The 70,679-nt window shown below is 29.9% G+C and overlaps 11 protein-coding genes and 1 long non-coding RNA gene across 12 annotated transcripts; 9 read left to right on the plus strand and 3 right to left on the minus strand.

Moving 5' to 3' along the window:
* Nucleotides 1–1,713: 1,713 nt before the first annotated feature.
* On the plus strand, nucleotides 1,714–4,724 carry LOC101217132 (G-type lectin S-receptor-like serine/threonine-protein kinase At2g19130). Its single transcript, XM_004144432.3, has one exon. It carries the CDS (start codon nucleotides 1,973–1,975, stop codon nucleotides 4,451–4,453), a length of 2,481 nt encoding a protein of 826 aa, XP_004144480.1. The 5' UTR covers nucleotides 1,714–1,972; the 3' UTR covers nucleotides 4,454–4,724.
* Nucleotides 4,725–11,338: 6,614 nt separating this feature from the next.
* On the plus strand, nucleotides 11,339–12,822 carry LOC101219416 (transcription factor MYB13). The gene is made up of 3 exons (XM_004144522.3): nucleotides 11,339–11,515; nucleotides 11,633–11,762; nucleotides 12,078–12,822. Exons 1-3 carry the CDS (start codon nucleotides 11,380–11,382, stop codon nucleotides 12,574–12,576), a joined length of 765 nt encoding a protein of 254 aa, XP_004144570.1. The 5' UTR covers nucleotides 11,339–11,379; the 3' UTR covers nucleotides 12,577–12,822.
* Nucleotides 12,823–24,196: 11,374 nt separating this feature from the next.
* Nucleotides 24,197–26,749, plus strand: LOC101212775 (transcription factor MYB10-like). Its single transcript, XM_004136962.3, has 3 exons — nucleotides 24,197–24,466; nucleotides 25,364–25,493; nucleotides 25,947–26,749. Exons 1-3 carry the CDS (start codon nucleotides 24,334–24,336, stop codon nucleotides 26,497–26,499), a joined length of 816 nt encoding a protein of 271 aa, XP_004137010.1. The 5' UTR covers nucleotides 24,197–24,333; the 3' UTR covers nucleotides 26,500–26,749.
* Nucleotides 26,750–30,282: 3,533 nt separating this feature from the next.
* LOC101221828 (cytochrome b6-f complex iron-sulfur subunit, chloroplastic-like) lies at nucleotides 30,283–32,769 on the plus strand. The gene is made up of 5 exons (NM_001280775.1): nucleotides 30,283–30,321; nucleotides 30,403–30,644; nucleotides 31,901–32,018; nucleotides 32,368–32,550; nucleotides 32,668–32,769. The coding sequence occupies exons 1-5, from the start codon at nucleotides 30,283–30,285 to the stop codon at nucleotides 32,767–32,769; spliced, it is 684 nt and encodes a 227-aa protein (NP_001267704.1).
* A 1,397-nt stretch (nucleotides 32,770–34,166) lies between these two features.
* Nucleotides 34,167–36,757, minus strand: LOC101222064 (uncharacterized GPI-anchored protein At4g28100). Its single transcript, XM_004136756.3, has 2 exons — nucleotides 35,667–36,757; nucleotides 34,167–34,851 (listed from the first exon to the last, which is right to left on the minus strand). The coding sequence occupies exons 1-2, from the start codon at nucleotides 36,315–36,317 to the stop codon at nucleotides 34,534–34,536; spliced, it is 969 nt and encodes a 322-aa protein (XP_004136804.1). The 5' UTR covers nucleotides 36,318–36,757; the 3' UTR covers nucleotides 34,167–34,533.
* Nucleotides 36,758–43,400: 6,643 nt separating this feature from the next.
* On the minus strand, nucleotides 43,401–45,173 carry LOC101213017 (transcription factor MYB41). The gene is made up of 3 exons (XM_004136963.3): nucleotides 44,905–45,173; nucleotides 44,683–44,812; nucleotides 43,401–44,286 (listed from the first exon to the last, which is right to left on the minus strand). The coding sequence occupies exons 1-3, from the start codon at nucleotides 45,035–45,037 to the stop codon at nucleotides 43,536–43,538; spliced, it is 1,014 nt and encodes a 337-aa protein (XP_004137011.1). The 5' UTR covers nucleotides 45,038–45,173; the 3' UTR covers nucleotides 43,401–43,535.
* Nucleotides 45,174–52,840: 7,667 nt separating this feature from the next.
* On the minus strand, nucleotides 52,841–55,632 carry LOC101222302 (protein THYLAKOID FORMATION1, chloroplastic). The gene is made up of 5 exons (XM_004136757.3): nucleotides 55,227–55,632; nucleotides 54,689–54,956; nucleotides 54,180–54,396; nucleotides 53,500–53,615; nucleotides 52,841–53,219 (listed from the first exon to the last, which is right to left on the minus strand). Exons 1-5 carry the CDS (start codon nucleotides 55,423–55,425, stop codon nucleotides 53,123–53,125), a joined length of 897 nt encoding a protein of 298 aa, XP_004136805.1. The 5' UTR covers nucleotides 55,426–55,632; the 3' UTR covers nucleotides 52,841–53,122.
* A 2,912-nt stretch (nucleotides 55,633–58,544) lies between these two features.
* On the plus strand, nucleotides 58,545–60,197 carry LOC116405223. Its single transcript, XR_004218385.1, has 2 exons — nucleotides 58,545–58,626; nucleotides 58,776–60,197. It is a non-coding gene; the product is annotated as an uncharacterized LOC116405223 (long non-coding RNA).
* Nucleotides 60,198–62,389: 2,192 nt separating this feature from the next.
* On the plus strand, nucleotides 62,390–62,951 carry LOC101223015. Its single transcript, XM_004136760.3, has one exon. It carries the CDS (start codon nucleotides 62,503–62,505, stop codon nucleotides 62,749–62,751), a length of 249 nt encoding a protein of 82 aa, XP_004136808.1. The 5' UTR covers nucleotides 62,390–62,502; the 3' UTR covers nucleotides 62,752–62,951.
* A 783-nt stretch (nucleotides 62,952–63,734) lies between these two features.
* Nucleotides 63,735–64,344, plus strand: LOC101222779. The gene has a single exon (XM_004136759.3). It carries the CDS (start codon nucleotides 63,857–63,859, stop codon nucleotides 64,103–64,105), a length of 249 nt encoding a protein of 82 aa, XP_004136807.1. The 5' UTR covers nucleotides 63,735–63,856; the 3' UTR covers nucleotides 64,106–64,344.
* Nucleotides 64,345–66,100: 1,756 nt separating this feature from the next.
* On the plus strand, nucleotides 66,101–66,660 carry LOC101213259. The gene has a single exon (XM_011660430.2). The coding sequence runs from the start codon at nucleotides 66,200–66,202 to the stop codon at nucleotides 66,455–66,457; it is 258 nt and encodes an 85-aa protein (XP_011658732.1). The 5' UTR covers nucleotides 66,101–66,199; the 3' UTR covers nucleotides 66,458–66,660.
* Nucleotides 66,661–68,088: 1,428 nt separating this feature from the next.
* On the plus strand, nucleotides 68,089–68,737 carry LOC101202743. The gene has a single exon (XM_004136761.3). It carries the CDS (start codon nucleotides 68,371–68,373, stop codon nucleotides 68,626–68,628), a length of 258 nt encoding a protein of 85 aa, XP_004136809.1. The 5' UTR covers nucleotides 68,089–68,370; the 3' UTR covers nucleotides 68,629–68,737.
* The last annotated feature ends 1,942 nt before the right edge of the window (nucleotides 68,738–70,679 follow it).

Raw genomic sequence — 70,679 nt, forward strand, 5'->3', positions numbered from 1 at the left:
TTTAATATTAGATTATTTTAAACCCTCGTTACTTAGATATGTAGAAGATCTAACAAGTAGAATCAATATTAATTGATGAGAAGATAACGTTGTTTGGATTCAAAAACTAATCTACTAGGTAAAGACAAATTTAATATTGTATCATAATTCTTTTGATAATTTTTTTAATTTAAAAGAAAATTAAATTTGTAGAACTAATGTGTGTTTTATCTTATTAAAACCATTTCAAGTTTTTAAACATTCAGTATTTGATTTTATGTCTATGTTCTACCCACAATTTAGAAAATCAAATTAGAATTTGAAATTTACAAAAAAAAAAAAAAGTTTAAAATTCAAAAACAGTGTTTTTGTTTTTAAAATTTACAAACCATGGTAAAAAAAAAGTAATTTGGTAGTAAATATTAAAAACTACCGTAGAAAAAGTAATCTGTAAGAAAGCTAACACATATAGTTTTACTTTACCAACCAACTAAGTACAAAGTCCCACTTTTTCGTAGATATACTAACAAGTTTGACAAATTTGTATATTTTAAAATCAACTTAAATTAATTAATGTTTCAAGTAAATATATAAATAGACAATTTCAGATAAAAATCTCACAAGTCCTTATGTAATTATGAACATTTGAATGTATTAGTTTATAATATGTAATTTCAATAAAAACAAAGCACCCAATAAATGAGTTGTTGGGGTTATGGTTGTGGGAAGATATAGTTTTAATAAGTGGGGATTATATTTCTCACTTCTTAGGAGTAATCATGTGAGAAAGAAAAGTAAAGCTATGATGATATCTCAATGGCCTTTGGTTTAATTTACTTTAACTTTATTTGACTCTACATTTTTGCAAATAATTTATGTCATTATGGCGTCACACAAAAACACAAAAATTTGAAAACGACAAGTCGTCTTCTCAGTCTCCTTCTCCCTACAAAGTTGGGTGTCGTTCCTGACCAAGTCTCTTCATTTTTCTTTCTCCCTTCCATTTCAATTAAACTAAACTAAAAGGGTATTTCTCTAAATTGGGATACTTCAATTCAAAGGTCTATTTAATAACATTTGTCGCTGTATTTGTTCGTCTACATTTTTCTCTTTAATATTTGAACTCAAACTAAATACTTTTCAGACCATCCACTAAAAAGGATTTGTTATCAAGAGAAAATAATAGTCTTAAATTTAAAATTAAGTTATTGTTCTAATAATACTTAATTAATGATTAAAAGTGTTTCAACAACGTAAGAAAAAGAAAAACGATAAGTAATTAAAGTATTGAATAACAGTAGAAATGAACATTTAATTGACGTAATATCCGTTGTATTTAATTCAGATGCATTTTTCCTTTATAAAAATGTTGTTTAGTAAATGTGTAATAATAATTTTGATTAATACCTATTTGATAAGAAACCTGAAATGAAGGACATGGGATTTATTTTTTGTAGTTAATAATTTCTAACTGATTGAGGAAGTTCGTGCAAAAGTTTCATGTATTGGTAACACTCACTTTATTGAATTGAAGTCTTAATTAATTAATGGGGCCCTGAAAATAAATTTGTTTGTCCCATACTCCAACTATTTCCATTTACATATTTTGTTGTCATACAATAATTTCTTTAAGTCCTACTAAAATTGATCAAGTGTCTATCCTATATGAACACCCTATCAAAATCATACAAATCCCATCAAACCATGTAAGTAAATAAGTTCAGTTTTTCTTTGTCCATAATTTAGTTTATTAGAAACTGTTTAGAATTAAATTGTGTTCTAACTTGTTATAGTGATTCTCAAACAATTGGAACATTTGATGATTTGAACATTTGAACATTTGAAGGAGTCAGTTGAAGTCATTGGTGGGAACATTGACTTTTCTTCAGATTAGACGCGTGGAAAACTTGACGCCATTGTCATTTCATATCAAAACCTTCTCTGTTTTTTCTATCTCTTTCTCTCTCTCTCTCTGCAAATTCCTTCTGCAGCTATGGAAAGCAGAGATGCTTTGTGGTGGTTCATATTTTATGTCTTCTTCCTCATCTTTTTCCAACCATCCGTGGCAATAGATACCATCTCATTAAATGATTCCATCTCTGGAGACAAAACCATTGTTTCTTCTAAAGAAAATTTCAAACTTGGTTTCTTCACTCCAGGTAAATCTTCATCCAAGTATTACATAGGTATTTGGTATAATAAAATTTCTGTAAAAACAGTAGTTTGGGTTGCTAATAGAGATACACCCATTTCAGATCCTTCAAAATCTGTCTTGAAATTTCAAAATGGCAACTTAGTACTCTTAAATGGCTCTAATTTCCCTGTTTGGTCCACTAATGTAAGTTCTAAACCACCCTTTGGATCTTTACAAGCTACCATTCAGGATGATGGGAATTTTGTATTGAAAGATGGGTCTATTACTAATTCATCAAAACCCTTATGGCAAAGTTTTGATTTTCCCACTGATACTTGGCTTCCTGGAAGTAAGCTTGGAAGAAATGAAATTACTAAACAAACCCAACATTTAACTTCGTGGAAGAACCCTGATGATCCTGGATCTGGTCATTTCTCTCTTGAATTAGATCCTAATGGAACCAATGCTTATTTCATTATGTGGAATAGAACTAAACAGTATTGGAGTAGTGGGCCTTGGGTGGCTAATATGTTTAGTTTGGTTCCTGAGATGAGGCTTAATTATATATATAATTTCAGCTTTGTGAAAACTGATACTGAAAGCTATTTCACTTATTCAATGTATAACTCTTCAGTTATATCAAGGTTTGTGATGGATGTGTCAGGACAGGCTAAGCAATTCACTTGGTTGGAGAGTTCTAAGAATTGGAATTTGTTTTGGGGTCAACCAAGGCAACAATGTGAAGTTTATGCTCTTTGTGGAGCATTTGGGCGTTGTACTGAGAATACCTCTCCTATTTGTAGTTGTGTTGACGGTTTTGAGCCAAACTCTAATCTTGAATGGGATTTGAAAGAGTACTCCGGTGGGTGCCGACGAAAAACGAAATTGAAATGCGAGAATCCAGTTTCGAATGGCGGTAGGGATAGATTTTTGTTGATGTCTTCTATGAAATTGCCTGATCTTTCAGAGTTTGTGCCAGTTGGAAATGGTGGAGATTGTGAATCATTATGTTTAAATAAATGTTCTTGTGTTGCTTACTCTTATCAGAATGGTCAGTGTGAAACTTGGAGTGGAGATCTCTTGGATTTACGGCAACTGTCACAAACCGATCCGAGTGCGAGACCGTTGTATCTTAAGCTCGCAGCTTCTGAATTCTCAAGTAGGAAGAGGAATACAGGAATGATTATTGGTGTTGCTGTTGGCGCAGCTGTTGGTTTAGTAATTGTGTTGGCTGTTTTAGCTTTTATTCTTTTGAGAAGGAGAAGAATTGTAGGAAAAGGAAAAACAGTGGAGGGTTCATTAGTGGCTTTTGAGTATAGAGATTTGCTAAATGCAACAAAGAACTTCTCACATAAACTTGGAGGAGGAGGGTTTGGTTCTGTCTTTAAAGGGTCTTTGTCCGATTCCACGATCGTGGCGGTGAAGAAACTCGAGAGTGTTAGCCAAGGAGAGAAGCAATTCAGGACAGAAGTCAGCACAATTGGGACAATACAACATGTTAACTTGATTCGACTTCGAGGATTTTGTTCTGATGGTAGTAAAAAACTGTTGGTCTATGATTACATGCCAAATGGTTCATTAGATTCTCATATTTTCCACAACCAGAATCCTAATAATGTCTTGGAATGGAAAACAAGATACCAAATTGCTCTTGGGACTGCAAGAGGGTTGGCTTATCTGCACGAGAAGTGTCGTGAATGCATCGTACACTGCGACATCAAGCCCGAAAACATACTCTTGGATGATCAATTTTGTCCTAAAGTAGCTGACTTTGGCTTGGCCAAGCTGTTTGGACGAGAGTTCAGCAGAGTCCTAACAACCATGAGAGGCACACGAGGCTATCTAGCGCCAGAATGGATTTCAGGGGTGGCAATAACAGCAAAAGCTGATGTTTTTAGCTACGGGATGATGCTTTTCGAGCTTGTATCGGGAAGACGAAACTCAGAGCAATCTGAAGATGGAACAATCAAATTTTTTCCAAGTCTGGTAGCAAAAGTAATGACCGAAGAAGGTGATATCCTTGGTTTGTTGGACCCGAAACTACAAGAAAATGCTGATGTAAAAGAGGTAACAAAGGTTTGTAGAGTAGCGTGTTGGTGCATCCAAGATGAAGAAGTTCAAAGACCATCAATGAGTAATATTGTCCAAATTCTTGAAGATGTTTTGGAAGTTAACAAACCGCCAATGCCAAGATCTCTACTTGCGTTTAGCGACAGCCAAGAGCATCTAGTCTTCTTCACTGAATCCTCATCCTCATCATCTTCAAACCAAAATTCGAAGACCAACTCATGGACTCCCTCATCTCAGACCAAAAGCAGCACATCTACAACACCCTCCTAGTCTTGAAGATTTGCTGAATTCCCAAGGCTTTGCTCTCTTTTCATCCAAATTCAGTATATATATTCTCTCTTTTGCTCTAAAATAAAATCTAACTTTATTAATCTTCCTTTGCACTTTCTCTACAGTATCCATGTAATATATGTTCTAAAGTTTTTTGTTTTATCATTTTCAACTGTGTGATTTTATGTGTACAACCAACTTGTTCGCAAGTTTTGAGCCTTCAACTTTTAAAGTACATGTCAATTAGTATCAAACTAATAGTTACTTTGTTTGTGTTGGGCCTGATTTTTCTTAGGTAAAAAATATCACTTATTAGATATGTATCGGATACTTGTTAGTGCAACAAATAAATTAGACATGTATAGAACAATTGTTGAATTGACCAAATACTAAAATGACACATATGACAATAAAAATAACTTTTGAGCTTGAAATAGATGTAGCTAAATTTTTCAAGCATACAAATACACCAACACATTTACTTTTCAATTTTCTTTTGGTATAAAGTAATGCATATTCTTACAAATGAATATTTTATTAAATATGTACTTGAAATATGACATACCGTTATGTCCATATTGTATAGTATATCCATATGTAACATTATTGAGTTACTATACATATCCAGCCAAAAAAAGGTAAAATTTATTTGAAGCTTCATAGAAAGGTAGTTTAAACTAATGGTTTATAGAATTAATTTGTCCCATTTCTTTGTAAATTCATTTTGACATGTTTGTTGCTAATCTTTGCTAGGGGTGTAATTGGACTGGGTCGGGTCGGTTTTCCTTCAAACCCGATTCGACCCACAATGCATGAAAATGGTGCGGGTAGAACCCAATCGGGTCGGGTCAACATCAGTTGGTTCAGGTCGGGTCTTTTTTTTCCCCTCCTCTCTCTCCCTCTCCCTCTCCTTTTCTTTCTTTACTACACAGTCCAACAAAACCCAAATTATTCATTTTAAAGCCAAAACACTTTTTGTGCAAGGGTCCAATTGAATATAGTGTTGAGTAGTTAAAGGTAAGAAAAACGTTAAAAAAGAATAAAATATCTCCTACAACAAAAAATCACAAAAAAATATTCTCAATTTATGTAAATAATACATAACATTTACAATTGAATGCACTGTCTACGTTTCGTCTTGTTCGTATAACCCAAAGTCCTTCTATCACTGTGCTCCAAAATTATAGAAAAACAAGATTCAATATTTAACAAGTTAACAATTTAAAACAAAAAGATGTAAATAAAAACTTGAGAGTAGGGATTTAGACCATAGACTCATGATTCATATTCTCAAATGTAGCTTCCATCTCCTCTCCTATGTTTATGAATTCTAAATCAAAATGACAAATTGTTAGTTTAATGAGACAATTTTATATTTTAAATGCCTACTTCAAAAAAATATTACCTTCGTCAATTTCTTCAGCCATGTCATCCAAAGATTTAGATTTAATCCAATTCTAAGCACAAATGAGTCCCTTTGCAGTTTGAGGAGTTAATGAACTTAAAAAAGAATCTAACACTCGTTCTCTAGTACTAAAGTCTGACTCAGAAGGCACAGTTGAAATATGAATATTGTAGATGTCCCTTATTACTTGGCTAATGATCTTAAATCAAGAGGAATTCACCTTCCACCAATTTAGCAAGCCTAAATATTCATCTTCTATACGGGTCTCATCTGGATAACGAGTCACCTCTGTTTAGCATCATCGAGACATGTTTTATTGTTTTGTTTAAATCTATCATGAACAGCAGCACGTGTCTTATAAGATCCACTAGATGAGATATAAGACATTTCGCTTTGACTTTTAAAGCTAGATCCTTCGATAGGAGTAGATGATTGTGTTTGTGAATATTTTTCTTTTAGCATTGACATTCTCATATAATAATCATCATACAATCGATTAAATGCTTCTTCAACCTTATTCGTCCATTTTTTTGCACTATCATCATCCAAAAATTCATTAAAACAATAATTCTCATAAGCCAACTTGTACCTAGCGTCAAGAACTACATAAACATATAATAATAAATTGGTTTCTCACTTGTAATTACATCCCAATACTTGTTGAATTTTGTCAGCATGCTTAATGTCAGCTGACTCAATAATGCATTCTCATATAGCGAGTATTCACGAATTATTTCTTGGATCAAACAAAGCTCATGAAAAAAATATATTTGAAGTCACATGCATAAATGCAGAAAACTTCATTGTTACCTCTAAAAAAGTTTTTAGAAACTTTACAATCACTTTTGCATTATCACAATCTTCAACAGTAGGAATATCATCTTTTGGAAAATAACTAGGGTTGTGCTCCTCTAATCTTTCAAACGTCTTTTGACACTTAATTGCTCAATCCAACTTAGTAAAAGTAGAATTCCATCGTATTGGAACATCCATCGTAAGACAATTTATTTTCTTTAGCAAAATCTTTAAATATTTGCAATCTAGCAAGAGATGACCTAACATACTTCACACCATTTTTGATTCGAATGATAGACACATGCAAATTTTTTAAGGCATCACTAACAATCAAATTAAGAATATGGACACAACATCTAACATGAATAAATCCACCATCCAACACTAACTCATTTCTGCCTCTAAACTTTTTAACCAAGCATGCAATGACTACATCATTTGAACTTGCATTATCAACTATTATAATAAAGAGTCTATCAATACCCCAACCTTCTAAGAACTTTTCAATGGCTCTCCTTTATGATTAGCTATTTGATAAAAGTTCAAAATTCTTTTGTGTAGGTTCCAATCATCATCAATGAAATGAGCAATTATAATAACTATATAATTAATATTTTGCATAGAAGTCTATGTATCCGTTGTTAAACAAACTCTTTAGCTACTTCAAGTTAATACACTTTTAAACTTTTTTTTCTCCTTCATATACATATGAAAACAATCCTTTGCAACAATTACTCTTGATGGAATCACAAACTTTGGATTTAATGCCCAACAAAATTGATGAAATTCTTTACTTTCTACAAATTTAAATGACAATTCCTCCAAGATAACCATACTACCAAACATTGTTCTACAATTTTTTTGAGTGAAGGATGTAGCCATTAAACTACTTTCATAATCTCCTTCGCTCCTTATCAACATTATCTTCCAATGGATCTACGTAATTCTTACATTTCTCTAAATGTCTTTTTAAATTAGTTGTATCATTTCTTTTGGAATCACAAACATATGAAGTCCCACAATGTTTACAAGCAACCTTAGGATATTTAGGATCACATCCTTCTACTTTTATAAAATGTTCCCATACCGATGATGGTGGTTTAATCGGTTTTCTTTTTTCTAACACTGGACTAGAACAACTATGTTTTGAAGTTTCGTCTATAGAGAATAAAGTCATCCTAATAATTATCAAACAAAAACACACAATTTTTAACTGATAATCATCAAAGAAAACAATAAGTAAAGCATATCATAACACCTTTTGAAATCAGTTTAACAAAGAAACAATTTTAGGAACTAAAAGGCATATCATAATTTTAGAAACTTTTTATTTATTTCGCATAGTTAAAAGTGCATATCCACCCATGTGAAAAGGTCCTTTAGCATGTTCAATAGTAATAGAATGTACCTAAAAACTCAAATTTTGCACGGTTAAATTTATGAAAAGAAAACCATAGAAATGTCCACTTTGGATATACACCATCATAGCTTTGATTTTGGTATCATCCTAAAATTGTTTCTTTATCCTTTTTTTTTTCTAAGATTAGTTTCAAATATCGTCAAATGACTATCAAATGACTTGTGTAACTTTGTCTGTGTGCTCTTTAAATTAAAATGGTTTAAATTATAAATTTAGCAATTGTAAGTTTAATTTCAAAGTAGTTTGTGTCAATTACATACTTAGAACTTTCAAAATATATTAAATTTACTCCATCAACTTTTGAATCTTTTAAAATTTATAAAGTGAAATTCAAATTTATATATCTAATTGATTGATTGATTTTTAACCGGTTAATGATCATATACAAATATTGTGTCAACTTAGTCCACATATGTCATACACTCCTTGATTCCTACCATTTTAGTATATGCAACTAAAAACAATTACATATAAATAAATTGAAATTAACTTTTTTATAACAATAGATGATAAAATTGAATCTCTAACTTGATATTCAAGTTTTATATCAAGTGAACACAAATTGATAACGTGTTTTGTGATCACAAGATGACATCTAGAGATAGCATCTTGTTCAGTGAATACAACAAATTAAATGAAAAGAAAAACGTATGAAAAGTCCAAAGATCATAAAATGTGAACTGAGGAATTAACAAATATTTCAATCCTATTGATTAAACTCGAAATTTTCTTCTTCAAGTCAACTTTCTAACGTTTAGAACCCAAAGTTTGATTGTTTCAGTTGACTATCCATTTAATTATAATAATAATGTTATTATTATTATTATTGTCTATTTTGTTTGGAATGGTATATATATAATATGTATGTAAATTGCCTGCATTAATTAAAGCCTAGCTCTAATTGCACTATTGAAAAAGATAATTCAATTTTATTTCGTTGGAATTTAATACATGAATATATTTATGAAAAAAAACAAATTAAAAGATTGTACTTTCACTTAACATTTTCTTAAAGTTCTTAATATAGATGTATGTGACAGTTGATATGAATTTTCTCGTGAATTCTTTTTGAAATTAAGTCCTAGACCAAAAAATGTTATATTTACACAATTAAACTTGTGAACTAACCCCAATCCACCCTTCTTAACATGGTTTTATATGTATAATAATAAACAAATAAATAAGAATAATAAACATCCTCAAATTGTCTTATGTTCTCACCCCCAGCTATAGTCTTTAAAGAAATTGTGATGTAAGATTCATAAAAAAATAAAATACCAATCAATTGTGTACTCCACGTAAGGAGAATAGAATGAGTCTAATTAATTGCACTCTAGATGATTTATTAATCAAATTCATAGTTAGGTAATAAATAAGAATAAGAACCTCCAAACTTCATTTTAGTAAAGATGATCGAATTTCTAATATTAAAAATAGAAAGTCATGATTAATTTTCAATCAAGATCCAAATCTCAACATAATCTAATCTCTAATTTCGAAGGAATGATCGAACAAGTGATTAATCATATAACTATTAGAAGAAAAAAAATTTGTACAAACATTGATCAGCACGTACAGTTTAATGCAAATCCTCACCAACAACATTCAAAATTAGGTGAAAAACATATATTATAATGAATGAAACCAATCACATTCAAAATTATTTAGTTTATTCACAACTAGCTAGAACAAAACTATTCTATTGGGATCTAAAAAAAATTCAAGTTTCCTTTAGTACCTATTCAATTAACTTGTGACAAATTTGAAATAAAAAAAAGGTAATGATTGTATATTGAATAACCATTATAATTGATTTATTTTCAGATGGTAATGTTTTTAATCATTATTATTTTTTATCAAACCTAAGGGCAGCCTTGGTATTTTTAATTAGAAATCAATATAGTTTTATGGCGTAGAATTGAAGAAATTTGAAGAATGGAGAACATAATTTTATTGTAATTAGTAATATTAATAAGGTAATTAAATAGTTTGTAATATTTATTCATAAATGTTAGTAAGAGATTAGTGAGAAAGAGTTTGTGAATTTACAAATATGACTAAAATAATGGAATTTACTCTGACCACACGTAGACCGTTGATTGTACTTGATTGACGCGTGGCAGTTATTATTATCATTTACACGTTTACTTAATTGTACGTCGTTGACGCCTAATTTTACCATAAATTTGCGATTTTGTACTTTTTCATTTTTATGCAAATTATAAAGGGAAATTTGCAAAAAATAGTAAAAGAAATTTTGTGATAATATAATTTATGTTATTTATATTTTTTAAATTATAAAAATAGTAAATTTGGAAAAGATTACCTCAAATTAAACAAGTGTTATGAGCTATTTTTTAAAAATATTTTTCTCATGTAATTTCTCAATTATAAATTTAGAGCCTCATATTCAGTAACCCTTTGATTTTTCTGGTCTTGGAAATTTGCTTTGCTTTCACACAATTCCAATCATGTTTTCATATTTTCTAGTAACCTAATTGATGTTTTTTCTATTCACAAAATATATATAAACAAAACAGTAGATTCTAAAAAAAAATTGTTAGAATCTATATTTTGCTAAAATAATTTTATATTAAACTTTATTAGATTTGGAATTAGTCTAAAATTCAAACCCTAATTTTAAAATATAAAAAGTTTAAAAAATTAGGAGTTTTTTTTAAAGAAAACTAAAAACAAAATTTATTATCCGATCTATAGGTAAATAATTTGTTTTTTTTTCTTACTATTTTTGAAAAAAATTCTAAAATTTATTATAAAGGAAGTGTAAGCATCTTAACGAACAAGATTTTGTTTCAAACAAGGCCTAAATCATAAATTAACTTAAAATTTAACAGAAGAATGATCCACACATCCAATCCTTTTGAACAAAATATAGAATATAGATACACTCTCTCTGAAAATGGTTGGAAGAATCCCCCACACATATCCCATATCCATATGGTTGAACTAAATGAAAAGGAATAATGATAATATAATATTATAATATTTATATATAATAGAATATATATAATGACATTAAATTAATTAAGAAAAGGACAGAGAAGAACTGTGAATGAAAAGGGTAGAACATTTCTAGGAAATAACATAAACAAAAGATCTTCAAATAATTTAGTAAAGAATTAATTAAATATTTTGTACTTTTTTTTTAAATTTTATCCATACGCGTTCCTGCTTACTTATATCCTTACTTATATCAATATAAATACCAATAAACTCTTTCGTTTCTATGACACACTACGCATTATTATTAATTTCCTCATCTCTAACATCTCAATTGAAATCAATATGGCTAAGTGTTGTTGTTGCTGTGATGAAACCACAGTGAAAAAGGGTGTGTGGACACCTGAAGAAGATCAAAAGCTTATTGATTATGTTAATAAATATGGCCATTGGAATTGGAGAAGACTTCCCAAATATGCTGGTTAGTATACTCTACTATACTCATCTTTTTCATTAATTTACTTTAACTCAACTTTGATGATCTTCATTAATTAAAGTTTATATGATCTCTTATATATGGTTGTGTTCATAAATTTAGGTCTTTTGAGATGTGGGAAGAGTTGCAGATTAAGATGGATGAATTATTTGAGACCTAATATTAGGAGAGGAGGATTTTCCTTAGAAGAAGAAGAAACTATCATCCAAATGTATGCACAAATAGGTGGCAGGTACTACCAAAAACCATTCAATTTATCCTATATATATATATAGTTTCGTTAACTTTTAGATTTATCCAAAAACTTATGTTGATGGATTATGGTAAATTTATTTTATCATGGCATCAAGTGTGAAGCACTCTTTCTCGACACTACTAAATAGTGTTTTCCTCTTCCATTCTTTCTTTTCTGTGGCTCCTTTCCATTTCTTTCTCTCTTGTTCTTCTTCAAGCAAGTGTTAATATGAACATAATTTACTAACTTACATAAAATTTATAATACTGATGTTTTTTCGTAAATTTATGTGTCTGTGTTTTTGATTGGCAGATGGTCTACAATGGCGGGAGTAATGCCAGGAAGAACAGACAACGATATAAAGAATCATTGGAATACAGTTTTAAAGAGAAGAGTGATGAAACAGCAGATCGAAAACAAGAAAATGTTAATAAAATTGGCAAACAAACAGCCGTTGCCGCCGGCCACAGCGGCCGAAACCAACCCAATTGATCATGATGTGTTTTCCAGGGAAATTGAGAGGTCAAACAATAATTCTACTCTCATTATGGATCCAACGGCTGTAGAGATCAGTGAGCAAATTGAGAGTATCGTTGAATCACCAACCGCCGGACATTATATGGACATGGAGCTGGTGGATGAGAGGCTGCCGGAGAGTTGCACCGGTGATTTTTGGACAGACCCTTTATGGATGGACAATTCTTTTGAGATGGCATTTGATAATTATCAACATCAAGGCCTTGGTGAATCCATTAATCTTTTGAATTTGGGGTTGGATCAATATCTTTTGCAAGAGGGCATATACTTGTAGAAAAAGGAAAAAAGAAAACACAATTCTTTGCTTGGGATTTTGTAGTCTTTTGGTTGTGGGTTTAGATTTAGATAGATGTATTTTAAGAGAATAAAGGGGGAATGTTTCATATGTTATTTTTTTGGTTTTCTTTGAGTCATTCCTCCATATTATTGTTGGGGACAAAAATATAGTGAACTGAAGTTGAATTTTGAAGTTTTTCAAAGATGTTTTTTGCTCATTCAGTTTCTAATGGGGTTCATCATATTTTTAATCTTTGTTTGGGGTGTGTGTTATCATTTGAAACTACAAAACTTAGAGAAAGATGAAGTGATAAATTAATAGATGAAATTTTTGGTAATTCCATGATACACATTAGTATTACCTTAAAGCTTCTGAGTTTGATTAACTTTTTTATAAAAAAAACGTTTTAATAAATTTGATAAATACATTTTAGTTGGTCGATTCGAGTTAATTAACTAGAATGAAAGATTGGATTATTACTTTGAGAAGTTACGTGTTTGGGATGTAGACTTGAGAAGATTGGAATAGGTTATTAGAGTTTACTCCACTTTTGAAGCATGAATAGGGCAAAAATGAATTAGGGTTATATTATTCTCTGCAACAAACCACTCCGGACCATACACTGTTTCATTCTCTCGGTCGGGTGATCTCAGAACCATTGAAAATTTTATTTTTTTAGAGATCAATCTGAGATCGACCTCGAGATTCTTTCCAAATTCAAAAACTATAAAATTTATCAATCTCTCTCTCTATACCTGACATTTCGAAGCAACCTTAGTCCAGTATCATACTACATTAGCTTTTATGTTCTTTAGCTAGGACTATCTCAAGCCAACTTTGGTTCGAGATCATACTACATTAGCTTATAAATTTTAGTTTGGAGCTCTCTCGAATCAATTTTGGCCCGTGATCACACTACTTAAGAAAACATAAGCATTATGACAACGATTCCGACGTTAAAGTTAAATGAAGTAAAATATCATTGTATTATCATATCCTGAACTTCATCATATTGAAACAGAGAAGTACGTATCAACAAGTTGAAGGAAGGAGAAACAAAAGTGACAGGGAGCATGCAATAGGGAAAGATAAAAGCCACCAGATGTAGGAGAAAATACTACATAAAAGGCATTTAGATTCATAGAAATACGTGTAGGACTATACAACTAGATACCCTACTTTAATACATATTAAACAAAAAAATCTAACTCAAATGCTTAAATTGACTAGTTGATTACGATAAATTTAACATTATATATTAACACAATAACACATCCAATACCATAAATATTTATTATTGATAAACTTTTCACAATTCAAGGAAAATCAAGACAATGTTCTTGAAACTAAAAAAAAATGCCTATTCTGATGTGATTTTAAATGACATTGCAATCAGATGAATGAAGTCATTAAGGGAAAAGATTAATTAACAATTTTTTTACCAATCTTTGCAATAACAACAGAGAGTTAATATTGAATAATTGTTTTCATTTATATGCCATAAATTCAGACGATCAATTTTGGAAAAACAATATAATTTTCAAAGTGTATTATTAGTTAGAGAAAGATTGAATTCTGAGGACGAGAAATTGCATTAAATTTTCACCCAGGGTTATAAAGTAAAACAGATAAAGAAATGAGTAAAGTAAAAAATATTAACATAATGTGACATGTTGATTAGAAAAATAGAATAGGTAGGACTTTGGTACAAAATAAATAAATAGAAAATGCACGACTTATCCCTTAATTGGTGGCGACAGTCCCAGCTACATCCATTATTAATCAAATTCCAAAGCAATGCCATTCAATTATTATTACTATTATGATTCCTTTTTGATACCTGCTTAAATTAAAAACTATCATATTAAATTTGCTTTCAAACACACTATAAACAAAATAATAATGTTAAAACAAAAACATAAAAACCAAGAGAATGAATGAGTCGTGACTGACAACTTGGTTATAACATTTTCAAAAATGTTAAATGTTAACTAGATCTAATATAAGTCTATATACTAATATAAATGAATCTAAAATTTTTGAAAGAAACAGAAATGAATATAGATATGATCTGACTAAGTTATGGAAACTAAATAATTAGAAAGGAAATATAAAAAAAAAAAATTATTAGTGTTGACAATAGAAAGAGACAAAAAAGGATGACCACAACGAAATGCTTAGATATGAATGCAAAATAATTAAACCCATGTGTCAAATTTTGTGTACCCCAATGTATTCTTTATTTCTTTTTAAATTCGTTTAGTAACCATCCAAGTTTCTTGTTGCCATTACAATTCTTTTCAAAGATGATAGATTTTTTTGCCATAAAAGTGACAGAAACTATATAAATAAAGCCACCATGTTTGAAAATTTTAATCAATGTAAAAATGTCACCCTTTTATATATATATATTAATAATTTCCTTATTGGATCTTTCTCAAAAGGAAAACATAAAATCTTTAGTGGATTATACTTTGTATTTGAAGTGAATTATGGTACCAATATTAGACTTATCATAAAGTTCACACATGGACAAGTTTATTTGTGTTAATTAATTAAGTAATTTATTGGATGAATAATGTAACGTCACCATCATGCCCACGAGATTTTGACCCTTCTAATGGCCAACGTATTATTGTTTAAAGCATTTTCAGATTAGAAAAAAAAAAATAACGAAATATAAAATATAGTCTCTTATCTTTCTTTATTGATATCTCATTAACTGTATTTATATTATTTCGCGTTTACAAGCTTAGATACTTTTAATTTATTAATCCTAACATATATGGGTTTATGGAAAATTTTCATAAATTTAATCCATCCATAAAATTCATAAAATTGATCATTTTAAAAAAAAAATTAGGTCTATTAATTTCTGTCATTTTCTCTTCTTCTCTAATTTTTTTTCTTTCCCCTTTTTCTTGTTTTGTATTTTTATAAAAATATTTTCGTTGGTTATTCCTTTCCATATTTATTCTTTCTTTTTATCGCTTTTTTTTATAATTTGTTTTTCTTTTCTTTTCATTGTCTTTTTTCTCTATCTACAATTTTCTTTTATATTTTTTCAAACTTTTATTTAGTTTTGTAAGATCATGAAAAAAAATCATTTTCAATATTGGATTACTAAATTAAACATCTACAAACGATAAATCCAAACTGTCGTTTACTAAATCTAAATAAATGTTTAGTTGTGAACGAAAAAATCTTTAAAAAAAATAGAAAGGATCAAATATATATATTTTTTAATTTTAAACAGTTTTTGATACTTTTATTAAAATTTAAAAGCATTTTTTTTTGTAAAAGTATCAATCAGACAGCCCATTCATTAAAAGGGTACACACTTTTGTTCTTTTCTTTAATTTCCTTTTATATATATATATATAGATACACATTTAAATTAGACTCCAAAACTATTCTTTCTAAATTAAGAAAAACAAATATGGTTTCCAAAATAACAACACGTAAATGATCTTTTTGAAAAAAAATTTTTTTGTTAAAAATAAAATATTTGAGAAAATGTTTACTCTTTAGTTAGTAATGAATTTGTTTATATAGATTGGAATTAATATTGATTTATTTGATATTGTAAAAGTATTTATATTTATAAATTGTGATGAATGGGGATGTAAGTGAACCGTTGATGAAACATGAATGAGGTGAGAATGTATTCCCACCATCCGATCAAACAACTAAGCATAATTTGTTTTGAGTGACATCAGGTTTATGATGTCATCACTATGTTCTCTTGATGACTTTATAATTAATAATTAATGGACTTTTAATATTTCTGGAGCCTAAATTGTACTCACTCACTAAATAATTATATTAGAAAATAACCCTAACTTTTTTCTAAAAATAATCAATTTTTTTCATATAATGTAACAAAATCCAAAAATAATACAATTTGACAAAATTTGGGCAAATTTTAACCACGTTTTTTTTAATAATAAACAAATATATATATATATATATATATATATATATATATATATATATATATATATATATATATATATATATATATATATATATATATACATATAAACTATTGAGATATGTTGTTTTGAGGTACAATTTTTTCATTTAGAACATTATTATAATTACATCTATTGTTGTATGTACTTACTTGTACTTGTGGGCAAATTTGATTTTACTTTACATTATTATAAATCATTATTAGTCCATGCTGAGATTTGAGATATGTACAAAATTGACACATTTAAACTGAAATTCCTTACTAAAACAAGATGAGTATTCTTAGAGTTTAATCCATTAATAGATATAACATTATAGTTTAGTATTGGGTTAGAAAGTTGCGGCCCAATGTCCAAAAGATGCAAGGGAAAAATAAGATGAGATGAGAATATCACATGCTAATTAAATTTAACTTTGAATATAATCTTAATCCAACTCTTAAATCAAAGAGTATGATCTAAACGAATTGGACATATATGTCATATCTAAGTACTCCATTTGTGACTTTTTCTCATGGGGGATTGATCACATCAGCTTCTAAATGAGTTGGATCTACTATTTTAATATCACACAAATTTACTAAGTCCAAAAATTAATATTTTGTTTAATTATAAGTGAATTACAAGAATCTTAATTATTTTATGGTAATCCAACAATTTCATTTTTAAAGCCTTTCATTTTAGGTACAATAACTAATAAGTCTTGGAGTATATAACTTAAAAGTAGATATGATTTAATTGCCATTATTTTAGTTAACATGCGTGAAAGTATTTATATTGTTGTGATAATTAAGTCGAGTATGCACTCAAATAAGTATGAAGTATTAAGTTTAATGAGATGCACATTAATTTTTCATTTGAAATTATTTAGCTAAGTGGCTAAGAAAAAACTTAAGAGGTGTTTAAGACAATGAGTTTATCGTCATCTTACGTTATATAGTTGGATTATAATAACTTGTGTTTAGAGTATAGTTTGTTTTAGTTTTGGTTATTATAGTACGTGTTTGAAATGTAAATTGTTTTAATTTGAAAATGAAATAGTAAAGTGTTTAAGACAAGGTTGCATTTCATGTATGTCTGTAAGTTATTTAGGTTCTGATGTGTTGTGTTGCATGTAAAGTATTTTATATATTAGATTAGCATGTTTTATCAAGTTCAACGGTTTTGCAGAGTCGGTAGGTATCGTTAGAGGAGAACAATGTCAGTAAGCTTCACACCATCTTTCTAACTAATTGAGTATTAGTATTAGTACTTAAATTAGGGATAAAAAGCTAACGGAAAAGAAAAATGTTACATGTGTGTGTGGAGTAAAGAAAATTAAATTTAAAGGTACTGACTTTCTATATATATATGTGTGTGAGAATATACGTAGTGCATTCAATAATTATGATCCAACAAACAATTTTTCTTGTTGTTTTAATAATTTATTTACCTTTTACTATTTGATTGGAGCTGAGATGCACCTACTGTAGTAATCTTCTGTAATGACTTAGTTACCAGATATCCATGGATGCTGGAACTCGTAATTTTGTTGAAGAATATTAAACAAGGAAAAACCCTCTTCATCAGCAACCCAAATACAATTTCTATAGTCGCATCGATCAGAAAGCCAACTTCCCTTCTCAGGCCAAAAAACCTCGAATGAAGCATGCCCGTATTTGCTACTTTGAAAGTTGCACCAAAACAATGTTGTTCGAAATAAATTCTCCTTGAATCCCCAGTCGTATGTGCCTTTGAAGTCAAGGAGATGCACACCTGTTTAAGAATTTTAAAGACAAATCAGTTTATTCCTGTTAATTAACCTCGAAGTTGTAATATTTGTTAAAATCAAATGAACTAAAAGAAAAAAGGAAAAAAAAATGGGGAGGTAGACACCGAATACCTAAATCGTCGTCTTTCGATTTGCAATGAACCTCTAGAGTTGCATTTTTTTGATAGTTAATAATCGTCACTTTCCAAGACGATCCTGGATCTTGATGTTTCTTGGAATATGCTGCTAAACAAGTTTTCACACGACATGTTGATGCAAAAATAAAGAGCAAAATCAAACAAATAGTATTCATAGCTTTCATATTTTGGCTTTAGATTATTTTGTTTTGTGTTCTTCATTTTGTATCCTTTGGCCAATGAACCATTTATAGATAATCATGATAATTTGGTAATTTCGTTCATGAATGTTAATCAATACGTAAGTTTTTTTTCCTATTTATTATGATTTCCGTTTCTTATGCATTTAAATAAAGAAACTTGAACATTTGGTCAGTTATTTTATGATAATTTTTTCATAATTTTTCTATCTAAGAAATAGTTATTTAATTAATTATGTTAGCTAGGTGCAAGATTTAAAATCGAGATCGAGTGTATGGATCACATGCATCGAACGAAAATCAATTGAAATCTTAATCAGTTCATTAAACGATAAGAAGATTAAAAAATGGAGGTGTGATTAACTATGTTCGTTTGATAGCCTTCTCGTTTTTTTCTTTGTGTTTCTCATTTTTTATCGGTTCTTTCTTAGAACAAAAACAATACTATTCTTGTTTCTCGTATTTTGTTATTTTCTCTAACATTTTCACCTATTTTTTAGTTTAAATATAATTTAATTAAGTAAAAGTAAAAAAGAAAAATATATAGAATTGGAGTTTGGTGGAAGGGTATAGTTTTTAGGTTTATCTCAAAAACATTTGTTGGGTGTGTATGGCTAATTATTTGAAAGCAACTTACTCTTCTAGAAATGTCAAACGCTCAACAAATGTGAAAAACACAAGGATTAGACAAAATTCAATTAGAATCCAAAAGATTGCAAATATATGTTTTGATTCTGCTTTTAGTTTGCTTTCCTAAGCACTTTCTAACAATTAGTAATGAAATCAATATATTTACTCATTTTAACATCAAAATGAGATTGTGATTTTAGATGATAAGAGCCATACACATATATATGTATACATATATTTGTTTTAAAAAATGGACATTGTTTTAAATAATTTTAAATATATTTTTAAATTATATCCGTAATAGAAATTAAGATATTCGATAAAATTTTAAACTTTTCCTATATCTTATAAATATTTTATCAAAATTACTATTTTCTACCATTAAAAAAACATATTAATTTAAAAACCATTTTTTTTTAAAAAAAAGGAAAACAACATTAAAATTATTAAAAAAAGTTATTTCAAATGTGTGTGTAAATAATAGAAGGAGGAATTGTAAAAAATAGCAAATTTGACAAATTATGTACATCATATAACAAAACTTTTGTATTTTATTAATAATAAACATTGACAGACATTGATATGCTTCTACCAATGCTTTGTCTCACTTACATGCATCTTAGTAAATTTTTCAAGAGTCACCCAACATAGAATTTGAAGTTCTTATGATTAAGTTTTTTTAAGTCTTTCTTAATATTACTTTCATGTTCTTAAGATCTCCCTCATTCAAATGTGATATCGGTTCATTCATGTCTTTCTTCTAATCTCGAGCCTTACATATAAATGAGAGTATTACATAATTATTGAACCAAAATGGGAATATATAATTTAAATTAGAAGAAAAGAAAGAGGAAAAATATGAAGAAAAGCCGCGTGAATTTTACAAGTAGATGGGTAGGGCCTGCTGTGTCCCACACCAAAATAATCTTTTTGACCAAAGTAAACCAAAGGTTCTTTTAATATAATCATTTTAGCATTTGATTCAAAAGTATCCTTTCACGGCCACCTTTATTGATTCTATTTTAGCATTTTAATATCAAATTCCCCTTTAGCCATCAGTAATTCCACACTTACACCATATTTTCGTTACACATCTTTTTACCTTGAAAATAACTTTTTTTTAAAAAAAATAAAAATAAAAATATTAACTTATATATATCTTTAACTATTACTACAACAAGATTGGTTTAAAATAGAAAACAATATATATATATATATGTAGAAAAAGCAGTAATAAATGAGAAGAGATTGTTAACTTTCTTAACATATATAGATATGAACACAAAGGTGTGATTTGGATAAAAAGGAAAGAAGAGATGTGAATGATACTCAATTAGTGGAAGAGAGAAGTTGGAAAGAAATTGAGTGGAAACTAAGTCCACTTTTCTTTCATTGACTCTTTAAGCACAAGAATTCAAAAACATATCAACATTCCATTCATTCATGAACGCAATTTCTTTTTATTTAGTAAGATCTATCAATCAATCCATTTACACAGAAACAACTTTTCCCTATTTCTTTGGGTTCTCTCTATTCTTACTGTATTATTATAATTATTATTTTGGAATATAAGAAGGAAAAGAAAAAAAAGGAAATATACTTTAAAGAGGAGACTTAGTTTTTTAACAAAGAATAAAATATTTTTTAAAAATATTACTGATGATTAATAACGTCAGTCTGTAAACGTCATGTTTGCCACCGAAGACAATTTGCGTCACCAAATCCTGGACTGCATAAAAAAAAATCAACCATTGTTTTTTAAATATTATTATTTATTTCTTATCGTGCTATTTTTTTTTATATTTTAATTTATCTTTCTCTCAAATGAAATACTTTTTATCTTCAATTTAATGATTATAGTTATATCATAATATATTTTTAATTTACCAAATAATAAAAAAAAAACGAATTAAAATATTTGGTAAATTAAATTGAAGATAAAAGGCAAAACATTTCTTTTTAATTTACTTTTTATCTTCATTTTGTTATAATCATTGGCTTTTTTTTTTATCAATTTTTTTTTATTTTTGTTAAGTCAATTCAAATCGAAAAAGAAACATCAATTTAGTCTCAGAGTTTTTTTCTTCACGTTCTAATCTGGAGAAAGCACTAAAGCTTTCGTTATCGACTTAGGTAATCAAGGAGTTTGATAAATACTACGTTCTAGTTTTGAAAGTTATGTTTTTTTTTTAATTAATAAATTTTAATTGGGTGAGATTGTTGAAATTTGAACATAAATGGTTTAAAGTAATGAGATTACCGAATCATTTTTGAAAAAAAAGAGCATATAACTCAATTATCAGTGATGACATATGGCCTTACACTTGAGAGATTTGGTTGTTGGACTCCATTTGTTGAAATAATAATTATAATAACAATAATAATCAAGAGTACTTTCTTAATTAAAGTAAAATTAACAAAAAGTAGTTTCGAAATAGGTGGGGTTGAAACACTTATCAAATAAAGCTAATATTTTGACATTACTATCGTGAACTTCCAACTTATGTGACATTAACAATCTCATGTGTATTTGGTATATATGGTTGAGTGAATAAAGTTTCTATATTATCTATCATATTTCAAATTGAAAATCCTAAAAAAATTAGAAATAAAAGCTAAATAAATTGATATTTACAAGACAAACTTTTACCTTTCATTATCATCCACGTCCAATGTCTAGAGAAAAATATTTTTTGTGGATCACTCGTTATACTTAGTAGTGTTGGAGATTTCGAAAGTTGACTTTATATTTGTTTTTAGTTCTCACTCGTGAAGTCTATACATTTGATTTTAATATTAAAAGACTTTTTTGCCAATGTTTTTTCTATTTGGAATCTGTTGTTAATGTTCTTGCTTGTTGCTCATTGTTTCGCTGTGCAAGTTCTTCATTTGTTGATTGCAACATTTTGAAAATTATTTTTGTTTAGGAAGAGTCTAAACCATTGATGTCGATAAGAGAATTTTTAGTCTTAGGGTGAGCCGACAGACACAACTACAAGAGAGATTCTTTGTATATCTTTAGAGGAGCCTAAGATCAATTACAGTAAAAGGTGCTTGTAAAGATATTATTGTAAGAGGGAGTCAAATCTCATGCTCATTGTGAAAACCAAAGTGAACACGCTCAAGCCTAAGCACATGGAAAGCGTGTGGGAACGAGTGTGGGTCTCACATCTAGGTGAGATCATTGAATTAAAGTGATATAGATATATGAGTAATACATGGAAGGCAGGTAATTAGGGTAGCTACAGTGTACCTAATGAGTGCAGTTAACAACTTTAATTGAGAATGGTTTTACGTTAATCAAGGGTTTAATGGTCAGATATATGCATCCAATTTGTTAGATTTAGTTTAGTAAGTGAGTCCAACGCTTTAGTTACATACAAATATATCAATCAATAAAATTGAATGAATTTAGAATTAAAGTGTAAAATATATTATTGTAAAAAAGTATAACTTGCCTTACTTTAAATATAGCGGAGTCGTTTGAGATCGAGTATCTATAAATACTTTTTTATTACTATTATGTTTACTATTTTCTTATCAAACTAAAATAATCTACTCACCAAATACATACTATTATAACTCTAACTCAAATAATCTACCAAAAACCCAAATTATTCGGATTAGATGATCACTGTTGCCCCAGACACCCTCAGGTGGTGAATCTCTTTCTTGATTTGGGAAATTTCCTAAGTTTCTCATGGCCCTTTGGGTGAGCTGTGTAAGTCTGCTTTTCTGTCTTCTGTCTTCATCAAAAGTCTAAGCAATGTTGAATGCGCATTTATTTCCTCCCTAAGTACAATATTTTTCAAACTAATTGTTATCCTTTCACAAGAATTTTCATACTTTATTTTCTATGTAAAGCATATAAAAGAAAAAAGAAAAAAAAATCGAAATAATTAAAATGAACGAATATGGATATATGTCATTTCAACTAATTAAAATCTTAGCTAAGAAAAGAAAACGTGGATTAATTCTGTACAAACGCACTAAATTAAACGTGTTTCAACGTATTATTAGCCGCATCTTTTTTATATTCTTATTAGCAAACAATTTTTAGAGACTTTGAGTTGTTTTAGAGTCGTTTTTCCCTTCTTTCTATTTTATAAAAATCAATGTTATAAGAAACACAATGACTTTTTCAAATTAAATAGAGTTTTCCCCTTTCAATTTAGTAATATGTTTGTGATGATTTTAACGAGGATAGCAAGATTTTTCATAAAAAGTAATTTAATTTTATGTCAAAATTGCACGAACCTAACTCTATTCACATCCCATGTGTATTAGTAAAGAAAAGCCACAAATCTATTGTACTGAAAAAATCAATTTTACTTTGTTGTTAATTTATGTACTTTTTAAAAAATAATTTTGTTGTTGAAAAAGCCATATTTAAATTTAATGAATGTTTGATTCAAACTTTTTTTTGATGTATTTGTTGTTCTATTGGCATGTAGACGTTGTATTTAGTGAATTAGTGGTTAATTAATTAAAGTATGTATTCATCTATGTCAGGAAAACTTTTTACAAAATGGCATAGTTAGAGAAGTCTTGGAATAATTCAAGGTTAAATTGAAAAGAATATAGATTTGTAAAGAAAGGATGATTAAAAGTAAAATGGACTAATTATTTTATACATATATCCCCAAAAGAAAAAAGAAAAAAAAAAGAAAAAGAAAAAGAGAGTAGAAAATGTCGAAAATGCCCCTCTCGGTTGGATTGTCTATTCAAATGATGCTTCTTTTTTTGTTGTTGTTGTTTCTGGGCAGTGAACTTTAATTTGATCGTACTTTGTCCTTTTATTATGTTTTGATGAAACACGATGGATTTTTCATGGCATCTTCTCCCTCTTTGGGTCCCTTCTTTCTTTCTTCTCGAAACAGCAGTAATATGTACAATTTTTTATTCACTTATATATATAAATTCTTTAGTGGACTATAAGTCTTTCTTCATCAGACACAGACTTCAAGTTTTCAACTCTCACCATCTTCTTCTTCTTCTTCCTCTTCTTCTTCTTCTTCTTCTTCAAAAACTTCTGTTCCAATTTCTGTTCATAATTACTAGATATGGTTAGAGCTCCATTTTATGATGAAAATGGAATTAAAAAAGGTGCATGGAGTGCTGAAGAAGATGAAAAGCTCAGAGCTTATGTTCAAGAATATGGTCATTGCAATTGGCGAGAGCTTCCTAGATATGCTGGTAATTCGTTCGCTAAAGTTACTAAGTTAATTCATTGATTAATTGATTGATGATTGATTCATATAAACCTCCAAAATCCCTTTTGGGTATAATATGTAATTGACAAATTAAAGAACTAATGACCCATTTGAAAAAAATATATGGCTCCTTATACTTGGTTTTGTTTTCAATTGCTTTACTAAAACCTTGTAGAGAGATGGACTATACCATAACTTACAAAGTATTATGATCCTTTTGAGTTCATATTTGATCTTGATCTTCTTTTCTCTCAAGTTCTTTTGTAAAATTCAAAACATCCATTTAAAAAGAAAATGGCCCTCTTTTACTTAATTTCAGTTTTAATTTCTTTAATTATATACACCTTATTGTGAGATGAACTGGATATCCCCCATTAATTAAGTTTAATTTTGATTTTCTTCTTTCTTTGAAATTAATTATTTAGTAAAACCCCAAATAACCCACTTAAAAAAAATAGCCCTTTTTACTTAACTTTGTTTTTTTCGACTGCTTCAATAAAAACCTTTATAGATAGATGAATCAGATAGTTTCATTTTAGGGTTTATTCTTCTTTTTTTGAAGTTAGTAAAAACAAAAACAATAACCCAGCTGGAATCAAAGAGGGCTCCTTTAGTTTTAGTATAGTTTAGGTTTTAATAGAGAAATTAATAATTGAGAATATCACCTTAGTGTTCAATCCATATCTTCTTCTTTCCTATGAAGTTTGTTTTGTAGAATCTCATTTCCAAAAGATGTCTTCTTTTTCTAATTACTTTAAAATAAACCAAGTTATGCATATAACTTAATTACATATTCTTGATGAACATGGTATAATTAATTTAATTAAACAAGTATTTTATTGAGATACTGAGATTTGGTTGTGATTTTTTTCATGATTAGGTTTGTTGAGGTGTGGTAAAAGTTGTCGACTGCGTTGGATCAATTACCTTCGTCCAGATGTGAAAAGAGGCAATTACTCCAAAGAAGAAGAACAATTAATCCTACAATTGCATCAACAATATGGAAACAAGTATGATTTTTTTTTCTAAGTATTAATTTCATCAAACATTAATATCACATGTTTTCAATATATATATGCATCTCTCTTATGATATATCATTACCAATGTTACTTCTGATAACTAGAGAGCTTTCCTTTAATTTAATCACTCCTTTATACATTTCTTGTATGCTATCAATGAATCATCCTTTTTCAATAAATAAAAGAAAATACATTTCATTTTCAGAAGAGCGATTAGATTAGAATTAAGGTTAGTATGTTTAATCAGTATCCTTCCATTTGAGTATTAGCTAATTTTGTTCAAATAATTAATCTATTCAAATATTTTTTTTAGGTTAAACCGATTTGTCATAGTTATGCTATACAATAGTTTGGTGTAGTTAAAATAGTTAAAATATGTGCGAAAAAATCTCTTATCGTAATATTAGTTATATTTATAATGTATGATTAATTTTTTCTTCAGATGGTCAATGATAGCTACAAAATTACCCGGACGAACCGATAACGAAATAAAGAATTATTGGCATACCCATTTAAAGAAGGTGAAAAGCAACAAGAATGCAAAGAAGCATGAGGAGGAGGAAATTTGCAGTAATAAAAAACCCATCCAAAAGAGAGAAACTACAATAACATCAGAAGACAAAACCATTCTGACCAAAGAAATACTGCCATTATCTCATCAGATATTTGAAAGCTCTTCATTTTCGACTTTGTCCTCTGAAATTTCCACAGTGACTTCGAATCAAGAATCCACACAAGATAGCCCTCCAACACCATTATTCAAGTTTCAAGAAGAACCATATGATCATCATAACAATGGAGATTTTTGGGCTAATCCATTGTTTGAAGCTGAAAATTATTTTGAAGCTGAAAGTGATCAAAACTCAATCAACTTTGGTTTTACTGGAGGCTTCAATCACACTTATGATTTTGAGTTACTTGATGAAAACTACTTGTTAGATCAAGCAATGAAAGAATTGCCTGAAAATTATCAATCCCAATTGTATCTCTTTTGAAAAACAAAAAAATATTGTATGTGTGTGTGTGTATATATATATATAATATATATATATATAAGTGATTAATGGTAGAACTCTGTTACATCAAATAACTGTGTTATGAAGTGTTTTGGAGAGTTAGAATATAATTGAGATTACTAGTAGTCATATGTCCAATTGAGGTAAGAACAAAAATGTAATGATAAAGTATGAAAAAATAGGGCTTAATTGAAAAAGAATACCTTCCCCAAAATGTAAGGAGGAAGATGATATTTTGTTCATTAAAAATTAGAACTATAGCAGTGTAGCTCCATAACCTAATGGAGTAAGGAAAGGAAAGGAAGATGATTAGAACATATATATAAATATTAAATGTAGAAAAGGCAAAGCAAGATTCTTTAAAGAGAATATATATATGTCTAAAAGTTATTGAATGGAGAGAGAAGAATTATTCTGGTCCTCATGTATCATGTGTTATAAAAAGAAAGCATAAAAAATTAAGAGCATCAATTATGATGTTTCAAAGTATAAGCTGGAAATGATGTTTAATTTATTTGGTTAGAGCCACTAAATCTCTTTTAACAAAAATTAAATATTATCATTAATGAGAGAAGAGAAGGGATGCATTGATTCTTATGGAATCACATTTAAATAATATAGTTTTTTTGTTTGAATAATTTAGATTATTATGATGATATGATGGGATTTTTTTTAATAAAAAAAAAAAAAAAAGGAAAAGGGAGGATAAAAGTTATAAATAATTTATGTTGCTGAATCAGAAATCCATTATTTATGAGAGAAGATAATGAAATAAGAGAAAATAAATGAATTAAAATTAGAGATTATAAGGTTGTAAAGTGGTTTTTGCTGATTGCAACCCTAAACCCTTTCCTTCCCATTCCATTGTATCGTAATCGCATCTTTGAAACTTTAAAATCTCTCCTTATTATTAACATTATATTTCCTTTTCATTAATCATTCTATATTTTCCAATGTTTTTTATTTGTGGTTCCTGATACACCTACGTACATACCTATCCAAACTAGTACATATCCACATCATATCTATCTTAATTTACTATCATTCATATTTGTCAATAACAATTAACTTATTTTGCTATATTTGAAAATGCCTATTTTTTATGCAACATAATAATTATATTTTTTTCTCTAAATAACAAAGATATATACATCATAATAATTAATAATTAAAGGTTAAGATATTTCTTAATTGGTTAATTAGTATAGTCTTGGGTTACAATAATTTGAGAAGATAACAAGCAAACAATCACCACAACTACTACTCTCACCACTTTTCACGAAAAAACAAAATGAAAAGTATTATCTAGGAAAATCTGTTGTAAGATGAAAAAATAATAATGTTGAGAGGAAGTCAAAATTGCAACATACCATGGACAAATTTGTTTTTCTGTCCAAGAAGAATTAATGTGACTATATATATATATCAAATGTACCTTATCAAATGAACCTACTCCTAGTCACAAAGCATATATATATATATATCAATTATTAATGGAACCATCCATGAGTTGATTCAACTATATATGTGTGGACTCTCAAGTCTATAAAGAAAAACTTTACATTATTATATATGGAGTTAATTGAGCTTAAAGTTTACTTTCCCAAAGTTTGCTTTCTTTAACTGATCAACATTTTCAAAGGGTTAAATTCCGAAATAATAACTTTAATTGTATGAACGTTTGACCCAAACACACAATAGGAAAATTTTTCTTCTTTATTTCTTAATTTTTTGCTACTTTCCATTTTAATTTAATTTCCAAGTCTTCTCTAAGTCTGTTTATGTTTATATGATCCCATGTAATTTAGTTGGATATTTCTAGAATCTTTGTGTGAATTTCATTACTTTTTTAATATAGTTTTTTTTTTTCTTTTGTAACTTTTAAACACACATAAGCTTATCACTCACTTTTCTATAAGTGAATTAGATTAATTATATATAAATATTTTAACTTTCCATCTCTCTTTTAGTCTATTTTAATTAGTAATTGCAAACATGGTTTCTTCCATTTTGTTCTGAATTCTAAAGGATTGTTTTACGAGATTAGTATTATAAAAATAATTAATTTTAGGTAAGGTTTAACCTTCATTTATTTTTTGTTTTATAAAATTCTCTTTTTCACTCCTTTTGTTTTACCATAATCTGCCTATTACTTAGTCTAAAGAGTTCAATTTCTTGGTTAAGTTACAATTTTTCAAAACCATGTTTTCAGAAACTGATTTTTTACCCTATATTGAATAACTATTTAGTTTTTCTTTTTTATTTTCAAATTTAAAGACATTTTCTCTTCATTTTTTTTATCATCATTTGGAGATTTATTAAATTCAACCGTTGAATTCTTTGCTCGATTTTAAAAACAGAAAAGTCTTTTTAAAATCTACATTTTAGTTTTACAAATTTTGGGTAGATGACAAAAGAAGAAATTTAAAGGTGAAAATAGTTTCTAAATTGGGGCAATTTTCAAACATAAACAATGAACTTTTGTTGTCCAATAAAATCTGAAATTTTGTTATATTTTGTTTAAGTATTTTCAACCGTTTTTTTTATTTACAATTATTTTTTTATAATGTTAATTAAGATTAATTAAATAGTTACCAAAGGATGCGTTTTCAATTTTTGGCTTAATTTTCTAAAATAGTAAAAAGTAGACAAATAAATAAATGAGGAATTGTTATGGATAAGAAAAAGATGAAACAATTTACAAAATATAGTAAAAATAAATTAAATAAATTTTGGAGAGTTAGGATGAATTTTGCTATATTTTATAAATAATTTTAATATTTTGCTATTTTTGAGAATGTTAGATGGATGAGAGTGTTAGTAGACTCAACTTAAAAAGAAATCAATTAGTTACCTAATGAGAATTTGTTGTTATATTTTTATACTTTTAATGGTCCAATTTTAGTCCATAAATTTATGTTTATCTGAATAAGTTAGATTGGTTTGGTAATTAAATTAGATTTTTATTGATCTAGCCAATTTAAAATTAAATAAATCGAACCATTAGCTAGGCGCTTAAAAGTTAATTGTTCCACCTAATATGTCCTAGATCTTAATGCAATGGATATAACTGGAACAAACATGTTTCTCATAGGTCATTAAGTTTGATGATGAGAATTGGATGAAGAAATATTATGGGAATAGGAAAATTATGTGACAACCCAAGTAGACCTTCTCGTATTGATTGTTTGCTTAATTAAATTTTGATTTATTTTTTATTATTTGCAATAAATCATTGCAATCAGCTCCTCTCAGTGTTCAACCCGATCTTGTCACAAGACTAGCACTAGTCTGGTGGATTTAGACGACGAAATTTGTTCCATCAATTTCACAATTTGACTTCCACAGGGTCCATATATATATCAACAAAGCATGCACATTTATTTTACATTAGTTTTACTATCACTGCAAAATCTTGGATAATAGTATTTTGTTGTTCACAAGTATTACATTTTCGAGCGGATCTGTGAAAATGAATTGGGAGATGGCCCAATTAGCCAAAATTTATGTCCCGAGAGGAATACACATCGTGGCCCAGTTTCGTTTTATTGTTCTTCAGAAATGAAAAGGGAAAAAAAAAATCATGCGAATTGTGAACTCTGAAGTTTGTGGCCATTTGGAACCGATGTGGCTAATTGCCTTATCTTCTCCCTTTTGTGGACATCAAAATTTAGCAACTTTTCAATACAATCTCTCCAACCACTGATATAACCATTACCCACATTTTAGATTTTCCCCTCCACTCCTTGCTCTGATCCATCCATGGCGTCTTCCACTCTATCTTCTGCAACCCCATCACAGGTATCTTTAATTTCTTCACTTTACTTCACTCATCTTGTAACCAACTTCAATTTTTTTTTGCCCGTTGTTATTGTTTTTCAGTTATGTGCCAGCAGAAGTGCTTTGTTCTGTCCATCTCAAGCCCTTTTGAGGAAACCCAAAAACACTCAAATGGGGGCAAAGGGAAAGGTGGTTAAAATTTCTTGTCAAGCTACTAGTATTCCAGCTGATCGAGTCCCGGATATGGATAAAAGGAAGACTATGAATTTGCTTCTTTTGGGTGCCATTGGACTTCCCACTGCTACTATGTTGTATCCTTACACCTATTTTTTCGTCCCTCCTGGGTAAGTGTTCTTTTTCCTCTCTGATTCCGTATTAGCCTGTTGTATTATCAAGGATTAACATAGCATGAAGTTCTTTAAAAGCAATTAGCCTTTATGGATGACTTTGAGATCTCTGATTAGGATAAAATTGTTTCGATAATGGGAATTCTGATGGAGTTTGGTGATCTAAGAGTGAATATTTGACTATCTAGTTGATGAGTTGCCTTGGATTAGTATTTATAATAGTCAAATTTCTATGATGAATGAATGAAGAAGTGCACCTTTTTTTCCATGTCAATTGATTTTCTTCATTCTTTCATTGATTATTGTTGTATTGACACTCATTCCTCAACTTTGACAAGCTTAAAGCATCTTTCAAGTTGGGTAATGTTCTCTTTCATCAGGTGGATTGTCGCTTGTTGTAAAACAATGTTGGTCACCATTTTTAAAGCTATAAGTTTTGGTTAAATATTAAAGAAATACTCCCGAGTCCTAACTTTGCCTTTTGTTTTGTTTTTTTTTTTTAAATAACTTGATACCTTTCAAAAGTTGCAAGATTGCCATTGATTTTTCCTAAATCTTATACCATTGGAGGAGTGGAAATCGGACAAAAGTTGGGACTTTGAATGTTGTGGTGGACTAAAACAGAAATGTTGATTGCCATACAATTTTTGGTCCCAATTTCTGTCATGTTTCCTACTCTAGAGTAATTTAAAAATGTATACGAAAGGTTAACGGTGGTATTACAACTTTCGGAAGAATTGTATTTATTTATATATATTTAAAAACCACATACCTTTCAACTTCAAGAGTTCCAAGGTTACCTTTGACCTTTCATAAACCTTATACCATTGGAATAAAATATTTAGAATATCATGTGGAAATTGGAACCTGAAACGGTGTGGTGTGGCAGCGACCTAGAACAGAAATTTGGATTACCACACCTTTCTGGGTCTCAATCTTCTTCCCAAATTCTGAATGATATCTGCTTCATGGGTAATTTTGAATTGTTTATGCAAGGTCAAGACCCAAGTATGGTATTGCAACTTTTGAAAGAGGGTTTTTTTTATATATGTGTGTGTGTGTTTTTAATTTTATGGAATGGATATAGAGCACTTTTAAAACAAGGGCAAAATTCTGGGGTATTTCTTATGATTTGCGCCTTAGTGTTTAATTTACTTAAGTGGATTTTCATTTCAAGAACTGAGATTCTGTATTAGCTGCATTCTGATTGTTCATCTGGTAACCTTTTGAACTTTTTCTGTATACAATTACAGTACTGGAGGTGCTGGTGGTGGGATTGTTGCCAAGGATGCTTTTGGAAATGATGTTTTTGCAGATGAATGGCTGAAGGCACATGGACCTGGAGACCGAACCCTCACACAAGGCTTGAAGGTACTCTAACTCTTTCACTTTTCTTAATTAATGTTATAAATTCTAGCAACCACAACCCTTGTTGCTTCTCAAAGACCTTATGTTTCTCTGTTTCACATGTTTATTTAACATCAAAGTGGTAATATGATTATTAATCATCTCCCAATGAGATTAGCATATTCATAAAAGAGAAAAATCGAGCATGCATATTTAAAAGAATGTAATCCGAGTATTCAAATTACGAAACTAGATTGGAAAATAAACATCTGATATCATATAATGGAAATGTGGTGCTTGTATATTGAGTTCCTTAGTCTTAATTCGAATAGTAGTGTGCATCTAAAGGCAAACTGATGGTGATGGATTTCAGGGAGATCCTACCTACCTTGTAGTCGAGAAGGATAAAACGCTTGCAACATTTGGAATCAATGCAGTTTGCACTCACCTCGGATGTGTCGTGCCATGGAATGCAGCTGAGAACAAATTCATCTGCCCTTGCCATGGATCCCAATACAACGATCAAGGCAGGGTTGTTAGAGGACCTGCACCTCTGGTAATACTTTTCAAAACATTTTTCATGCTGTTGGGACAAGCTGCATCTACTGACTTGTAAGATTATGTGATGATTCGTATTAATTAAATAGAGTTAAAATTTTCTTTGTTGGAACAGTCTCTTGCATTGGTTCATGCTGATGTAGACGAGGGAAAGGTAGTGTTCGTACCGTGGGTTGAAACTGATTTCAGAACTGGCGAGAATCCATGGTGGGCTTAAGCGTCCTTCTCATGTAACATCTCTTCAATTTGAAGCAATTTTTTTTCTTCCATCTCCTCTCAGTTTTCTCCTGTTTGTATATTTTGATTTTGTTGGATGAAATATGTAAAATACAAGACAATTGAATCCTAGGCTTTGCATTGATAAGCTTTGATATTAAATACCTCTCTTCGTTGTTCTACTTTCTCTTCATCTTGTATTCAGTACATGGAATCACTGTGGATTAGCTAGTGTTCAGTTCATGTGCAAATAATATCAGCATTGAATCTTTTTATAAAACTTCCACTCAAGACTCAAGAGGAGCCTAAATTATTTACATCGATGTACCTTCTTGTTTATGATTGTAGAATAAGTCGTCAAGCATTTGATTCGAATTTTGGTTCGTCAAGAGATTCAACTTCAATTCATATTAACATTAATAACCCCAGTTAAGAAATCTAATTAATTATAATTTGTCAGAATTGTTTTCATCTCATTAACCATGCAAATGTGAGCTCTATTCAAAAGAAAGGGAAAAAATAATGAAAACCAACACTTTGCTTAAGTTATAAAACACTTAAATCGAGTTGGCGACTTCCTTTGCCTCTTTCTGGCTCTCCTCCACAAGCACTAGAGGCATAATACATCCTTGTTTTTAAAATTAATTAAGTTCATTTGGTATTAATCTAATGCAAATGGGGTATTAAGAAATAATAATAATAAAAGAAGAAAATATATATTCTTTTTGGAAATGTGAAATTGTTTAAGAGAGATAAGCACAAATCACCAAATGAGAAGACAAACATTCAACCGTAAATCTCTCCTATGCCTAAAAACATTATGTAATGTGTTGGAATTTGATGATTTTTATTTTCTGCACTATTGAAATTCCAACACACTTCTTTTGGTTTTCTAACCAATTTCTCGACACCTCCAATCCAATTATTTATGTTTATTTATTTTGTGTTCGATATCTCACTTCCTTCAAGATTACATATTATATTTTTTTATTCAATACCTTCTAAATTACCAAAATCTTAATCAAATCACGCGCCTTGAAAAGTTTTAATCATTCTGCACTAATGTTTTTATTTAAATTTGTGTTCCACACATGTTTGCCAATTCAAATTTAGTAATATTTATTACATTTCAACTATAAATTTGAATTGTAGATCTAATGAAATCTTCATCCTTGAACTTCAAAATAATATTAATTGATTTCATCTGCCTTCTAATCTATACATATAACAACAGAAAACTTCCCGTTGAAAAAGTAAATCAAATCTTGAAAATCTTCTGAAGGTTAAATGGTGGAATTGAAATTAAGGACACTTTTGGTAATTAAACAAAAAGTTAAAAGTTAAAGTTTAAGGTAAAAGTTGCTGGTTTTTCCGAGAGAGTAATGATGTTTAAAGAAGTGCAGGAAGTTTTAGTTTCTGATTAAATTGAAAGCCCCAAGGAAAATTTTGTCACAAAGTGAAAGTGAAAGGGATGAAAGAGGAAAAGAGAGAAAAAGAGAGAAAAAGAAAGAAAAAGAAAGAAAAAGAGAGAAAAACTACCCAGATTTAACATTTACAGTGTAGTGAAAAGACAAAAAAAAAAAAAAGCCCCTCCTCCAATCAACCCATTCCTATTCGTTTCTGTCTAATAGCTTCTCGTGACCCCGACAAGGGTACCCTCTCTCCTTGTCAAACAAAAAAAAAAACAAACGGATTCCAAAACCCCCATAATTCCCTACTGCTGCCCATTGCCATGCCATTAGACTCTACTAGACGACGACTACTACTACCACCAAGCAAGCCAATAAACTGAAATGAGTAGGGGTATAATAGGAAACAAAGAAATGGAGGGTGGAGATGAGGACTGCGCTTTTTCCATCTGTAAAGAGTCGACGGCTAGCGGCATGTTCTCTTGGTCGGGACTACAGGTAGACTGGTGAGGAGGGTGAGCGGTGTACATGATGGCTCGGAGTACGGCGGAAACGGTGGGAATGTACGTGGTTTTGTTGCGAGCGAGTAACCACGTCAACCCCATGAGCTGGCAGTCTCTGTTGAACATCTTGCTGGCCCTATCGTTGCTACTGTTCTTCTTTGTGCCCGTAACCTGGAATTATCAATCCAGACAAAGAACAATTATATCTTTGTGTCCAAACACACTTTTCAAATCATACTGTATCATGTCATCTACTGATTTCCAAATAGCAAATATATATTGTAATATTCAGGGACTATAGTCACATGGGTAGGCTTACCCTTACTCTACTCTTTTATTCTCATTCCAACCCCCACCCCCTAAACAATAATTTCTTCCCCTTAAACTCGTTGTTTACATACAACAACACTCTACTTCTTTTATTATTATTCAAAACACAAATAAATATTCTCCTAATTATAGCTCCAATTTTTCATTAATATTTCTTTTTTCCTTACATAATTCTAAACCAGTTTCTTTAAAGGATAAATGAAAAAAAAAATTGAATAATTACTAATTAATTTATGTGTCTAAAAGAATGGAAAAATGTCAACAAACATCCCCCCCCCCCCCCCCCCCCCCTAAGTTACTCTTTCTTAATAAAACAATTTTATAAAATTGCCCTTTTTTTTTAACAAGAATAAAATCTAAAATCGTGTTTTCTTTTCTAGCTTTATTTTGATCATAAATAGAAATAAAATTCTTTTTATAAAAAATAAATATAAAGATTTCTTTTAAAAAATGAAATGTTACGTAAAAATTACTAAAAAAAAAGCATGTGTGAAATAGAATTTTATTTCGAAAAAAGAAAAAAGTTGCTAGAATAAGCTAATCCCAATACAATTATAAAAAGGACTTTTTTTTTTTATATATATAAAAAAATAGTCTACAACTAATTAGAACTCTAAACATAATTTCCAGGTAAAATCTTTGATTAAATAATTTACCTTTTGAAGGGCACCAAGGCATTTGGTACAACCAGAATACGACGAGTTCCGGCAATTCTTTTCAAGATTACGAACGGCGGCCGTCGGGGTGGCGTTGCGATAAGCGCCGTTACCGCCACCAGAGACATTGAAGGCAGCAGGGCAAGATAAGGAGCTAATTTGATGAAGCCGAATCCCACAAAAGCACAAAACAGCGTCGCAGCTCGCATTCGGCTGCGGAATCCTAATGTTCCGACTCAACAACGACGTCTGAAGCGAGTTCACGCATTTCTGCGAGTCGTCCGGCATCATCGGAAGGTCCGCCGCAGATGCCGGCGCCGGAGCAGCAATCTTCAGTGCGGCCCGAGCGTGAGCAGCGAAAAGCCACGCCGCGAGAACCGGACAGCAGCGACTCCGGTCCAAATCTCGACCGCAAGCTTCCCTAACGCCACCGAAAAGCTCGTCGGAGAGATCCAAATGGCAAATTTGCATCTGGGTTTGAACTGGAAATGCCGGAACCGTGTTGGGAGATGAGTACTGGCCGGGATTTAACGGTTGGCTTTGACCGGAAACTGGCTCGATAAGAAAACCGGCTGAAGAGGAATGAAGATTTGTAGCGATGCATAAGAAAATGAAACAAATTAAAGGCACTTTTAAGGGAAATGAAGACATGAATTTAGTTTTAAAAATCCTTTTTGGTATTTGGTAATGGAGGAAAATATGATTAGATTGGGATCAGTAGAGCGATAGAGAAAGTGCTTTTTAGAAGAAAGTGAATAGGGAGAAGATTCTGAAATATTCTCAAAAACTTGAACAAAAAACTCTCAAAAGACCAAAGAAAAAATAGAGAGGATAGGAAATATATTTGGGTTGTTGAAGAGAGTGGAGTGAAAAAATCGAACTCTCATTCTAACTATACTTCTCATATTATATTGTATTATAGTATTATGCTCTATATGAATCTCTCTCAATTATTTTGCACTATTTGAAAAGAAAGGATTTTTTTTTTTTTTTTATGGGTTGCATTTCTAAAAGAAGGGAGAATTTGGGTAGTGGGTGTTTGAGAATGGGGCAAAAGATTCGTTTGGTGAGAGAGATAGAGAGGAAAAAATAAGGGAAATTTGAAGGGAAAAAAAAAAGAAGAAGATAGAGGAGATGGTACAAAAAATTTGTCAGGTTGTGGTGTCGTTTTCTTTTTCATTCTTTTTCTATTTGGATGGGTAGTGAGGAGATGAAGAGAGTGATATGAAATAAAGCAAATAAATAAATCCACTTTTAAAATTGCTCTATAAAGTTGAAATGGGTTTAATGGTTGGATGTATCTGTCTATCTTCATCTCACTCACCAAACACCCTACTTCATTATTCCCTATCTTTTCTTTAATCCTTAGCTTTTTCAGTATTATTAACTTACTATAAATTTGTAAATCTATATTTCCTCCCTCTCCATCTACATTATCTTGTTTTTGTGTCCCATAACTCATTGATTCTAACGTATTATTGTACGAAAACTAAAAATATGTTGACGACACTATTGAATTATATTCCACGCTATACCCTGTGTTAGTGTGAATGGGAGTATAATCAAATATGGTTTTGGACTCTTCAAACTCTACTTTGAAAAGAATACTCACAACAAAATTTGAATGTTTTTCTTATAATGAAAACATCTCATAAAACCTTTGCAAATAGGTTGTTTATTCAATTTAAAACACATAGCCAATTGGGAGAGAATGAGTAGGTTGTTTTTCTTTGTTTTCTTGGTCCAGCATTTGATTTATGTTTATGGTCCTATCTTACCATAAACAATTTAAGAACAAAAACAATTGAAGGCGAAGAAAAATTAAGGATTTTTTCTTCAATTTTGGTCCAACTTTGGGATTATGTTATTGGTCCATCAATTTGAACTATATGATCTTCTCCTTCTTTTTCTTTGTTTTCCTTGAAATCATCAAATGTAGTGATGTCTTTTCTATAAGTCTCATATTTTACAAATGAGTACAAATAGAATAAGAAAGATTCAAATATGATTGATCTATAGACTGTGAGGTTTGTATTTTATTATTTATGTTATGCAAATATGTTGTATACAGTGTTAATGATTAATAAGTTTGTGGTTCAAAAATTTTGAAGAAATACTACTCAAGTTACTATTCAAATTGAAATGAAAAGTTATGGTAATTAATTAATTACTCTTTTGATAACTCATTTTAGATATTAATGTCATTAAATACAGAATTAAAACGTTACAACTTAAAATTAGAATTTCTTTTAGAAGTTCCATCTTTTCCATGATCAAACCCATTTAATTAATTTGATTAAAATATTATTTTGATTTTCTTTACTATGATATTTTAATGAACTTAAAAAGTTAATGTAATTAAAAAAAAACCATGTGAATAATATTTATATTGATTTAAGATTTTATATTATAGTAGCTATATTAACTAAATTTAAAAACTCTATAAATTAAAATGGAACCAAGCTCAAAGTTTGTGGATTAGAATGATGTTTTAAATTTGATAAAACTCTATATCCTAATTTTTAGTTTTTCCATCTGTTGCTACATATTTTCTGTATATATTCTTGTATCATTCACCTATGCAAATAAATATAGAAAATATGTACCCACACAAGAAAAGACTAAAAAATAGGATCTAAATTTACCTAAAATACATGAATGACACCAAATTAAGGATCTATTTGGTATAGACAACTCAGATATATTATATTAGATATGTGTTTTCAAATTTGAATATGCATTATTCAGAATCGTGTAAGATCAAAACAATACAAATTTTAAAAACATTATGTGAATCTTGCAGCCGTAGGGAAGAAAGTATGTAACTTAAGAAATATATTTATATTAAAAAAGTAGAACTTTTTATGTTGGGAAAACGACTTGGAAAAAGCATATGAACTGTTGAAAAACATGGAAAAGTAAAATAATTAAGGTTTAGGGAAGAGAGAAACAAACAAACAAATAAATAAAAGAAGGCATCTTCTAGGGCATTGACATTTTCTCTCTTGAACACTTTCCTCTTAGCCTCTTTCTACACACAACTTTTTCTTTTATTTGTGTGTTTGTGTGGGTTACAGCCATGGCAGAATGAAGCCCACTTTTTCTCTCACATCTCCAGAGAGAGAGAGAGAGAGAGAGATGGAAAGAAAGAAAAAGGGAAAGTTTCACGTGGAAGTGGCCACCAAAGTCCCACTTTGGCACTACAAACACACTGTCAAGGCCTTCAAATAGCTATTCTAATATGGCATCAAAGAAGGAAATTTTCAAAAATATATATGTATAAATTAAAATTGGTGATTTGGTTGTCTCTTTAATCTTAAATCCAATCCAAAATCTTCAACTTGGAGACTTAATTTTGGTGTTTTTTGATTGAGGAGAAATAATGAAAGAGGTGGTGGTGTGCATTTTCCCTATGGATCAAAAGATGAGATATAAAGTTGGCAATAATGAATGCCCAAAAAAACACTAATCAAATACTAACTTTTATGTTCGTAAAAAGGTAGGTCACTACTACTACTACAACCTACTATACTACTTTCCCTTCCACTCACACAATTCCATACATAGTTTCTATTATATAAAATTAACTATATGTAAAACAACCCATGATCGATATCCTTTAACTATTTTCAATATTTTAATTTTCAAACTCATACATATGTAACAAACATATAATTAAATTCATAAATATTGATGTCTTAGACATGATGACGACCCAAAGTCTAAGAAAAATTTGAAGGCTATGTGTGTTTAAAAAGAATATCACTTAGAAAATATTTAATTTGTCCTTAGTTAATTCGATGTCATGGAGCTTCAAGTACAACAAAACAAGCGACGTTGCTAGCTAGAGTTACACGTAACCTCCGCGAAATATAGTGATCAAAGAAAGATCAATATTATAAGTAGCTTAAATTCAACTCCTCCAAAATAAAATTAAAAAAAATAACCAATAAAGAAAATTGCAAGGATCCTACTTATGCATGCAATTATACATTTTTTTATACTAATTAAGTTAGATATTGACGTCACGTGTGATAGATTTGACACCATATCGATTCAAAGAACTCTTATATAAATCAACTCGAAAAAGTGAGACCAAATTAAGAGAAGTAAACCGATAATCATCACGAATGTCAACCAAAGATTCTAATTATTTACATTAAAAAAACAACCACCAATGACTCTACATATATATACAGTTTGTGTTATCTTATATACAATTATTATTGCAAAACAGAATACCTTTTTAAGCTTCCAATCGGCTACGTTTTCTTTTTTCCCTTTTGTTTGTTTTTGGGTCCCTTTGCTTTTCTTTTATTATTCAACTTTCAATCCAATAACTCAATAATAATGTCTTAGAAAAATAAAATAAAGGCCCCAGGCCCCCAAGTTTTTTCTTTTAAGAAAAGGAGGGGTTTTAACTTTAGATGATTTATTCAATCAATAGTACAAAAACAATATCAACCATTACATTACAAGCATGATGAGAGAGAGAGAGAGATGAGTTTTCCTTCTTTCTTTTTCTTATTTTGGGTGCACAGGGAAGGCGTTGGTAATTGAGCATAGAGTGAAAAGTGATTTTGGATGGTACGATTTTGTGTCAGGTCATAGTCCCCCCCATTGCCCACACTATGAAAAACCCCCCAAATTCATATTATTTTTTGCGATTTCTGTGAAGGGGTACATCATGACCCTCCTCCATGCCTTCTTCAACAGTACCATACCCACCGCCACCCTGACCGACCGCAGCACCACCCCCACATATACATGATCGGTGCTATATGCAACAATGATCAATTTTTACTCAATATCTTCTTTCTAAATTACACAGGTAATAGGTTCCAGGGTTTAAGAATTCTTAAGCACAATCCTGATCTAAATTTTATGGCTAAAATTATAATTCTATACGTTATCATATTTAATGTACTCAAACTATAGATTCAAAGCATTTCAATGCATACATCAATATTTAGTATTAATAATAAACATCAAGATTTACTAATAACAGTGTTAACTTAGTTTAGAAGATAAATAACTTCATTAATAAAATATAACGAAGATTTAATCATACGGATAGATTAGCATGAAAGTCAATATAAGTCACGAGTGAGCGACCCAAGTCACCGGGTCAGTGGTTCAGGATCCAATGTTTCATAGCAACGGCTTGGAGGCCCATGTAATTAGCCCAATACTACATGGGAAAGCCATGAAGGCCCATCAAAATAAAAGGTAGATTGATTTCATTTTTGTTTTAATACAAAGGTAAATGATAATCTATTATTAGTATGTATACATGAAGAAGCAAACGACAAAAAAAGAAGAAACACGTGTCACCGACAATAGAAAAGGGTTCCTAAATCCGTAATTGAAAAGAAAAAAAGAGTAGAAATAATTGACTTTTAATCCAATTTGAATGAGCAATTAAATTGTTTGGTAGTCTCACGCAATTACTTGCAATTCAAATTATATAAATTTAACTTAGGGTAGGCCCCTAAATTTTCCTCTTTCTTTCTGCCGCCTTTCATTTCACTTTGTTTTGATTAATTTGGTGTCGACCATTACCCACCTTATCCATGAAACTACAAACCTCCTTCCATTCCAAGCATTATTCTTCTTATATACTCTACACTTCTATACATATATACTAATATACATCCAAGTTCCAAAATCTCTTCATTCATCTTCAAAAACTCTCCTCTCAACAACATCCTGCATGCCCTTTCTTTACTATCCTCATTTGTGTTACGTTCATCATTTGAGCCGTTGCAACTTTTATGTTTAAAACCTAATCATCCGATCCACTTAAAATAGCACTAACATGTTAACTACTACTTGAGCCTATAACTCATAGGTTGTTATATTTAATAAAGTAATAGACAACTTGTATATCAAAATTGAAGATGAAAAGGGAAAATTACTGTTGCAATCATGATCATTAATAACATAGATGGTGAGCCCCCCTCCAAATAATTTGTATTGATAATTATATCATAATTTACTATATGTATGGTTTGGTCAATATTATAAGCTGTTGTTGTTATTGTCCATAAAGTTAGGAGAAGAGATAGAAAAAAGTGGTAATTAAAAAGGAATTATGAGGATGGTTTCCCACACATGTTTTTAGTTTCACACACAAAAAGAGAATACTACACACAGCTCATCATCAATTTCCCAATACCACACATAATTATATTCTTCTCTTTGTGTTTTATGCACACACCAAAAACAACAGTGATGGGTCAAAAAAGTAGCATCTAACATTTCTATTATATATTTATATATTATGGACAAAACAACACTTTTTCTAGAGGTTTTCAAGTTTGTGTGTAAACCAAAATGGACAAATTAACACTTTTCGAAAGATGCTTTCAATGGAACTTGGACGGTTTAGTCTCTTGAAAAATGCATATACTCTCGTCTCATGATAGATTAAGCTTTAGTTCATTACCATATTTTTAAGTTATTGAAGAATATCAAAACTATATAATTTAGTTAAATGAATAATGACGATGATTCGATCATTTCTCAACTCTACAAGTGTTTATATTTTGTTTGATGTTTTTATCTCGGATATGAGTTTTTTCTGACCAATTCCTTGTGTTTCTTTATTTGATAATGTGTAAGATGATTTAATTAGGTTGGTAACTTTAATTAGACGAACTTTGTTAGTAGCTTGCCAAAAGGAATTTGATCTTGCACCAACAAATCGGTAACTTAGGCTAGCTCTAGTTTACGTCTCTATTTTGCTCTTTTCATTTTACTTACATGTTTGAGGCTTACTTCACATGTATATTACAAGTTTGCAACAAAAAAGATTCATAATTTTGCCTTTCGTTTAGGAAACGAAATTAGGCTCGAACACCCCTCTCACAAACAACCGGTCGGAACGATATATATTACTATATGTTTAGTTAGCTTATTTATTTTTCTTTTTTTCTATTGTAACATTGACGTGGAACCTATCATACCAATTTGAATTAATTTATTTTTTATAAAAAAAATTGGCAATATGGATGGTTTTTCCTTTTATTTTCATCAATCATGTTTACTACAAGTCCAGAATGGTTCCAACTTGGGGAGGGAGTTCTACACCAAAAAGTAATATAAATTTACAAATTCTTAGCCCCATTATTTTTATTTTTATAATATCATCATTTTTGGAAAAAAAAAGGAAAATATTAATATACCATCCTTTTCTTAATAGTTAATATATCATTATGTTATGCCTACTTTCCACATTTTATGGAATGTTAAATCGTATAATCTTTTTCCTATTTACACACAAATGTTCAAAATACTATTGAAAAAAACACTAATATTAGTCTTTGTAATGTACTTCTCAAAAAAAAAAAAAAAAAAAAATTGTAATCAAATTCACAATAATTTTGAATTTTATAAAATGTTTAAAAATGCTGAGAACAACATAAAGTAATTATCAATGTCGCTGACCTTATAAGTTATCATAAATAGAAAATATTCAACTTTTAGATTGATACTAATAAACATTTTCTTTACCTAATATTTAATTATCTTTGACATAATTTTCATTTGAAAATTAAAAATTTCGTATCTCTCTATTCCAACTCAATTTTCAAAACACTTAAATTACAAGGCAAAAGAAAATAGTTGAATTAAACAATATGATCTTCTAATTAAATACTTCTTAATATATTTTCCAAAAAGTTTTTACCATTGATTATCTACGGGTAAAAAAAAAAGGACATTGATGTAATATAGTATAAAACTCAATCTTTTCTTATGGTATACAAAAAACTACAAGCTGGGAGAATAATAAAATAATACAAATACAATAAAATACACCCAAAAATTGGAAAAAGAAGACAATATCCTAAATTAATATCCAAATATTTACACAAAATCAGCAAAGTCCAAACCTTCAGGAATTTCAAACTGCAAAAAGTTACTACAAAAACTATCTTTCTCATCCTCATTGCTGCTGCTGTTGTTTAAATAAGTAGATGAAGAATTCAATGGCGTAGGGCTTGATTTTACAGAATCAAACCCTAAATTTTGAGCATTGTTATTTGAAATGTCGAGAATTTCCGAAGCCGTTGGATTCGACCCATTGCCGCCGTATATGTAATTGGGTTGGTTCATCAAAACATCCTCACCACAATTCAAAAGTGTAGGTAAGAAATTAAGATTTTCTTGCGAAGTATTTGGGCAGTCAACAAAGGTAGAAGATATGGGCATTATTGAAGAAGAATTTGTATTATTAACATTATCGTTGGGTTGTAAGAGTTGTGATAATGAATCCATTTGAGCTTGAATTTGAGCCTGAGCCTGAGCTTGGAGAAGTAAATTATGGGCATTTGGATCTTGTTGTTTAAGGCCTAAAAGGGTGGGAATTAGCCTAAGAGATTCAGGATTTAGGGTTGCGGTAGTTTGGTGGTTGTTCAATAAGGTTGATAGGCTGAGGAGTGAGTGGCTTCGAATGGCGGCAGAGAGAATCGACGATAGGTCAAGAAGATCAATCCGAGGTGCGTGGGTCACCGGATCGATTCCCATTCGAAGGAGCCTTTTTCGTATGTGGGTGTTCCAATAATTCTTGATCTCGTTATCTGTTCTTCCAGGTAAGCGAGCAGCTATTGCTGACCACCTGAAACGAGCAAAAACATTAATAATCAATTAAATAACACATAATCTTTATATATCTTCTTTAGCTTTTAGGCTAATTGCAGTCTTAATTATTACCCATTAAGCGAGAAAAACCTTAAGAAAGATGAATAAGATATATTTAAGTCTAGTTCATTAATATTGATAATTATTGGTTCATGTGTTAAGCTAATTTTGTAGTCTACCATGAGAAATGAACGTCAGAGGGATATAATATCAAGAGATCATTAATTGGGATTAGTCATTAAGTATTCTTCCCAATCAGTTAATCCAATCATAGCTAGAAACAAAAAAGAATTTAATTCTTTAATCAACAAACTTTCTGGATTTTGTTTTTCAAAAAAGAAAAACCCAGAAAAGAAAAGAAAAATAATCTTACTTGTTTCCCAAAACACTGTGCAATTGAATAATAGTCTCTTCTTCTTCAAAAGAAAATCTGCCTCTCTTAATATCAGGTCTCAAATAATTGGTCCATCGAAGCCTACAACTTTTTCCACATCTTTGAAGCCCTATAAATAAATAACCAAAAATAATTTAATTATAATTATAATTATAAAAAGAAAAAGAAAAAAAAAAGCAAAAAAGAAAAACAGAAACATACCAGCATTCTTAGGAAGATTACGCCAATTCCCAGGGCCATGAATTTGAATATAATTAACAAGCTTCTGATCTTCCTCAGGAGTCCATGGACCTTTTTTAAGCCCATTTTTGTCACAGCATGGAGCTCTCCCCATTTGTTTTTTATGACTGTTTTCAATGAAGAGACTAAAAGTTTGATAAAGTGAAAAAGAAAAATTGAATTTAGAGAGAGAAAGAGAGAGAAAAAGGGAAAAAGTGTTTGGTTTTTTGTGCTGAGAATTGTACGAAGAAGATGAAGTTCTTATATACAGATTTGAAGGTGAATGGAAAGCCGAAATTTCCAAATATTATTTTAAGTCAAACGTATTTGGTGCCGTCCTAAATGCCACGTGTTTGTTTTTGTATGTAATCATGTATGTATATATATGTATACATATATGGTATATATATGTGTATTGAATTAAATCAAACAGGAAAGTCATATAGTTTAGGTGTGACTTATTTGGATTTAGAGATTAAATTGACTATTTGAGTTTAATTTATTTCTAGAAACTATAGAGTTTTGGCTATAATTAATGGGCTGACTTTGTAAGAAATGGACTATCTGTATATATAACCATAATGCATGTGCATGGTTATATATATGTAGATGCATATGGGTTGACACCGGAAGTGTCCAATACTTTTTTCTACTTTTAGTGGGTCTTAATTGTTTGAATTATAATTATTATATTTTTGTATATCATATAAACGAGTAATTCTTTTAAATTATGTAATCCCCCCTCACAAATAAAATTTTGATGGGAGCTAAGTAAAATGGCTATAGGAAGCTATGTATTTGAATATTGGAGGGAGTTGACATTTTTAATAATTTGGAGTTAGCAGAATGATTGGACGGTCATGGTTGGTAACTTCTCTCATCCACATCCAACAAAATATCATAATGATCTTATTAAAGTGTTTTTACCAATTGCTTGTGCTAAATTCTAACCCATTTTTGTATTACATTATTAGTTATTAGTTATGGTGATGAATAGTATTGGGTTTAGCCTCTAACACTTTAACCAACCAACTAATGTCTACAACTTTCATTCATACCTTATTACATTCTGTATAAACATTAGGAATGTGGACGTAATCTCACTTCCTATTCAAAATATATAATATTTCTTTCAACTTTATATATGAATTAACGTTTCTTTATTGAAACTAAACGTAAATTAGTTATAAAAATATGGAAGGATCAATAATGTATAAATTTTTTTGTGTTATTCTAATAATATTATAAACTATATTCAATGCTAATGCATACCTATTAATACTTCTTATACTGTTATGTTAAATTTTACCCACACTTTAGATTATTTCAATTTTTTTTCTATAAATATTTTTAAAAATTTACAAATATAGCAAAATTATCGATGATAGACTCGTATGATTTATTAGTGATTGACCAATATTTGTAACATAGTCTATCGATCATAAACTTCTATCATAGATAAAATTTGATAAATTTTGTTATATCTGCAAACTTTTTAGAATGTTGCTACATATTTAATTATTTTGAATCTAATGACTAAATTTGTAACTAACTCTTAAAAAAATGTTATGGTGTCAAAAAATTTCAAAAATACTCTTGAACTTCTAAAAAGAGAAAAAAAAATACTCGTGTTGTTAGTTTTGAATGGAAACCGTTAACACGTTGTTTCAAAAATACCACTAAACTTTCAAAAGTTTAAAAAATACTGTGAATTTAATAAAAAAAATTAAAACATATTGCATGTTAGTATTTGCCCAAAAACCATTAATATAATTCTTCGTGACAAAAATATTCTTAGAATTAAAAAAAAAATGCTAATATGTTTGAAGTTTTCTTAGGTTTGAATTAAAGAACCAATTTTAAAAGAAATTATACAAAGATCCTAATTTTTTTTCATACAGATATTCTCACTTAATTTTCTAATTCTAATTAGCTTACACCATCAATTTTTTCAATGATCAAAATAAAAACAAAAAAAATTAGTTAAAACGTAATATCCAACAAAATTTCAAGATCAAAATCTTCTCTAAAAACATACCAAAACAAAAAGGAAAAAAAAAATTGACTATCAACACACCCTCAACTCCTAACCTAAAATTTGTTTTATTTATTATCTTTCTTCTAATTATATAGTTCAATATATCTTAATTAAAGTGTATAGTTTTATTTATGTGTTATGTTTAGATAAGCAAATATTAAATAGATGACAAAGATGAGAACAAGGGAGGGGAGAAAAAGATGGAAAATAAAAGATAAGATGGTATATTAACGTAGTTTCAAACTCATTTTGAAAGTTTACTAGTATTTTTTAAAAAAATTAAACTTCACATTCATTTCTACCCTTTATTTTAAAAGTTGTAGTTTGACAAAATTTTTTAACTTTATTTGTTATGAAAATTTAATTTCTCTAAATTCTCAAATGAAATGCTTCTTTCCCATCGTATTTCATATTATTCATAAATAATTTTATTGATATTTTTCTTTCTTTCTTTTTTCCTTATTTAGGTTAGTTGTACCAACAAAATTTGAATTGAACTACCTTGATTTTGCCAATTTAAATGAATTTTACACATCAAAATGACTAAATTTTAGATTTAATAAAAAGAGAAGAAAAATGAAATAGAATGATTATATTATATTATATATATATATTTAATGGAATAAAACTAAATATTAGAATAATTAGTTAAAGGAAGTATTAAGTTTTGACCATAAAAAGTTAAAAGTGGGAAATAAAAACTCCTTAATTTCTTTTCCTTGTATGAGAAGGAAATATAAGGCCTTGAAATTAGAAAGCAGTTCCCTTGTTGTCTTGAATTACTCATTTTTCAAACAGAGGATAAAGTAGAAATTAAACCCAAGAAAAATGAGCAAAGCTAAAATTATAACTTTTTTTTCTTTTAACAAAAACAATTATGTTTTATAAACTTCAACTAATTAACCTTAAATCCTTAATGTCAATACTAAAGTTCCTCTTTTTCTAAAGATGTAGGTGGGAATTAATAGTATAGTGTTTTGAGTTTTAATCTAGAAGTTATGTGCAATATTAAAACTCTACAAAAATAAATACATCAGATGCATGTAATGTAGCATACATATTTCTAATTTTCACTAATTAAAAACATTCAATAAGATATGTTTATTTATTTACATCAAACTTTGGATCCGACTTTTAATTATATGCCTTTTCATTTCATAGTATATGTTAGTTGAACTATGATCACATTAACCTAAAGATGTTAATTTTTAAAACTTTCTAAACATCTTTTTTTTTTTAATTTTATTATCTATTTTGATAAATGATTTTAAAACGTAAACCAAATTAAGTTTGTAAAATAACCAAACAATTATTAGTCTATAAGCTTAAATGTTATTTTAGTACAACAACTATATTATAGAGATAAAGAACATAACCATCGACCTCGACCTCGACCTCGAGGGATTTTTACTTTTTATGTGAAGAGTAGTCAACTTCTAGAAAATAAAAAATTATTGTCATATTCATCCATTTTTTATGATACCAAACTTATCCTTCAAATACTTGGGGTTAAATTTTCAAACTTAGTAAACTTTGGTCGGTTATTTAATTATTTTTAGGCCTTCGTTTATTATAATCTTTGTTTTTATGTCTTTAAATAATAAAACAATTTTCATTTTAATTCTTTTATACTCAACATTTTCGAGGTGGTTGTAATCCTCAAGAAGGTTTCGTGGCTATTTTTTTTATTTGGCTTGAATGGTTTGTCCAATACTCGCGACTCTGACTCTTTTTTCTTATTTTATTGAGACATACATTTTTTCTCTATATTGTTTTTCGGTTTTCATTGAATTGGATCCACTCATAAATTTTAAACATTGTCTAGAGCAGCCTTTAACAATATTGATCTAACAATTTTTGTTATGGATGCATTTATGCAACAACTCATATTGATGTCTTTCTTTCTCTATTGATTGTGTTATATATAAAAAAAAAAGTGTTTACACATCTTTAAGACAGAAGAATATTTTGGAAGCTTTAATTATAAGAGATCATAAAAACTAATTAATTTATGGAAGTTGAAAATTTTAAGACTATAGGCATTAAACTAAAACAAAAGCAAAAAGCATAATGACTTTTGAAAAAGGAGAATAATGCTTAATTATGTAAAACACTTTTCAAATGTCAGTCAAATTTCACTAAAAGAAGAAAAGTTATATTGACACATAAACTCCTCTTTTTCAAAATTTGACTCTAACTAAGAAAATAATTATATGTCAAATACTTCTTTTAAAACTTTATATTAAAAACATATACATTCATTTACTACCTACTAATCTTAAGTTTAAATAATTAATCCCAAAATTACATATTAACTCATCAACACTCATGATGTTACATAAAAGGCAAGACACTTGTAAAAAATATCATCTTTAATTTATATTACATAACAACAAATGATCACAAACTCCACAGAATCAAATAAGTTCAAATTATTATCCATTATATATATTAATAACCAAACATTTCAAAATTCAATGATGAGTCATCAAGTCTCTCTATATGTGATGAAACACTTTCAAATATGAGCCATGAAATTAAGTTAAAATAATAGAAAAGAGAATCTAAGTTGATTTTGGATGGTTGAGCAACAAAATATTATAAAAATGAGTATACATATTATAATATACTATGAGTTGGTAACAAAACGAGGACATACCCTTTATGTGCATAAAAGCATGTTGTTTGTTTCACATTTTAATGCAATAAGAATCAAGGAACACACAAAACTATATTATAGCGTGTAAGATATGATATTCACATGCTCACCTACAAATTTCCAAGCTGGAGCCTTTTAGCTAGCTTTGGTATATGAAACAAACCATTGCAATTCCTACACGTAGCAGTACTAATCAGAAGGTCAACCAATCAATTAAAAAAAGAGATCAAAACTCTTTTTCTTGTGTTGACATTTGTCTACTGTGGCACAGTACCAAACCAAATCATCAGGTTCAGTTTAAATCCTGTGGCCAATAAGTTGTGTCTTTGCCTTTTGGAATCGATTAAATTCAAACTCATTGAAAATTATGTCCCTTATTTCATCCACTCTCTATCTAATCTAACCCATAAATCTCACTCAATATATCCTTTTTTATTCCCTTCACTTTTACGACCACAAGATTTCATCATTTCTAAAACTTCCCATTTTCTGATTTACTTTTTTTCTTTCTTTCTCTGTACCAAATGAATGGCATGGTGACGAGTGATACAAATTGAGTCAACTTCAACTGCCCACTTAACCATCAAAGGCTAGGTAATGCTTTGGTCCTAAAAGGGTTTGTTGATGTGTTAGTTATAATATATTTGGGGAGAAGTTAAACTTCAAAAATCCGTTTAGGTTTGTAGGAATTCGTTTAGTACATATAATAAGCACATGCCCCTCTTGAATGTGCTTAGCTAAAATGTCAAAATGAGAAGTCATAACCAACAAAATCAGAGAGCATTTATGACGACCTTTAATATACGACCTCCTAAATTATTGCAATTTAAAACTATATTAAATCACTAAGTAACCCAAAAGTTTAAGTTGATGTATCAATTATACAAAAAAATAACATTACGTAAATTTAAACATAGAACCTCCTAGACTCCTCTACTATAATAAGATGTTAAATCACCCAAATTTGAGGATAAAAAATAAGTTTGATATTATATCATCTCCTTCCACCTAAAATGTGTCTTACCTGAAAATAATGAGTTGGAAAACATATAAAAGTTAAAGAACTAAATAATGATCAGTTGGAAAACATATAAAAGTTAAAGAACTAAATAGTGAATGTATATTAACATGCAAAGTAGGGCATATGTCATCTTTCTAACATATGACGTCTCCAAGTTTGGTAGGTAATTTTATATAAAGAAATAGATACAGTGGTTGTTATTTAATAAAATTTTGGTGAAGGAAAGATTCATTTTATTCAATATATTAAAATAAAAGCCATGCAGTTTGGTCTCGGGTTTGTCCACATGGCTATCATTTCTACCAAATACAATACAATAATATATACGTCTATTCAAACAAAATGATACGTATATACAAACCCCTTTAACAAACTCTCAATTATATATTAGTTATTATGTATAAACATAATCCCCCAACAAACTATCTAACATTTTTTTTCTATCAAAATCTAGAAACTTCATATGATTTTTTGCATTTTATAATGTAATCATCATCTTATAATTACTTCGAGATGGTTCTGTGATCCATAGATCAACAACAACTAAATGGTATTAAGCATAAAGGTTATAACTTGAATTATACAGTTTAAATTAGAAGCCTCGTGTATGTTTATTTGTGTTTATAACATATATGATTAATTAGTTATATGATGTATATAGTTGGAATGTCTAATATTGGTTACTTGGTCATATAAACAATTTTCGTATTGAACATACGTATTTATAATTAAGGAAAATACATCTCTGAATGGCTTGTAATATATATTAGATCGTTAATAATTATAATAAAATAGGGGAGTGAAAAAGGAAGAGCAGAGTAGAGAATGGGTTGCGTAAGTGGGAGTGGAATTAGGGTTGAGGTTGGTGGTCTTCTAAGAGAGGCTTTTCATATTTTCATGCATTAGGGAACTCACACGTATCAATACAACATCATTACGTGTCTTCTATTCAAATATTGTGGCTAACTATGTAGCTTTTTTTTTTTTTTTTTTAAATTCAACTTTCCAAATGTGGCATATTAATACCCTTATGGTTTTTAATTTAGATTTCATGTGTTCTAATCAAGAGAGTTGTTGGTATGATTTTCATCCATTTTTTTTTATTAAACCATCAATTCAAGTCTAATTTTGAAAAAACTCTCATGTTCAAATGAAAGATACAACATATACTTATAATTCGTCTACAACATATACTTGTAGACTTAGACGCTGTTTATTTCATCGTTACTATTGTAAAAAATTGTAATTTTTGGTAGTGGTAATGATTATACTTTTAATTTACGTGCAATTCTAAAAGCAAAACCAAGTATAAATTTTTTTTATACAAAATTTGATTAGATTTGGGGTTGTTACAAATATAGTAACTATAACACCCCAAGTTTAAGATTCCAATTCAATACAACCTCAGTCATTCATATTCCCTTCTTAAACTCATATCATTACAATAATCTGTTCAATACAAAAATTTTGCTAATATAATAAATTTTAGATTAAGCTTTTTGATTCAAATATTGAAGTACACAAGTGATACATTATGTCGTTGGTAGAATATGCAATAGATTATCACTCAAACGAATCAATTAGTGGTAAAGTAGATAGATTTTGTTGCATTCACAAAAGTTTTCAAAACGTTGTTAGATAATAATTATACCTAAAAGTAATAAGTAATATATTAATGCAATTTACCTATTTAACTTTGGGGAAAATTGTCACAGCCATAGGATAGACCCCGGTCTTGCCAGAACAGGCCCAATAACCGCTATCCATAAGTCTATCACAATAGGCTCATTGGATCTTCACCAATAGCCTCATTCTATTGGGCCTCAGTCACAGCCTTATCATAGTGGGCATTCCTCTCAAATATGGAGTCCTAGAGCACTCTTGAGAGAATATTAATCCTTTTTTTTTTTTAACGTATACTAGGTAACTGAATTAGAACATAAAATTTTTCGGGAGAGTATAAATTTTAGTATTGAGCTTCACAAGTCTACACAATTGAAATAGCACACCTGTAAAACAGATCTGTTCCAGTAAGGTCATATTTTCAAAAGGATGGTTCTAAATTAGGGTTAAAACTCCAAACTATTAACTATATCAATTAAAATCGTAAAACGTTTATAATTGAAACAATTTAGATCATACAAAAGCAAATAGCCAAATATCAGAATAATACAGAAAGGATAACAATACAAAAGGCAGATGGTCAAATATCCCTGGAGGAGTGATTACTGCACAGAGTGCGAAAGCATTTTGTATTGACAGTTGCACTCAAAGTATGTAATACAAATGATTAAAAAATAGCTTGAGTGGTGGTTATATCAAATGAGAAATAAAGGTAGAGCCGTGGCTGAATACAAAATTTACCAAATGCATGAGACCCAACATAATACATTATAGATGCATATCTAACAAGTATTTAGAATAATGTTGCTATAAACTCTCTCAAGTCTATCTCAAATTATGTAGCGACTCCAATTACCTTTTATAAACCAGTCTGCATGCTGTATTCTCCCAAGCATTTAGTTATGGCCTCATTAGCTGTCTGTGATCCAGCCCTCTCATCTCTTTTCTTCTTCTCTCTACACAATTCAAAACCCGCTGGTTAATCATATAACTTCTATCCTTTAAATCTTACTCCTACAACCACCATCATCCACCCAATTGTCTACCTCATATAGACCTCAGATAAGATCCAATGAATATAAATGCTATGATAGTGACTTGCAGGAGATTTCACAAATACAAGATTGAGACAGTTTTCAATTCGATTGTAGATTTTCATAAAGTCTGAAAATATGAGGGCTTTAAAGAGCATATTAATCTACCATGCCTAGAACCATGAACTTAACAGTCTCTTACCTGTCGACATATTCCTTTAGGAGCTCTTTCGCCTGAACCAACTTTGAAAGCAGGTTACGGTATACATCAAGGTCTCGGTCTACACCTTTTTTGTCGATATTTAAAGCGGCACAGAGCTGTTCAGAAGTACCAAGAAATTAGATCTCAATACCCGGTTAATTCTCTATCATATGACTTCTGCTGTTTTATAAACTGTTCGACTACATAGCTTGAGCTGTTTTAAGAGATCAAAAGTATCTTATCTTCAGTGATAGACACAGTAAATAGAATCGGCCTTCACAAGGGTGAAAGGAAATCCGACAATAGTATGTGTGTGTGTGATGGGTCAGCGGCAAGGGAGGAAAGGGGAAAGACAAATGTTCCAAAAGACTAGTTAGCCAGAAAATAAAATGCAGCCTTATGCACAAAAGAAGCCTTTGAACCTAATTCTCTCGTCTCGAACAGTATGTTAGGCAATATTCCATCAAGATCCAATTTCTCTAACGAGTAAAAAGAAAACTAATGAACCAGAAACACTATTATACTTTATTAATGGCAGCACTCAGAGATAACATCTATTGATAAAAGTCCTACAAGAGAGGCTGGCTGTCATTTAATTTAGCTATAATCAACTCGATAAGAATGTCATCAAAATCTCAACTACTTAAAAGCTATATCACAGAAAGGAATATTAAAGAAACCTTTTCCAAGATACTGGGCTCAGTAGCATTTGCCAATTCAAGGAGACGAAATAGTCCAATAGCAAAAAATCGGCTGTAACTGAAATTCCCCTTGCTCCCTGCTCTTTCTGCAATGTCCTTCAAAATACTCTCAACTTCTCCTTCTCTTGATGCAAACTCAACCAATGAAGCTGCAGTCTGAGATCGAGCCCACTCTTCAAATTTTTTAGCATCAATTCTGGATGATATAACAAAAGTTATTACTTAAAATAAAGAAAACCCTTTTTGAAATATAAAAAATGAACATTCGTAAATTTGTTTACTAGGTACAAATAAAAGTCTCTAATACTACTTTTCGAGCATGCACTAACATTCAATACAAATCCAATTTAGTCATTTAGACAGCCAAAGGGAATCGTGTTGGTGATTTTTAAACTTAACAATAAGGCAACTGAAGTTTCTAGCTGACAAGTGACAACAATTGATAGAGATTAGAGATGGTAAAAGCAAAGGGGAATACATGGCCAAACCTATATTGCTCTGGATCCTCATTCAAAGCCTTAATATACGCTTGGAAGATGGCTTCACGATCCTCATCGCTAGGGTACCCTTCCATAAGCTGATCATATACAGTAACAAATCCAAGAGCGAAAACAGGATCATAACGGTATGTCCTCTTATACCTCATCAAATGCTGCTGAACAATCAATTCTTGCAGAACCGTGTTGTAAATACTAGGGATAGGCCGTTTATAGGCCTTAAGGAAGTTCAATTTTGTCTCGGCCACAGTGGTCACATCTGAGCCGTCAAAATAGCGCATCAGTTTCTAACCTATAGTAGTAAGAAAACGAACTAGAGAAATCTCTCAACAAACTACACAAGTACAGAACTGATCCAACTGAACTATTGGAAGCTTAATAGTTACTTAAAACTTCTAATACTCATTATAACATTCAATCTCAAAAAAAAAAAAAAAAAAAAAAAAAAAAAAAACAGAGATTCACTAACTTAATCGGAATAGTCAAATTAAGCAAGTAAGGAAAATAAATAACCAGAGGTAGAAGCTACCTGTTCCGGCGGACATGCAATGAATGACCATGCGAGAACTGAAGGTGGATGCTCGTACTCGGGAATAATGAGTGAAAACGCTAGTACGAAAAGGAAAGCCGTGGAAATTGGAGGAGTGCGAACGAGAGGAGGGAAGCAGCAATCTCCTATCGGAACATTGGTTTAGTGTAGAGAATGAAATGGAATTAACAGCCGCCATTGAAGAAGAATGAGGAAAAATCTGCGAAGCTTAGGAATTTATGGAGAAAATGGATTTCATATCGAAGAAGAGAGGGAGAAAAAAGGAATAGAAAATGAAATTCGAAGAAATTTTTTAGAAAGAAAGAAAGAGAAAGAGAAAGAAGGAAGAAAGAAGAGAAGGGTGAGACTGAGAGGCCATGATAGAGAGGCTTATCCAAGTGTTAATTTCTACACCTATGTAAAAGGAAGCCAATAGTAAACCGACACGTGGTAGCGTCCGTATATTGTAATGGACCACAGCTGATTTTAATTGGGCTTCTTTTTGTTGTGGGCCGCTTTAAAATTGAGCCCTAACATCTAGTGTTATATTAGGGCTGGACTACTTATGTGTAGAGCCCTAACTTTAGTTTTGTATGTTATCCTCATTCCTCCAAGTGGACACTATCTATGCTCAATACTCATTATTTTGTTTGTGGCCATTAGATTAGTAGGGAGATCGTGAGGTCTTCATTTTTACCTTTCTCGGGGATAGTATGGAGTTTTATCTCACAGTAAAAAAAAAAAGTAGTTCATCTATCTTATAAAGAGTGTGAATTTCTTGGTTTTTTCCAATATGAGACTCTCAATATTAACGGGTATGAAAAATTGGTCTTATGGTAAAAGTAACTGGATAATTAGCTTCGAAAGAGTTTAATGTGAATATGTATTTTACATTTCAAATGAAGACTAAATGAATATTAGATAGTCGAAGGTAGTATTAAAGTATTTTACATTTCAAATGAAGACTAAATGAATATTAGATAGTGGAAGGTAGTATTAAAGTTTTATGAGAGTTTGAAATCATGATATCAAGCATTTTGGTAATAATATATCTCATGCGAAATCATGATTCCAAGCATTTGGTATTATAAAAGTCCAAAAAAAAGTTCCAAGTAGGCTTTTTAACATTAACTTTTAAATGTAGAAAAAGAAAAGAAAAGAAAGGAAAAGTTGTGGGGGGAGACAAGATCTGCAAAGGGCTAAATTTGGTAATAAAAATGGGTTTGATCTTATCCAATGACTCCAAACGTGTCCTTACTATCCTTCATTCCACATGCCAATATGCTCTCTCTTCCCCCCAAATATTATTTCATCCATCCTCTAAAGTCTAAACCCCCTCAAACAAATTCTTTTCTTTTCCAAATTCACACCAATCACATATCATTCCTACAACCTTGCTTTCCTCCTAAGTTTTTGTGTCGATACCCGAACTCTCTGTTATATGTATGCATGACACGTATCAAAAACGTTCAACAAATATTAATAATGAATAGGAGAGAGTTGGTAAACTCGAATCTCTAAAACTTCTTATAAAAAAAATACATAAGATTCTTTAATATTACAATACTAAATAATTCTTACTAACCTTACTTTCTTACACATTATCTCACAATCAAAGGTGGAGAATATTTGAATCATCTTGACCTTCATCACACAGTGAAGTTGTATAATCTGAATTTTTTTTAACACTATCAACTTCTAATTCTCTGTTATTTACGTCTTGTCATTCTTTCTAATTGTAAGAAGATTATTATTTAACAGTAAGTCTAGAAATTAGTTTCAATAAGTTAAAAAATGAGAGATAATTAAACAAATTTGAAAATTTGGAAACAAAAACTTAATTAATTTGACATTATAGCTTTAGGTGAGTAATTGGCTACAAAAAGACCTATGTGTAGAGTCCACATGCAATAGAGGGAGATGAAATAAGTGAGCTCCAGTGTTTAAAATTTTAATGCTAGAACCTACGTAATCCCTTAGGTAAAATTTGTGCTCTTTATTATTATTTAATGTTAATTATCGTATATTATTTTAGTCCATTATTATTATGGATTATGTTCTTCAACGTAAGACCCAATTAAATGTAATTGGCTAAGTTTTCACCAACATCAAGAGAAATTACACCAACAATAGTAATCAAAGAATCCAATTGGTCTCTCTGCCCTTTGGCATTGTGCTAAACTCTTTTAATTTCTTCATTGGGATATGGGAAAGATGTCTAGCTTCCACCTATGTAGTTAATTATACTTTCAAAATTATTCTCACTGTCTTTGCCTTTATCCAAGTAGATGCTTAATCAAGATCTATTCTTTTTTCTCCTATTCTAGAAGAGTGATTTAATCGTGAATAATTTTTTTATCTTAATTCACTTGATTATACTATTTAATTAATGAAAATATTCAAATTTATTAATTAAGTGATAGATTATTTTTTAAACTTTTTTTAAAAAATGAATTGAGTTAGTGTATTTTTGTCTTTAGGTTCTTTTTGTTATTTTTTAAAAGTCAATTTTAGGTTTCTTAAAATGTAATTTAATCTTAATATTAGTTAAAAACATTACGAGTTAATCCTGTTCGTATATATATATACACACAAGTAGAACTTGCAATACAAAAAAAAAAAATGCTGCAATATTATTAGTAAAGTTTAGCTCTCTCTCTTATATTTTCTTTTTAAATCTTTTTAAAGAATTGAGATATATAATAATTTTATTCAACAACCATTTGATTCTATGATATTCTATTGTCAAGTTAACACATCAACTAGATATTAAAGTTGTTAAATCTTAAATAAACCCTTTAATTTATACTTTTCACTTTCCCTCCTGACCATTTGGTCAAACTCATGTAGTGGTTGATAGGCTAAACTTTACTAATTAGAAAATAAGATACTTAAATTTAAAAAAAATAATCATAACTCTTTTCAACTTGCATGAATAAAAATGTATCCCCTTAATCTGGAATCGATCGATATCCAAAAACTATACACTTCTTCATATTTAAATGAAAGATTACGTAATACCTTAACATTATATTATCGTCTCTTATCAACATAAATAAAATCTAATGGTTAAGATTAAGACAACATTTCTCCTAAAAAATCATCTATTTGAATATTCATCTTTAACATCTTATGATATATTTTATTATTTTCTTTAAAAAAAATCAATATGATCTGTTCGAGTGGAAGATGTTTTTTACTTTAAAAAAAATGCATTTTGTAGGTGAAGATGAGTGTAGAGAAGTGACCTTTAAACCCTCAAGTTTTTTGGTTCTATAAATAAAGAAGTCATGTTCTTTACTTCATCATAATCCAACCATTTTTTGGAGAGCCCAAATTTGCCACTTCCAAAATCCTCTCTCTCTCTAAACAAATTGGTGACAATTTTTCTTCATGGCTGGTGAGCAACAACAGTATACGACTAACTTCAATTCTAATTCCTCCATCAAAACTAACTTCTCTATTTATCCTAATCATACTTCTAGTAAGTCTTCTTCTTCTTCTTCCAAGTATCCCACCAAATTTTCTCACAATGGCTCCGTCTCTCAGGGTGAGAAAGACAAGATAAAAAAGGCTGAAGAGTCTCTTCGAACCGTCATGTATTTGAGTTGTTGGGGCCCTAATTCATGATGTGAAATTTTCATTCAAGAAAATTAATCAAAGACTTGAAACATCATTGATGCAAGAAAAAATTTAAGACGGTATTTCACACCCTACATCAGAGCGCACATGGTTATGAAACGAATCATATGTGTAATCAACTGTTATCGACGTCGGCGAAACATCCATATTGTGACAGGTGTTATTCATCTTTCACTTCTGATTTTTTTTAAGACTTTGTTAGTATAACTACTTAGTGGTGGATCGAAAAGGAGATGGTACATTAGAAGCTATCGTGAACCGAAAATGATGATGATTTAATTTTGAGCGTCTAACTTTGATACTCTACGAGGCAATCTTTTTGTAGTTATTGATTTAATTATTTTGTGCCTCGTTTTTTATTGGATTAACTCGCATTCTGTAATTAATTTACATTTTAGTAACTAAAAAGTTTATGTTTTCATTGTTTTGGCATTAGAAAATTATATTTTAATTTGTTAGGAGATTAGCATTTTTCTGTGTATTATTAATCCAGCCAGTCAGTTTTAACATTTAACAACTTTTTATTTCAAGAAAATTAGACCTTAAACTAATTGAATTACTTAACATTGTTATATATATGTTTATACAGAGAGATAATCGATTAAAATTGGTATTAATATTTCATCAAATCGAAATTTGAAGATGAGCATAAACCAAGTGATAAATAACACAAAGATCAATAATCAAAACATTAAAAAGAAGATGTCTCATAACTGTCCAAAAATCCCATCATAAAATACTTGTAGCACACAAGATGAGGTAAAAAGGTTCAAACAGTTTTGCTATATCTTGTTAGGGTGGAAACACAAAGTCAAAACATAACTAAAACTAATCGACTGGCTTAGTAATTTGGTTTTTGTTTTTATTGCATAAATCGTATGTATTGGTTAAAAGTTTAAGAAAATGAAGCCAAATATGTATATTTTTGTCGAGTATGTTCACCCTCTCTTTCTTCACTTTCATAGGTCACCTATCTCTTATAGCAACAGCACAATCTAAGAATCGTCTTTGTTGCAATGTCATTTAAAGGATTGTCTTCATAGCAGCACCATCAAGCCTTCCTGTCACAATTGTCACTATCAAGTGTTGCCCTCATTGCCTTTACATTATTATCGACCATCATCTCCTTGCAGTAGCCGTGTCGTCGTATCGCTTCCTTGACAGTAACAGAAATTGTCCTCCTCTATTCTCTTTTTTACTTGATTTTTTTTCAAAGAATCTTATGGCCTCTCAACCCCATCAACCATCAACACAAGAGAGTCCAACTATTGTGTTCAAAAACCAAATTGAGAAGATAATTAAATCGACATGATTAGTTTTTGTGTCTTATTGAACACTAAAATTAACACCAATTGGTTTAATTTGATACTCCACTAGACCTAAAATCGAAATAACCGAAATGAATATTATTCTTAGTTTTTGTCCATACATTGAAAAGGAAGCCTATAACTAATCACTTTTTGAAAAAAGATAAATCACATTTTTTTTGGGTAAATATAAAAAAATCATTTTTAATATTTTTGGCAAGGCCATTCTCAATTTTTTTTTCCTGTAATAGATATTAATAATTCCTAATTAGGTTATTTAAAGATTAATAAATTTTGTTAATAAAAGGTTTTGTATTTTTTTTAATATAACAAGGATAGGGGATTGAGAAAAATTAAAGGATTTTTTTTAAAAATAATGTAAAATTTGAAACATATTTCAAAAATAGGGTAGATGCAAAACTATTTTCAAAAATAGGTGTTTTGAGGTGAAGTCGTGGACGGGGTACACGACTTCCATGCAGTGGACCCCACATACTCTATTTTTTCCTTATTTTTATATTTATACTACACTGGGCCCCACATTTTTTAATTTTCTCATTATTTATATACGTGGGTCCCACACACTTCACTTTTTCTCATTATTTATATATACATACTCACATATAATATAATATATATATTATACATTTAAATTCTAAAAATATCTTTCTTTATTAAATTAATTTATTTTTTTTATTTTTTTCTTTATATATATTTAAATATCACAATCTTCAATCTTCAATTTTTCTTATTAAATTCATTTTTCTAATTTAATTTAATTCTTTCTTAATCAAAATTATACATATATTTTTTTTCCAATTTTCAATTTTTTTAAAAAAATCTCATATATTAACAAAACATGTTATTAAAAATATATTAAACAAATTAAAAGAGTAATAATAATAATTGAGATAAGTTAAAATTACTAAAAAAAATAATAATAATAACACTTGAAGCCACACACATTGATAATTGAATAAAAAGAAATTCATGTTTATGGTAAAAGGAAAAAAACAAGAATTGGTTCGATTACAAATTAAATTTAAAAACTTAATGGATAATTTTGAATTGCAAATTTATTGTTATTATTATTTTTAGAGTACGTTTCAACTTCTTTCAATTACTATTATTATTTTTATTTGTTTAATGTATTTTTTAATAACATATTTGGTTAATATATGTGTTTTTTTAAACAGAAAATTAGAAAAAGATATATATAATTTTGGTTAAGAAATAATTAAATTAAATTAGAAAAGATGAATTAATAAGAAAATTTGAAGATTGAGATATTAAATAAATATATATATAATAATATATATAATAAATTATTATTATTATTACTCTTTTAATTTGTTTAATATATTTTTAATAACATGTTTTGTTAATATATGAGATTTTTTTTAAAAAAATTGAAAATTGGAAAAAAAATATATGTATAATTTTGATTAAGAAAGAATTAAATTAAATTAGAAAAATGAATTTAATAAGAAAAATTGAAGATCGAAGATTGTGATATTTAAATATATATAAAGAAAAAAATAAAAAAATAAATTAATTTAATAAAGAAAGATATTTTTAGAATTTGAATGTATAATATATATATATTATTATATGTGAGTATGTATATATAAATAATGAGAAAAAATGAAGTGTGTGGGACCCACGTATATAAATAATGAGAAAATTAAAAAATGTGGGGCCCAGTGTAGTATAAATATAAAAATAAGGAAAAAATAGAGTATGTGGGGGCCACTACATGGAAGTCGTGTACCCCGTCCACGACTTCACCTCAAAACACCTATTTTTGAAAATAGTTTTGCATCTACCCTATTTTTGAAATATGTTTCAAATTTTACATTATTTTTAAAAAAAATCCAAAATTAAAATAACTGAAGTTATGAATTAAAAATATGATTGAACCCAAAAAAATATTTTAGAGATAAGATTAAAAAAAACGCGGAACGTGGCGAGCTGTTTTTAAGAATCCGTTGTTTTCCGTTTCCCACAATCCAGGGGGAGAGAAATCAAGGTGGTATTTCATTTCCAATGTCCAACTTTATCGGATATATATGCCCAATTGTTTTTAGCTACTCGAAACCCAATTATACCCCCCACACTTACAATCCCCAAACGCGGTATCAAGTGGCAATTATGTCTATTTACTATAAAAAGCAACCCAACAAAAGCAAAACCAGGGGCAGTTTGTTTGTTTTGTTGTGTGTATATAAAAAAAACCCCAACACCCCTAAAATTCAGTTCAACCAACAAAAATTGAAATCCAAGAAGCAAAGTATTGAGAAATTTTTATAGTGAAAAGAAAAGGGATAATGAGTTCATCAACAAGAGCTTTGGTTGTAGCAGCCACCGTCGGCGTCGTGGAAGCACTGAAGGATCAAGGAATTTGCCGGTGGAATCATCTCTTAAGATCGGCGCACCACTACGCTAGAAACCATGTCCGGTCTATTTCTCAGGCTAAGAAGCTTTCATCCGCCGTGCCTTCCGCCAACCGCTTCCAACAGTCGGAGGAATCCCTGAGGACGGTCATGTATCTTAGTTGTTGGGGTCCTAATAACTGAGCTGAACTGAAAACCCGTCCGTAAATTACTCCGGTATGGACCGGCGCTGGTTCAGTTTTTGGATCATGATTGTAATCAATTGTAGACAGTTTAGCGGCCTTTTTTTTTTATTCTTTTTTTTTTGGAAGGATTGTAAAAGCAATTCACTTCTTGATTATTTAATAGAATTGACATAAAGAAAGGCTTCTTCAGCACTTCAATTTCCGTTGCACGTTAATTATTATTTTTGATTAAGTGGGATCATTTTTTGTTATAATTAAACTCTATATCAACCTCTATGTATTGTAAAAGAAAACATGAACATAACATAAAGTAAACTCCTAATTTTATCAGATTATACTCTAATTTGTTATTTGCCATTTTAATCCATGTTCAATTTTGCCTAATTTGTTCATTCAGACTTATTATTAATTTCAATTAAATAAAGCTATGCTTAAAGTAAGTTGGATCACTTTACCAATTAACCATTGGAAAAAGAATCTAAGGCACTTAATATCATTAAGAAGGAATAGCTCTAGGATTGTGTTCCATTTATCTGAATGCATATATAATAGTTCATATAAATCTTCTTAAAGAAAAGAAGCAATGCATACAAATAAATATCCCACAAAACTTGGGATTAACAAGAAAAATTAAAGCAGATTAATGTCAAAGTTATGTTTCTATTTGGTTTAATGTGAATCAAAGGTTAATAATAATCATAAGAAGAAGAAAGGTGGGATCTGGTGAGTGCAATCCACTAGCCACTAGTTTGCGCTAGAAATTCCAAGGTTGTATGAGACACGTGGAAATGAAAATGTTAAACCGTGTGCTATCAAATTTCAGAATCTTACTTGAAATCCCAATCCTATCCTCTTCACATCCGTCTCCAAAAGTCGGTTTCAAGGGATATTTATGTCCATTTACAAGAAAACAATATATCATGGGTTGGATCCCACCGGGAAATAAACAAACATACCAAAACCGGAGGCTTTCTATTCCAAAGGCTGCGACCAGGCCTATGTATAAAAACCACCTCCACTATCCCACACTTCACAATCAAATTTCACCAACAAATTAAAATTGAAATTCAAAAGCGATTATTGTAGAGTGAAGAAAAAATCAAATGAGTTCATCAACAAGAGCGTTGTTTGTAGCGGCCACCGTCGGCGTTGTGGAGGCACTTAAGGATCAAGGAATTTGCCGGTGGAATCATATCTTAAGATCGGCACATCACTACGCCAGAAACCATGTTGGGTCTCTTTCTCAGGCTAAGAAGTTCTCCTCCGCCGTGTCTTCCGCCAACCGCCTCCAACAGTCGGAGGAATCTCTCAGAACAGTTATGTATCTTAGCTGTTGGGGTCCTAATAACTGAAATCATCCCACCAGATCATACTCCGGTTGGACTGGCGGCGGTTCGGGTCAAAAAAGATATTGCTGTCCGGTTTTGAAGCACTTGAGCTCACTTTATCTTCCTCCCTTCTTCATCAGTTTGTAATTGTAATTAAATGTTTAATGGAGGATTTGGGAGAGTCTGATTCTTTCAACAATTGTAAACCCAATATTTCCCTTCTTAATAATAGCGGATTATTGATCGATTATTGAAGGAAAAAATGGACTTCAACTTAGGTTGGGTGACTATTTAACTACTGAATTAGTAACTGATAATAGAGCATCAAGTTGAGGTTCAACCTCTGACCAATACTAAATCGTTGATGCTTGAATCTATTAATTTTTCAATTGGACTAAAGTAATTAGTAATTAGAGAGCATCCCTTTCATCATCCATCTACGATGATCACACCCTGCACAATATTTTGGTAAATATTTGATTTTAGATTTTAGTAAATGTTTTGAGTGTAAAAATTTAAGTCTGCCAATAAGCTAGCTAAGAGAAAATGTTATGTTATTTACTTATTAGTTAACATTTAACACATACAAATCTATAAAAGATGAAATTTCATCTGGATCATGTTGAAAATCACTCTATAATTTTCATTTTAATTGATTAATCAATCTAACACATACCAATATTAATTTAATATTTGTTTACACAATAATACTTTAGCAGTAAAAGATGAATATATATAGAAAAAAGTGGAAAATTCCTAAGCTTTCTTTCCTATTAAAAAGAAAAAAGGATACATGTTTTCAAACAATTGTTACACTTGGATTTATTCTTCACCTTGGTTAATTCACTCAATATATGAATATATTCGTATATGGTCAGTTTGTGAACTAAAATTTTATAGAGAAATTGTTTCAAATATATAAAATTGACAATTGTGTTGACTCGCAAATTTTGTTTTGTTCAGTTTTGACTTGTTTTGGTTTGCATGGCAAAAAGAATTTGTAATTGGACTTTTACTCTCGTATTTGGACATTTTTGTGGTGCATGATTTGCTTCTAAAATATTGAGAGAAAGAAGATATGACTGAGCAAGAATGAATAAAATAGCTTCGCGATTAAAACAATTATATATACACAGAACCAAAAGCGTGTTGTTTCTCTCGTATCTAACATCGTCTAGTGTTGAGTCTTTGATATCTAGAGCAGTTCAAGCTTCTTTAGTATGATGAATTAAAGAACTATCATGTACATCTTGATAAAGGACATGATTTAGGGGAAGGTCCTCTAATTTATTTCCTTAATCTATTGGTTGATGAGAAACATGATTATTAAAGGAGAGGTTTTGATTAACAAAATCTATCTTTGAAATAGTTGTAATAGAGTTATTGACTGTAATACTCTATCACTGTCAGTACTAGTAAAAAAGTAAATGTAAATTTTTGTACTAAAAATAATCGTAATAGTTTGATTATAATTTATAAATGTCAAAGAAATAAAATTTGTAATTTCATGTCAATAAACTTTCACCATAGTTATTGCATCATCGAAATAGGTTATCGAAATAGGTTAACGATGTCGTCCATTTCTATTATTCTGATTTAATGAGTGTTTCTATTCTCAAATATTTACTATGGTTGTTTTTATCAAAAAGTGTATATATATATATTTATAAATATAAATATTTTTATACATAAAAAAAGCTATAAATGACATAATATAAATAAATTAATTGAAGAAGGAAGTTGTGAATTAACAACGTTACTCCTTTTGTACAATGTTCACCCATTTTTCACAAAGAGCGGCAGAATTTAGTCACTCTCGAGTCCAACGCCTCCGGTTTAGAAAAAGGCGGTTTGAATCTCCTAATTCCCCTCCCCTAAAACCCGCCTTCCATAAAATTAAAAGCCCAACTCTACCCTCTCACTCCACTAAAAAACCACCGGTTTCGAGGGGCAATATCGTCAAGTAAAGAGAAACAATAAATCCAGCCCGTCCACCGAAATAAAAAAACCAGGGGGCAGTTTCCAAATATATAAACAGCTCAACCCCATTGCACAATCAAGTTCGAAGATCGCAAAACTTTGATAATTGAAGGGGAAAAAAAAAAAGAAAAGAAAAGAATGAGTTCATCAAGAAGAGCTTGGATTGTAGCCGCCAGTGTAGGCGTGGTGGAAGCATTAAAGGATCAAGGGATTTGCCGATGGAATCACACCATTAGATCGGCGCATCAATATGCTAAAAACCATGTCAGATCGGTGCCTCAGGCCACTAGATTGACTGGCTCCTCCGCCGCCGTGGTTTCCAGCAAGCAACAGCAGAAGCAATCGGAAGAATCTTTGAGAACTGTCATGTATTTGAGCTGTTGGGGTCCCAACTAAAGTCCCCTTTTGTTCAAGATTTAGAGTCTGATGCTAAAATCAGCCGCCGCCAGAGAGGATCTCGGCGAGGCTTTATAATTCCCTCTTGAACCACAGTGGGGTTGGGCGAAAAAAATCGCCGGTAGGGAGTTTGGTACTGTAGCGATTGTATATGAATTGGGTATTTGGTGTCAATGGAAATCATACAAATTACAATTACTGGACTTGTTATCGCTCCTTTTTATTTTCTTGCACAATAGTTTTGATTTTCCACGAAACGACTGAGTGAGAGAGAGACCAATCAATGGCACATGTGGACAATCAATTTTAATTGTTATTTTGTTGTTCTTAACGAGATTTGGGAGTTGGAGAAAAAATTCTGATTTCTTGGCCAAAGAGGTTGATGAGAGAATTATATAAAATATCAAAAATTTAGTGTGAACAATTTAGAGACTAAATTTTGATAAGGGTCGATATTTTATTTAATTTTTCATGTTCCAAAACGAATGGGTGATTGTATCTTTTATGCTCTGGAACATCAGGATAGCGAGGACTTTCAATCAACCAAATTTCAAATGAATTTTGTTCTTTCTTATAACAAGAAAGATAATGGTTTTAAATCCAAATAATTTCTAATCACGTATTTGTATATACACTTCATTGGCCAAAATAGTCAGATTTCATATAATTTCAAAGTTAATTACATAATTGATCTTAACTTAAGACATTAGTATTAAATGTTTAGATTAAACACGAACTCCACCTTCAACTAAATTTACTAGCAAAACAACCATGAGTCAATATTTTCACAATTTAAATTTATAGAAGAAAAAAGGAACAATTGTAAAAGCATCTAATTATTTTGTTTGGATAAGTCAACAATAAAGTAATTAACTAATTCCACATATTGAAACTATTAGAGACTAGTCAAGCAATAATACACCTGTGACATTGATGCAGAGTAACCAAGACTGAGTGTAATAACTCATAAGATGCAGTCTAGACTAATTTATCACTTGTGCTTCCTACTTTTCTACTCCACAAAAATATTATAAAAAAAAATATTTTTACCTTACTTAATTCATTACACTTTGAATAATTTTATCATAAAAAAGAGCAAAGTCATTATCTTGAAGTTTTTAGGCATATCAATCGAGTTAATAAATATGACAACTGAGTAACTCTCAATTTGACACTCTACAACTCCAAGCACTAGGAACCATGATGATAACTTCAGTGTTACGTGTAACTAAAGGCAAGTGTTAGAGGAATGACTCATAATCAAAGGAAGTAAGTAATCTCTAATAAAAAGAATTTTAGTATTTAGCTAAATTATACATATATTAACTTAGGCATTGAAATGGGGAAGATTATTCAATACCACATGGTGAAAGAATCTTTTGAAATTTCTATTAAATATAAAATTGGAAGTTAAAAATGTCTATCTTAAGAAAAAATTGGAAACTATGAGTACACAAACTATATGAACAGTGTAATGGAAACACCATGAGTCATATCCGATGCTATCTCAACATTGACACGCACTACAAAGTGAAGTAGCAATCTGATCTCTATGAGTAAAAAAAACTAAAAACAAATAAACAAACAGTATGGTATAACGTGATAGTAAAGTAAAGTAGAGTCCATCCATCCAGATACAGTGGATGTATGATAAAAAAAACAAAAACAGTATAAAGTTATGAATCCAATTCCAAGGAGGAAATTTGTCACTTGCAGTGGTTTTTCAAACCCCAAACTCTACCCCTCCACTCTCCACGTGTTTCTGAAAAACAAAACAAAACCAGGGGGCGCGATTTTCCCATCTATAATAATCTAATCTATTACAGTTCTATATATAATGAGCAAATCCCAATTCATTTTCAAGCATCCAAAATTCAAAAAGACACAAATCAACACACACAGATACCAAAAAAATGAGTTGTTGCAGAAAAGGTTGGGTTGTAGCTGCAAGTGTTGGAGTGGTGGAGGCTTTGAAAGATCAAGGGATTTGCCGATGGAATCATACCATTAGATCGCTTCAACAATACGCTAAAAATCATGTTCGATCCATTTCTCAGGCTAAGAAGCTTTCTTCTCCCTCCGCAGCCGCGGTTTCCGATCACAAATGGAACCAATCCGAGGAATCTTTGAGAACTGTCATGTACTTGAGCTGTTGGGGCCCCAATAACTGATCGTTCCACATCACATATACCTTTTTTCTTTACTCTATTAGATTACTGTTGTGTATATGTATATATATCCACTTCAATTCAAAATCAATGGAAGAGTTTTTCTTAATCATATTTTGTTTTTTGTTTCTCTAGCTATTTCTTTATATTTATTTTGTAATTTAATGAATTGAGTTGTCATGATAGTCTTAATCAATTTTTGGAGATTATACATCACATCATCTTTCATTTGTTTACTAATTAATATCTTTTGTGAGTTGTGAAATTTATCAAGTCTAAGGGCAGATTTGTGAACTCCATAGTTCTATTAATTGGTCGTCTAAGACACACATTCATACATACATTCTTGACTAAAACAATCGTTTGCCTACCCTAAGTTTCTCTGGATCCATTTCAAATGATAAATTGTTAATTGTGATGTAAACATAATATTTAGGTTTGCATCATTATTTAAGTAATAGTTAGCAAAAAAAAAAAAAAAATAGAAAAAGGTTTAAATTAATAACTGAAAGTTAGTCATTTTCACTAAATATATTAAACTTGACAGTCATATTTTAATTTTTTTCTTTAGTAGTACAAGGATCATAATAATTACTAATGAGTGATGTTATAATAGTGTTTTTTTTCTTTGGCAAGTAGCACATACAATTATTATAATTTTATGATTAAGATTGAAAGTTGAAAATTTTCATGTGTATTAGTAGTACTTAAATAAAATATAATTAATTAGTTGATTGAAAAAGTGACAATCCCACCACCATAGAAAATTAATTATGACAAGGACTAAAGTGGATCTTTTAGGCATATCAGTTTGATGAGCACTAAGTTTTTTCTATTGAATTTATCATTTGTTTACTTAATCCCTACTGATCATCTTTCCCATTGTATTCATTTCGATTATTCAAATGTATTTATATAGTGGTAGATTTTCTTCACTTATTTACTCTTTTAAATGGTTAAATCAAATATTTAAATTGTTTAGAATCTTTTATCAAGATCTACAGAAACTCAAAAAGTTTGCATGGTTGAATTATATAAATTTTATAATTAGCATATCAAATGTAGTTAAGTAGACATATATATTCTCACATAAACTAAATTATCACTTTTAAAGTATATATTAATAGAATCCACAATCGTAATTAGTTAAGTAACATAATAAAAAACACAGTTAGATATATAAAGGATAATAATAATAATAATAATTGCTTGTGTAGACACTACTCGAGAAAATAGATTCAATAGCACACCAAGCCACTCTTCCTATTCCTAATTAAGTCACTACTCAATAATCTAAATATATAATTTAACATTTTAGTATCTTTAAGAGTATTTTTCAAAACTCAAACTAACTTTTCAAAACTCAAACTAACTTTTCAAAACTAAAAAATCCAATTAACAAAAGTTTTATTTTCTTCCTAGTATTTAGATTAATATAATTTAATGGTTAATTTGGTTAGGTGGGATGAAACAAAACTAGACAAAATAGAAAACTTAACAATGAAGATATGTTAGGATTTAGATAGGATAAATTGAGAATCATATCTTGGAAGAAGAATCCAACAACTGTACGTAATATTTCTGTTTGCATTGCGGCAGTAGAGTTAAGAGGAACACATAAACACACGATAAGATTTCGTAAACAGAAGAACCCATGGGTGAAAACCGAGTGGTTTCCTTCCCAATACTTGGGGCTCATAGGTTTTTAAATTTCACAAATAACCCAAGTGAACTATATTTGGAGGAAGGGCTCTACATTTCCCATTTTTACCCTCACAATTCACGAAACTACACACAATCAAAACAAGGGCAATTCAGTCAATTTCAGTATCATCTCCCCTATGGTAAAAGAAAAAGTGCACAACCCACCAATATTTGTAGACATTGGTTTGTCAATGATTAGCCTGAGGTTTTGGTTATATTCTATAGGCCATAAACATAACCCCCATCACTATAAATAACAAACCACCCTCACCTTTTCCCTTTAACCTTAATCTCATCAGAAAGTAAAAAAACAGAACAAGAAAAATGTGTGCTGGAAAAAGTTGGACTAC

This window comes from Cucumis sativus, chromosome 7 (assembly GCF_000004075.3).
Source record: "Cucumis sativus cultivar 9930 chromosome 7, Cucumber_9930_V3, whole genome shotgun sequence".
Taxonomy (NCBI): Eukaryota; Viridiplantae; Streptophyta; class Magnoliopsida; order Cucurbitales; family Cucurbitaceae; genus Cucumis; species Cucumis sativus.

Excerpts from the sequence above, each read along its gene's own strand:
- LOC101213017 (XM_004136963.3), bottom strand. The coding sequence starts at position 45,037 with ATGGGGAGAGCTCCATGCTGTGACAAAAATGGGCTTAAAAAAGGTCCA. Across the intron at positions 44,813-44,904 it reads TAATCTTCCTAAGAATGCTG|GGCTTCAAAGATGTGGAAAA; the intron begins GTATGTTTCTGT and ends ATTTATTTATAG. Across the intron at positions 44,287-44,682 it reads CACAGTGTTTTGGGAAACAA|GTGGTCAGCAATAGCTGCTC; the intron begins GTAAGATTATTT and ends TGCTCGTTTCAG.
- LOC101217132 (XM_004144432.3), top strand. The coding sequence starts at position 1,973 with ATGGAAAGCAGAGATGCTTTGTGGTGGTTCATATTTTATGTCTTCTTC.
- LOC101212775 (XM_004136962.3), top strand. The coding sequence starts at position 24,334 with ATGGTTAGAGCTCCATTTTATGATGAAAATGGAATTAAAAAAGGTGCA. Across the intron at positions 24,467-25,363 it reads AGAGCTTCCTAGATATGCTG|GTTTGTTGAGGTGTGGTAAA; the intron begins GTAATTCGTTCG and ends TTTCATGATTAG. Across the intron at positions 25,494-25,946 it reads CATCAACAATATGGAAACAA|ATGGTCAATGATAGCTACAA; the intron begins GTATGATTTTTT and ends TTTTTTCTTCAG.
- LOC101222779 (XM_004136759.3), top strand. The coding sequence starts at position 63,857 with ATGAGTTCATCAACAAGAGCGTTGTTTGTAGCGGCCACCGTCGGCGTT.
- LOC101222064 (XM_004136756.3), bottom strand. The coding sequence starts at position 36,317 with ATGTCTTCATTTCCCTTAAAAGTGCCTTTAATTTGTTTCATTTTCTTA. Across the intron at positions 34,852-35,666 it reads GCCTTGGTGCCCTTCAAAAG|GTTACGGGCACAAAGAAGAA; the intron begins GTAAATTATTTA and ends TGATAATTCCAG.
- LOC101222302 (XM_004136757.3), bottom strand. The coding sequence starts at position 55,425 with ATGGCGGCTGTTAATTCCATTTCATTCTCTACACTAAACCAATGTTCC. Across the intron at positions 53,616-54,179 it reads AGCCCAGTATCTTGGAAAAG|CTCTGTGCCGCTTTAAATAT; the intron begins GTTTCTTTAATA and ends ACTTCTGAACAG. Across the intron at positions 53,220-53,499 it reads CTAAAGGAATATGTCGACAG|AGAGAAGAAGAAAAGAGATG; the intron begins GTAAGAGACTGT and ends TGAATTGTGTAG.
- LOC101219416 (XM_004144522.3), top strand. The coding sequence starts at position 11,380 with ATGGCTAAGTGTTGTTGTTGCTGTGATGAAACCACAGTGAAAAAGGGT. Across the intron at positions 11,516-11,632 it reads AAGACTTCCCAAATATGCTG|GTCTTTTGAGATGTGGGAAG; the intron begins GTTAGTATACTC and ends TCATAAATTTAG. Across the intron at positions 11,763-12,077 it reads TATGCACAAATAGGTGGCAG|ATGGTCTACAATGGCGGGAG; the intron begins GTACTACCAAAA and ends TTTGATTGGCAG.
- LOC101221828 (NM_001280775.1), top strand. The coding sequence starts at position 30,283 with ATGGCGTCTTCCACTCTATCTTCTGCAACCCCATCACAG. Across the intron at positions 30,645-31,900 it reads TATTTTTTCGTCCCTCCTGG|TACTGGAGGTGCTGGTGGTG; the intron begins GTAAGTGTTCTT and ends ATACAATTACAG. Across the intron at positions 32,019-32,367 it reads CCCTCACACAAGGCTTGAAG|GGAGATCCTACCTACCTTGT; the intron begins GTACTCTAACTC and ends GATGGATTTCAG.
- LOC101213259 (XM_011660430.2), top strand. The coding sequence starts at position 66,200 with ATGAGTTCATCAAGAAGAGCTTGGATTGTAGCCGCCAGTGTAGGCGTG.
- LOC101223015 (XM_004136760.3), top strand. The coding sequence starts at position 62,503 with ATGAGTTCATCAACAAGAGCTTTGGTTGTAGCAGCCACCGTCGGCGTC.
- LOC101202743 (XM_004136761.3), top strand. The coding sequence starts at position 68,371 with ATGAGTTGTTGCAGAAAAGGTTGGGTTGTAGCTGCAAGTGTTGGAGTG.